The 72,089-nt window shown below is 31.4% G+C and overlaps 4 protein-coding genes and 1 long non-coding RNA gene across 5 annotated transcripts; 2 read left to right on the top strand and 3 right to left on the bottom strand.

Annotated features, from left to right (window-relative positions):
* The first annotated feature begins 8,275 nt into the window (after window positions 1-8,275).
* LOC102588730 (SRSF protein kinase 1-like) lies at window positions 8,276-13,150 on the top strand. Its single transcript, XM_015309092.1, has 4 exons — window positions 8,276-8,890; window positions 9,385-10,317; window positions 12,402-12,449; window positions 12,534-13,150. The coding sequence occupies exons 1-4, from the start codon at window positions 8,663-8,665 to the stop codon at window positions 12,900-12,902; spliced, it is 1,578 nt and encodes a 525-aa protein (XP_015164578.1). The 5' UTR covers window positions 8,276-8,662; the 3' UTR covers window positions 12,903-13,150.
* A 1,736-nt stretch (window positions 13,151-14,886) lies between these two features.
* LOC102589064 (probable glycosyltransferase At5g03795) lies at window positions 14,887-17,255 on the top strand. The gene is made up of 3 exons (XM_006339200.1): window positions 14,887-15,233; window positions 15,854-16,199; window positions 16,578-17,255. Exons 1-3 carry the CDS (start codon window positions 14,887-14,889, stop codon window positions 17,253-17,255), a joined length of 1,371 nt encoding a protein of 456 aa, XP_006339262.1.
* A 2,319-nt stretch (window positions 17,256-19,574) lies between these two features.
* Window positions 19,575-22,926, bottom strand: LOC102588400 (GDSL esterase/lipase At5g03820-like). The gene is made up of 5 exons (XM_006338861.2): window positions 22,621-22,926; window positions 22,203-22,333; window positions 20,720-20,953; window positions 20,074-20,329; window positions 19,575-19,778 (listed from the first exon to the last, which is right to left on the bottom strand). The coding sequence occupies exons 1-5, from the start codon at window positions 22,850-22,852 to the stop codon at window positions 19,585-19,587; spliced, it is 1,047 nt and encodes a 348-aa protein (XP_006338923.1). The 5' UTR covers window positions 22,853-22,926; the 3' UTR covers window positions 19,575-19,584.
* Window positions 22,927-39,001: 16,075 nt separating this feature from the next.
* Window positions 39,002-43,870, bottom strand: LOC102588075 (polyadenylate-binding protein 7-like). The gene is made up of 10 exons (XM_006338860.2): window positions 43,593-43,870; window positions 42,029-42,147; window positions 41,737-41,930; window positions 41,332-41,591; window positions 41,131-41,237; window positions 40,858-41,047; window positions 40,094-40,383; window positions 39,767-39,889; window positions 39,377-39,583; window positions 39,002-39,262 (listed from the first exon to the last, which is right to left on the bottom strand). Exons 1-10 carry the CDS (start codon window positions 43,786-43,788, stop codon window positions 39,062-39,064), a joined length of 1,887 nt encoding a protein of 628 aa, XP_006338922.1. The 5' UTR covers window positions 43,789-43,870; the 3' UTR covers window positions 39,002-39,061.
* A 22,357-nt stretch (window positions 43,871-66,227) lies between these two features.
* On the bottom strand, window positions 66,228-67,585 carry LOC102587851 (uncharacterized). The gene is made up of 3 exons (XR_366595.2): window positions 67,507-67,585; window positions 66,483-66,649; window positions 66,228-66,318 (listed from the first exon to the last, which is right to left on the bottom strand). It is a non-coding gene; the product is annotated as an uncharacterized lncRNA (long non-coding RNA).
* Window positions 67,586-72,089: the final 4,504 nt, after the last annotated feature.

The following is a 72,089-nucleotide window of genomic DNA, read 5'->3' as shown; positions in this document are numbered from 1 at the left end:
CAAACTTTCAATAAGAAGAATGAGTTGCAATTGTTATTATCCGAAGCGGCGGCAACAAAGTCTTTTGATTTTGCTACTGTGAAGAGTTGTACTAAATACTTAAAGGTGAAATGTGTATCTCGCAATTGTTCATGGATGTTGCGAGCGAGGAAATATGAGTGTTCGGATAGATTTCGTATCTATAACTATAAGTACATTGGCGAACATAGTTGTGGCGTTAAACATGCCAACAGTAGCCATAGAAAAATTTCAATCAAAGTCATTGTTTCACTTTGTGTAAATATGTATCGTGATGCCAAATGTTAAAGAGATTCAAAGAAATATGTTTAATTCTTTTCTTTGTAGTCCAAGCTATTGAAAATATTGGAAGGGTGGTGTGGTTGCTAAGGAAATGGTCCGAGGGACAACGGAGAACGGATATTCATGCTTACCAGCTTTTTCCTACATGTTCGAGACACTTAATGTTGATTCTAGTTATTGTCTCATGGTAACGAGGATAGTCATAGGTTCATGTATTGTTTCTTATCCTTTGGTGCTTGCATTAAGGGATTTGCCCACATGAGAAATGTAATTGCGGTTGATGGCACTCATTTACATGGTAAATACGAGGGCGTGTTATTGAGCGTTGTTGCACAAGATACGGAGAATCATGTTTATCCAATTGCCTTTTGTGTCGTGGACAAAGAGAATGATGCATCTTGGACATTCTTCTTTGAGAAATTGAAGGAGATTGTGGTCGATGAACCAGATTTGTGTTTTATCCCCGACAGACACAAGAGTATCGCCAACAATATTGTGAACGTTTATAATCATGCTCACCACGGATATTATATAAGACACCTTGGTGAAAATCTCGACGTAAATCATCATTGTGGAGATTACCTTTATCTTTACTACAATGCGACAAAGGCTTATTCTTTGGAGGAGTTTGACAATCATTTTGTAGAATTCAAGAACAAATGCCCCGCTGCAGCGGTCGTCCTTGAGCATGATCTTGGTTTTGAGAAGTGGAGCAGGACACATTTTCTATTTTTTAGTGTATAAAAAGAAGGATTCATGAACTCTTCCATATTCTTATTCTATTTTATAATACTTAAACATCTCTTTTTATTATGTCTCAAGCATCTCAAACATCCAATGCAAAAAAATCTTACGTTTGTCGTTGTGGTAATTTAGCTATGTTGAGGACGTCACACACCGATACGAACGCTTTAACTGTGCAATTGGTGCATGCTCTTTTTTTAAGTGGCTTGAAAATGATTCATCAACGAGCAACCCATCAAGATTGAGTCCGGAACTCGAGACATCAAACTTTCAAAGCGTTACCAAATTTCAAATCTTAGAAAGGCTTCGAAACTCCGAAGAAAATAGGAATTTTCTATTGAGTTTATTCAAAGAGGCCGAAGAGCAGAGAGATCACTTTAAAGGATTGCTAAAAGACACCGAAATAGATAGGGATCAACTAAAACAAAAGTTGATATTGGCTGAAGAAAAAGAGAAAGACCTAAAAATTATATTGTATGGTTTGTTGTTAGTCGTTGCTTTTTGGAAATGTGTAACAGGGATACAGTAGTACAATCTTATATCTTTTACTCATGTAGTAGTACAATCTATTAATAAAATAAAGTCTTTTTGGAATTGGTAAGACAATGCATTATATATACAATTTAAAGTTCATAATTGGGAACAATATCCATCAAAACAAAACTAACATTTGCATGATCCAACTGTCTTAATCATCAACCACCAAAAATCAACCATTTAAAAAACCAACTGTCTTAATTATGTACCCACTTCAAAAACCAATTGTCTTAGTATTCAACCACCAAAAACTAATTATCTTAAAAACTAATTGTCTTATCATTAACACAAAAACCAACCATTTCAAAAACCAATTGTCTTAAACTAACTTCAAAAACCAATTGTCTTAATAAACCAATATCACAAATACCTTACTCATCACCATTTAGCTCACTATTGAGCTTCATAACAATACACATCACGTCTACGGAATTTTTATCACCGCCTTCATCTACTTTCTCTTCCAGCTTCTCCTGTTCTTTTTCTTCTTCCTGCAATTCGATCTGCTCCTCTTTTTTTCTTGTTCTTTGTTCTCTTCGATCTTCTCCTCTTCTTTTTGTTCTTCTTCCTTCTCTTTGATCTGCTCCTCTTCTTTTTTTTCTTCTTTGTTCTCTTCGATATGCTCCTCTTTTTTTTCTTCTTGTTTCTTCCTTCCAACTTCTCTTCAATTTCTTTTTCGTTCTCTTCCATTTTCTCCTTCTCTTTCTTTATCTTTTTATGCCATCTTCTCCTCCTCTTGTTCATTAACTTCTTTTGCAAAGTATTCATCAACTGCAACAAGATCTTCATCGACTATTGCTAATGGAAGTATTTCATCATCATCAACTGCAACACCATCTTTATCAACTGTTGGTGCTGTATAGTCTTCATTAACTGCTGCAAGATCAGTGGCTTAGCATTCTTACAAATAAATTATTTCACACAAATAGTATATAAATTAGTCTACCTTCATTTTTCTTGTTCTTTTAAGCTCTCCTCAATTTCTCATCTCGTATGAAAGCAACAACTTCCATCATTGATAGTTCAAGGGATGTGATACGCTCACACAAATTATCATCTTTATTTTTCTGTCCACTCGAAACAGAATTCTCACAAGGTTGGTTGGAATTATTCTCACCCAATATTTCATCCTCCTTGTTCTCTACTGCAGAAGTGAGGACAGTGACACCTTTCAAATTGGACTTTAAGGCATCAATAATTGTGTCTACAATTGGTAGGTGATAGAGAAGAAGCTCAAACAACACATTTGCAAGAGAAATCGAATATCTACAAGCTGGCATATTTGTGGTTCCATGACAAACCAGAAGGAAGTAAGACCAATGATGAGTATGTCTTGGATGGTCTTCAACCCCATCCTAACTTGAAAACCTTAGCAGTAGTGGACTATTTAGGGACTAAATTTCCTTCATGGTTCCATGAAGATTTGCTACCAAATTTGGTCAGGTTGAAATTAAGTGGTTGCAAAAGATGCAAAGAAATCCATTGCTTGGCCAACTGAAATTGTTTCGGCATCTTGAGCTGTTAGGATTCCATGAGGTGGAATGCATCGGGCCTACATTTTATGGTAGCAATATTGGATCAAGCAGCAATATCCAAGTGTTCCCGTCACTGAGAAAACTAGTATTGGAGGATATGTGTAGCCTTATTGAGTGAAAGGGAGATGAAGATGGAGTAAGAATGTTTCCTAGGCTTGAGAAGTTGAGCATTAGTAAATGTCCATTGTTAAAAAGTACTCCAAGTCAATTTGAAATCCTCTATGAATTAAGTATTGATAGAGTTGACAGTGAAATGCCATTGTTGAACTTGTGCAGCAACCTGACATCTCTCGTAGATCTCAGTGTCCATGCTATGAATGAGCTCACTTGTTTTCCTGATGAGATGCTACGCAACAACGTTTCTCTTCAAAACCTAACGGTCTCAAGCTGCAGAGACTTTCGTGAATTGCCATAAAGCTTGTACAATCTCCATTCTCTTAAGAGCTTACAAATACATTTGTGCCCCAATTTCAGTTCTTTCCATGTTCCCAGTGGAGAGAATTATTTGACTTCCCTCCAAAGTCTTGAGTTATATTATTGTTATGGATTGACCAGTTTACCAAGTGGAATGCTAGAGCATTGTCGGTCTCTGGAATCTTTGGTGTTCATGTGCTGTAACAACTTACTCTCCTTGCCTTTACACGTGTGGGAAATGCCTTCACTTTTATGTTTGGATTTATCAAATTGTCCCAAATTCATTATACCCGCAGGGGACCTTCATCGTCTCACTGGGTAAGGATATTGCATATTGGTCATTTCTCAGAGATGGTGGATTTTGAGGCATTCCAATTGATTTTTAATGGCATTCAGCAGCTATCGTTCCTTCGTACATTGGATGTGTACGGACGTACGCGTTGGGATTCTCTGCCCCATCAGCTTATGTAGCTCTCTTCCCTAACACATATCTATATATGTGATTTCGGAATCGAGGATCTTCCTCATAGACTTGACAACCTTACTTCTCTTGAAACATTACGTCTAGAGAGCTACAAACGGCTAAAACATCTGGACTTCTCAGATGTCATGCTCAAATTACGGTATGTGGAGATCCGTGATTGTCCATTGTTAGAAGTTGTGTCGGATGCGCTTGGCAACCTTGTTTCTTTGGAAGAGTTGAGTTTATGTAACTGCGAAAAACTAGAGCATTTGCCATCTAGAGATGCCATTTGACACCTCACTAAATTATGGTACCTGAAAATTAAAGGCTGCCCAAAGTTAGAAGAGAGTTGCAACAATCGGAGAGGCCCAAACTCCCAGTGGTCCAACATTTCCCAAATTCCAAAAGTTAAAGTAGATGGAAGCATAATTCAGGACTTGCGTAAGTCTCTGTTTCTCTTTCCATATTTTTATTTATTATTTTCAACGAGTACTAGAAAAGAAGTTCTGTATGTAATTTAATACTATTTCCTGCAATTATTTTGCTATAATAAAATGCAAAATTATTAGTCAATTGCATCTTATCTATGCTTTCAGCTTTCTGCTAGTCCACTTGAATCAAATTGTTGTTGTTCTTCTATATTACTTTTAAGATATGATTTATTCATGAATTTTTTTTTCCCTTATAGATTACTAGTTCCAAGGTCATGCTAGAACGTAGTTGTGGTAAACCAAGTCAAAATCCATGAGCGGCAGACAATTGCCTTAGGTAAATTTTCATTTAGACTTGTTAGATGAATGTGCTTTTTTGCAGTACTCTTTTCTCATGACACAATTTTATGTTCCACCACCACATTTGTTTTGTTCATGAGTTGCAGCTAAACCACAATGTATGTGCACCTTTATTACTCCCGTACCAGCAAAGTGTTAAACTTGGATAGAAATATGCTCAAGCACACTGTATTATTCTCATGAAAATGTTGTACTGTTTAACAGGGATGCTATTGTAGCAGTCTCCTTTGAGAAGGAGTACTTCAACGGGTTGACCTGTTTGAGGCGTGTCTGTCCATTAGGTTCAACGATTCTCTATTCTGCTTATTTGAACCAACATATTGTTAATCTCCTACATTCCTTGTTTTTTTTTTATTGCTCACGTACCTATGTAAAGTTAGTCCGTTGCAATATATCTCAAATTATTCAAACGTTTTGTTTGTTTTGCACGAGTATCCTTCAATAAAGAGTTTATCACTTAATCCTCGAATGTAGTACTCTTCATTACAGAGTATAATGGAAGTTGTTAAGTGGTATGGTTCTTGAATAAGATAACTACTCATTCTCTTCAAGTATAAACAAGTCTTCTATTGGCATAACATTAGCTCTTCATATCAGGTATATTACAGTTTCTCTTGCGTAAAAGGAGGTGAAATGTAGAGAGGAAAAAACAAACTGAAATTTGACTTCTATTCAATTTGTATCGATCAGTGGTGCTTTTGGAGACTCTGATTGTATATCGTTTGAGATTTTAAAGTAAGTTAGTTCTAAATCTTAGTAAATTGAAAACTCTCAAGGAACAATTCCAAGTCTGATATATGGTAGAGGTCTAATAAGTTTCTTAATAGTCACACTTCTCGTTACTTTCACTTCACAGGATACTTTCTCCGTTCATTAGAACTTTTTTCGATTGAAGGACTTTAACAAAAAGAAAATTTCAAAAGACTGATATGTCTTGAATCTTACAGCAAAGAGTGCCCTATTGACTCTTAAAATTTCAAAAGACAACTAGGCTTGTGTCAATATTAATTATATGCAATTTGTGTTCTTGTATGCAAGTTTTAGAGTTAAATAAGAATGTGAACTGCCAGGAAATGAACTTACATTGATTATTTGCTGGTATTTGTTGTTTGGCATGTGGTTGAACTCTGGATACAGTCTTTCCTGTCTTGTGGATATCAATAAATCTTCAAGATTTGTTTCCTCAAATTCTCACCGATGGAGTGGCTGCAGCGTCCAGTTCCATCACGTTCCATTTGGGAAGTAGCTGGTGGCAGAGGTGGGGGTTCGTGGGTTCGGACAAACCTAGTAGCTTTTCCGTAGAGCCTGTATTTGTACTAGAAAAATAAATAAATATATATGTATATTAACCTTGTGAACCCCTAATAAAATTGATTGATGGGAAGAGATTGTGGAAATGCTTTTCACGCTAGAGTTGTGGTTCGAACCCCCTTCTCTCTTGTTTTAAAGAAAATTTAGAACCCCTAAACTCTTAATCCTGACTCCGCCTCTGGTTGGTGGTGCCTTTAATTATTATTGGGATATATTGCACAGAGAGTTGATGGCATTGAAATGCTGATACCATTCTTGATAACACTAGCATTCATGCATTTAACTTTCTCTAATACCAACTGCAGTCCGCTGGTGTTATAATATATATGGTTCGAGAAATCCTTATCACCTTTTCATATAACATCGTTGAGCTTCTTTTTGGAATTCAAAAGAGATGAACAAGAATGTATTGAAAAATGTGAACAAGGAGCCGCTGTGTAGCTATAACCAAATTCACTTTACATTATTAATTTATTGCTCAATTGTAAAGATAGCTTATGCAATGGCTCTAACCAAATTCATTTTACAGTACTTCTCTTATACTATATCCAGAGGTGAATTTAGGATTTCAAGAAGACGGGTGCACGGGCTGCTCTGCCCTTTTAGGAAAAAGGCAACTACTTTAGGATTCCAAATTTGAGGGGCCTCATTTATTTTAGCAACAATAGAAATAATTTTTTCATAGAAAATTATTAAATACAATTTTAAAAAAATCGAGGCTCTTCCTGATAGACTTGACAACCTTACTTCTGCAACATGTGGACTTCTCAGATGCCATGCCCAAATTATGGTATGTGGAGATCTATGATTGTCCATTGTTAGAAGCTCTGTCAGATGGGCTCGGCAACCTTGTTTCTTTGCAAGAGTTAAGTTTACGGAACTGTGAAAAACTAGAGCATTTGCTCTCCAGAGATGCCATGCGACGCCTCACTAAAAGAGCCTGAAAATTGAAGGGTGCCCAAAGGTAGAAGAAAGTTGCAACAATCGGAGTGGCCCAAACAGCCAGTGATCCAACATTTCCCATATTCCTAAAGTTAAAGTAGGTGGAAGCATAATTCAGGACTTGCGTAAGTCTTTATTTCTCTTTCTGTGTCTGAGTCGCATCTTAAAATCAAGTGTTTATAAACACTTTCTCAATATACCCAAACACTCCAACAGTACTTTAAAATTACACTAGTATCCCCTTAGAGTACAACTGAAATTTCAGAGACATACTTTAATTAAATTAAGGTCCTATTACCCCTTAACACATTATTTTTTTTTGTAATTTTATACACCTTTTGGCTTACGTGGCACACTCCGTGACTCCATGCAATTGAGACGTGCGGGAGATTTTTGGATGCCACGTAAGCCAAAAAGGTGTACAAAATTAAAAAAAAAATGGGTTCAGGGGTAATAGGACCTTAGTTTAGTTATAAGAATAAAATTTAGGTTTAACAAATATAAAAATCATATTTGTATGATATAGCTATAATTTATATAATTGTGCTCCCTAACAAACTTTATGTTTGTTATGGAGCATCAGATTTGTATTAATCGCTGGCAGCCTCTCATTTGTATAAATCGTTGGCAGCCTTTCGTTTGTATAAATTGTTGGCAGCCTTTCGTTTGTATAAATTGTTGACAGCCTCTCAATTCAAATTTATGTGTTTGTATATCTGCATAAAATTTAAATTTATATACAATTGAATCGAAATAAAACATTTGTATATGAAAACTCTCTCTCTCTCGCTTTATCCAACACAAATTATACATTGTAATTTGTATAATCTATGTTTGTATAAAGTGAGAAAGACAAAAGAGAACTGGTAGGGAAAGATCTGTATTTGTATAATTATAAGTGTATAGAACGAAAATATATGTATTTGTGTATACCGTTTTCTCTCTCTTTATACAAACACAAACACAATTTATACATTTGTGTTTGTATAAAGTGAGAGAGGCTAGGGAGAATGACGAGCGAGATATGAAACTATGGTTATAACATTTAATTTGAATTAATAATTTGCTATTTTAAACAATTTTCCCAAACACTTTTCAAATGAATTAGTCAAACATTATTAATTTTTATAAAACATTTTTCTAAAATTTATTTTAAAAAAATATTTCTGAAAATAAGCCGTTTTTAACGGCCAAGCACATAGTAAAAAGCAACTCTGTACTCACAAAATACAAACTGAGACCTACTTGCCATTCCACAAAATCCTTGTTGGTAAGACAAGTTTACTTCAAATGGTCGAGAGAGTTGAGAAAAGCTAGTACTTCGGAATAAGAGTTAGACAAGTCTTCATCGTCTTCGGAGTTGAGAAACTGCAAGCACTAAAAATATTTAACAAGACTCCTAAATACGCGTTGTTTTCCAATGTGAATACACTTTTCCCCTTTATTGCGAAAGTTCCAACGACCCTACAATTTCAACAACGCTTCAGAACAAAGTAGCACAGAAAAAGAGAGGAGATTAGTTGGTGAAAAAAAGAGAGCTTTCTTCACAAATTACGACAACCCACTTAGTAAATCCACTTTATTTATCGACCCAGATAATCAATTGAGTGATTGATTGAAAATTAATGGAGGGGTTTGCTGAGGATCAGCGGTTGAAAGAGGAAGAAGAGATGATTGAGGAGAGCAGTGATGATTGTACTTCGGAAGACGAAGGAACAGATGATTACCGGCGGGGAGGTTATCATGCCGTTCGTATAGGTGATACCTTCAAAGGGGGGCGGTATGTTGTTCAGAGCAAGCTGGGTTGGGGTCATTTTTCTACTGTTTGGCTTTCTTGGGATACTCTCATGTCCGTACGTTTCCCCCATAACCTTTTCTTTTTTACTCAGCTTTTAGGTGCTGTCGATTTGTTTTCATCTGTTAAATGTTAGGGATTGTGGATGAAATTATGAAGATCCAAATCGGAATTTTATCACTACATCCACTATTCAATCGTTGGATAGTATTAGTAGTAGTAATAGTTGTTGTTATGAGCTTTTGTGTTAATGGGTAGTAGCTGAATAAATCCATTGAACTTTGATTACTTGTGATTTCGGAACATGTATTGTTTTTGATTGGGGTTCTATGTCTATCTCTTTAATCTATTATTGTAATTTTTTCGTGTGTTAAGTGCTCTGTTGAGTTAGATTTGGTTTACTCACCTAATTGTGCATAAGCATGAGAACTAGCAAAGTTCTTGTTAGAAGGACTAAGGTTTGCATTTTTGACTTGCTAGTGACTGTTCGGTTATTGTTTTTATCATGGCGAGTAGTAACATTTTTGTGTGTATTTCTTTGTCATAATGCAGCAATTTGTAGCATTGAAAGTACAAAAGAGTGCACAGCACTATACGGAGGCAGCATTGGATGAGATTACAATTCTAAAGCAGATTGCCGAAGGTGACCCTGAGGGGGGGAAAAGTGTAGTGAAGTTACTGGATCATTTTAAGCATTCAGGTCCAAACGGCCAACATGTGTGTATGGTTTTTGAGTATTTGGGTGACAATCTCTTGTCACTTATTAAGTATACCGGTTATCGAGGATTGCCTATTCACATGGTTAAAGAACTTTGTTTCCATGTTCTAGTGGGTTTGGATTATTTGCACAGACAGCTTTCTATCATACACACTGATCTGAAACCTGAGAACATGCTACTCTGTTCCACGATTGATCCATCTAAGGATCCCAGAAAATCAGGAGCTCCTCTTATTCTTCCTAGTAATTTGGACAAGGCTTCACTGGAATCTGGTACTGTAAAGGGACATGTAACATTCTATGCGAATTTAACTAATAACCAAAAGAAGGTCAGAAGAAAGTCCAAAGAAACAGCTCAAGATTTTGCAGGGAATACAGCTGTTGAGTCGTCTCAATCAAACGGAGATTTGCCAAATGATCATCTTGTTGGTTCTGCTAACGTTGATAGATTGTCCAACTCTGATGCTGCAACAGCCAGTGGGAAAGAAAGTGTGGGTCCTAAGAAAGGCAGTGGCTCTAGAAGGAGGAAGACATTGGAGTCTGTGGACCTAAAGTGCAAATTGGTTGATTTTGGGAATGCTTGTTGGACATACAAACAGTTCACAGATAATATACAGACGAGGCAGTATAGGTGCCCTGAAGTTATCCTTGGGTCTAAATATTCAACCTCAGCAGATCTTTGGTCCTTTGCTTGCATTTGTTTTGAGCTTGCGACTGGTGACGTATTGTTTGATCCTCACAGTGGTGACAACTTCGATAGAGATGAGGTATGAGATTATGAATGCACTACTTCCCTCATAGTTACTAGTTTGTATTTTCATTTTTTGATTTTGTCCCAATGTCTTGTTTCTATGTTTCAAGGGAGGACTATGTATCGACCTGATGCCTGATCATTTTATATTTAATTACAATAACCACATATGAAGTTAAATGAGAAAAGACGGGGTGGAGCTTGATTTCGTTTGTTCTTTCTCTATGAACTATATAATTATATTATCCTGTCTGAAGTTTCTAAAAAAAACTCTTTTTGACAAGTATATTCTAGTATTAGAGTCTAGAGATACTTGTTTGCTTGTAGTTCATCTGGTTTCTTCCTGAAGCATGATATTTAAAGTCATGGGAGCTTATCCATCTAATGGCTAAAAATGGGTTAAAAAAACTGTTCACCTACTTTAGTTTATAGGCACTGCCAATACATAAATGTTTAATCCTTCTTGTTGAAGATAATTTGCTATGGACTGATACATATTCAATGTTATGTGTCTTCTTTTATTTGGATAAGGTATATAGTACTTTGTTGAGCTTTACATAGTTGAGTAACATCCTTTAATGCATTTGGTATTTGCACAAGCCAGTAGTTATTTGTATGAAAAAGGTGGTCTAATATGCATTTGGTGCATTTTTCTTGCTTCTTTGCGTGATGACCTGTTGACTTTTGCTCTTCTATTGTCAAATATAACAAACATTTATGCTCTAAGTCTGGTCAACTCAGCAGTTCAAGTGTTGAAAGTTGAATGGGATAATTAGTATGCTCTAAGAAAATCTGATGGTAGTGCAATTATAATTAGAACCCGATAAATCTTTGTTCGATTAGCTGCATTTGTGGATGTAAGGGGGAGGGAAGATATGTTGGATTCAATGGTTAGCATATAGAATCTTCTGTTTGTCTGTGCTTTACAATACCACTTGGATCCTAGTAAAAAGTGATTTAAATATCCAGAGGTCTAGCAATCATCTCGTGATCTTATTGCACCCGTTATTGTTTTTCTGGAATTTCGTATATAGACCAGCCAGTTCTTCTCTGCAGAAATCCACATCAAGCTCAAATTACAGATCATATAATCTTTTGGATATTCGATATTTTGAGTAACAAATTGACAAAAGAAGATCAAAATATAGAGATATTTGATGTCTTTGCTATTCATTTGAATGATTACATATAAAATCTTGTTTGACAAAAAGTACATGCTTTGATCATGAGCTATAATCAAAATTATGCTTTTACTTTTTTCTGCACTGCTTAGAGTATCTCCCCTCTTTTGGCTTCTCTGATCCTTTTTTTATTCGAATTGTGGATAATCATCACTTTTATTCATCTCTCTCTTTACATTGTCTTTAAGTGGTCATTTATTTGAAATATAGCAAATGAGTAAAGAGAAGCCTGATATTATTGGATTCCACTTTCCATCAATGTTGAGATCTATAATTCAATAAAACTCGAGGGCTATGTGGCTTCTTCAGTCAGATGAGAAAAGGAATAGAAGAGCGAAGTGGTATGGACTATAGCTGATATCAGTTATGACAATGTTGTATAGGAACTTAAGAGAGTGGTGATGAACAAAAGATTTTTAAAGGAGATTTGATAAAGTAACTATTCTAAACAGGGGAGGGTAGGCATCTTTTTTCTATTCTGGATTCTGGAGGAGAATACATGTTTCAGTTTTGGGGTGAGCGTCTTTCAGTGCAAAGGGTTGAGTGCACATGTTGCTTATTTCATATTTTGTGATTTTAAACAATACTTAAAGTTGTCAAAGAAGAAAGGTGAGTTCGACAAATAGACCAAGTTATCTCTTGTTCGAAAAATAGACTATGTTATCTCTTAATGGACTCCGTGTTCAAATTACAAGACATGGGATCAAAATATAACTTGACCAACTGCATAGATGATCTTTATTTTGGATAGACTCATAACTCGATCCTTTTTATGATTAATTTCTAGTTTCTTTCTGGATATAAACTTATGTTTCTTTTTTTTTTGTCGTTTGCCAAATCTGTTATTGTAATTTAATACGTAATATAACACTGAGCATAGACGACATATATTAACTGAAAACTTTCTTGAGTTTGGCAGGATCACCTAGCACTAATGATGGAGCTTCTAGGAACAATGCCTCGCAAAGTAAGAGAAAGTACATTTAACCACTTCAAAGTTCTTACACTTGTATGTAGCCGCCATTTTATGAACATGTTATGTCCTTTCCAGATTGCCTTGGGTGGCCGCTATTCACGTGAGTTCTTCAATAGACACGGTGACTTAAGGCACATCAGACGGTTACGCTTTTGGCCGTTAGATAAGGTCCTCGTAGAGAAATACGAATTCAGCGAGCAAGATGCAAAGGACATGGCTGATTTCCTGGTCCCAATACTTGATTTTGATCCGGAGAAACGGCCAACTGCAGCTCAGTGTCTTCTTCATCCATGGATCAACACAGGCCCCAGAAATTTGGAACCTCGTGTGCCTGATGCACGATCTAAAGCCACCGCTGATACTGTAAACTTCGAGCAAATTAAGAGAGACAAGGAAAAGAAAGAGACAATGGAGGTGAGAATGGGGAATATGGCTATTGTCTAGGACTATAAAATTGTCAAAGTTTGTTAGTCAAATTGTGATATTTCTACAGGGGCTTTAACCAGTTCATTTTCACTAAGAAATCTAGTATATATTGTAGAATTATAGTGCTACAGGTATATTCTTATGTTGTGTCTTAACTCATTATGCCCATGTATAGTTGAGGCATTATGTCACCATATATTACCTGAAAGTCTTGACAAATTCGTGTAAATTATATTATTCCATTGATATGATTATTGGGTTACTGAGGCGATGGTTTATCAGAAACAACTTATCTACCTTCACAATGTAGGGTTAAATAAGACTCTGTATATGCCATTCTCCCCAAACTCCACTTGTGTGACTACGGTATGTCGTTGTAATATGATTATTGAGCTTTATCAATTTCAGTCCACTTTATTTGCATTTTTTTTGCTTTCAACAATCACTTTACTATGATTATTGAGCTAGTGTTCAACTCTAGCACAATCACAACAATGACATACCCAGTATAGTTAACTTTATCACAACCAAGTGAGCCAGCATTTAACTCAAACACAATCAACAACGATAACATACCTAGTATAGCCTAACAAGTGAAGTCGGGGGAAGAGTGGGGTGTATGCGGACTTTAATTTAATAAATGGTCTACATGTGCAGGATGCCCAAGATCTGTAGATAAAGCAACAGAGAAGATTTCTGGAATTCAATGAAGTTGTTATTAAATAATATAGAAAGATTTAATCTAAATAATTGGGAAATAATATAATAATTTAAAATATTTTAAAAACATGAAAAAAACACGAGAATTTTTTTTTCCTTTGATATAGAAGTATACAAGATGATAATTAATTTTATATATTCAATAAAAAGATAAACATCTACAAAAAAAAAAAAATTTAGATCGAACAACTTTTAATATTATATGATTTTTTTTCATGGAGAATGTAAATAAAATGGAAATAAAGACGCAGGGCATGAAACGTACGTCATGGTCTATTTGATCCCCATAATATGACCGCTTCCTTCGCTTTCATTTTACCCACAAAAAGTCAAATAGTAGTCTTGCGTATCGGACTGGTAATTATGCTTTAACGATTTAATTTATTAATTATTAAAATGGTTAACAATGCTGGTGAGGGTCTTTCGAAAATAGTTTTTTTACTTTCACGAAGTAGTGATAAAGTTTGTGTATATTTCATCCTCACCAGATCTCACTTATGAGATTTAATTGGATAAATTGTTATTGTAATATGTAGTATTGTAGTATATCTTTTAACAAATTAAAATCACTGATTTTTTAATGTTATTATATTATACTCATGAAGTATATAGCATATAGTATGGCTATAGCATGGTTGAACTAACTTTTTGCTCTTTAAATGAGATAGTGTGATCATTAAAGTCTAAAGATCTCAACATGCATTGCTAGTATGTATTTGGTATTGAGTGCCAATTTTATTTGAGGATGAAAGAATATGAACATTTCACGTAATATCTTTTTTTTGACATATTTAGACATTTCACATGATAGTTGATTTCATGTCACTTTCACATTTCTATATTTGTTATTTTTAAAGTATATTTTGCAAAAATAATAATAATAATATTAATCACCACATATTTTCTTTTTATGCTCAAATTTTAAAAATTTACTTATTTCAATAAGTATTTTATGCTTGGTCAATAGTTTAAAGAATAGCAGTCTATTATTTATGTTTGACATATTAATTTAAATATTACTTCAGTATTTTGTGCTTGGTCAATATTCGATTTTTTTTTCCTTTTTCTTAGCTTCTTACGAAAACAACTTCTGTTGTGGTCGCAACTCATAAACACTTATTTTTTCCCTACAGACTTTGCCAAACACCTTGAATTTTCTAAAACAAGTCCATCCCTCACCCCACCCCCTACCCCCCACCATTTATTTTTTTCATTTAAAACAAAAAACACTTGCAACTCTCCACACAAAATTTGGCCAAAACTGTGACAAAAACAAGAAAAAATGGATTCTACTACTACTGATGATGATGACTCTTCTTCTTCTTCTTGTTCTAGTATTAGTAGTAGCAAAGTTTTGTGGTTAATTGCAATACCATTGATTTTAGTTTCATTGTATTTTGGCTTAAAAAGTTCAACAAGTTATGTTTATGCCAAGAATGATCATGAGAATATTAGTCCTCCAATTGTTCAATTAGAAAAAAAGTTGATAAGCAATTTAGAGAAAGTTGAAGCTGGTCTTGTTAGAGTAAGAGTTGCTATAAAAGAAGCTCAAAGTAAAAATCAAACTTTTGATGATCCCGAGTATGTTCCTACTGGTCCAATTTACTGGAACCCCACTGCTTTTCACAGGTATGTTTAGTTAACTTTTTAAAGATTTGAACTTTTGAGTATACACTCTCTCCGTCCCAATTTATGTCACAGTGAATTTGACTGACGCTACCAAAAAAAGGTCACTATTTTCCCATTGAAATTTCCAGTGAAAAATGTTCAGTAGCTATCCCCGCAATTATTTAGATGGGAAAAGAAAAAATGGTAAATTTTCATACAAAAAAATTAGGGGGTTTTCCATTTTTTGCAGTGAGAATTTGTTTTCCAACATTCATTTTTCTAATGAGCTTGTTCGGTAGGAAATGAGTGAGAAAATCATGTTTTATAACACAAATTTTCTACTAATTTGTGATGGGAAAAACCTTTGTTTCTGGTAGTGTGATCTTTGAAACTAAATTTGATTAAATCATCAATATTTTTAAAAATTAAATTTTATAGAACTATACGAATAGTACTATAGGTTAGGATTTTCCTCATGTCAATATGATGAAAAACTAGAAGTTCACGCAGTTTGAATCTCAAGAAGTGAAAACCAAAGATTGTCACATAAATTAGATGGAGGGAGTAGAATGAACTGAAACAAAAGATTGTATTGAGCTTTTGACAATGGAATTAAAGATTCTTTACTTGAGGTATTGCAGAAGCTACATGGAAATGGAGAAACATTTCAAGATTTACGTATACGAGGAAGGTGAGCCCCCTGTATTTCACTATAGTGCTAGTGAAGGAATCCTGGGAATTGAAGGAATTCTGATTCATCACATAGAGATTAGCAAGTTTCGGACGAATGATCCTGAGAAAGCACACGTTTACTTCCTCCCGTTCAGTGTCTTATCGATTGTCAGCTATGTTTATGTTGTCAATTCTCGGTCATGGGGTCCTATGCAGAATACAGCAGCAGATTATATTGATGGTATATCAAGAAAATACCCTTATTGGAACAGAAGCCTTGGAGCTGATCACTTCATGCTTGCTTGCCATGATTGGGTAAGTAATCAGAATAGAGACGGATTCAGAATGTAAACTTGATGTGTTCAATCTTAAGTTCTTACCGTTGAGACTATAGCACATTATACTTTTGAAATCTGTTAAGAATTTAATAATTTTTCACATATATGTTAACGAATGTCAAAAATAAACTGAAATGACTGTTAAAAGAATAGTTTAAATGGGCTAAGAATCTGGCGTATTGAAAATTTTAGGTACATATGATTACTGTAGGAGTCCATAAGCTTCAAATCCTGGATTCGCTTCTGTTAAGAATCGTAACTCATGATATCTTGTTATGCAAAATTTTGTTACAAGGTTGTTTTGTTTGATGTCTATGGGAGAGACACTTCTTCTTATGTAATTGTCATACTGCAGGCTCCTACGATTTCCTTTGCAGTTCCTTACTTGTATAAGAACTCGATACGAGTACTATGCAATGCAAATACCTCCGAAAGATTTGATCCTACCAAGGATGTATCCTTGCCAGAAATCTATCTCCCTCAAGGTAAGATGGACGGCTTAATTGGAGGTCCGTCTCCATCTCATCGTTCTGTTTTAGTTTTCTATGCGGGAGGAATCCATGGCTACATAAGGCAAGTGCTAATGGAGCTGTGGGGAAAGAACGATGATTCGGATGTGCAAATTCACGAGTACCTTCCGAAGAACATGTCGTACTATGGGATGATTAGAAAGAGCAAGTTCTGTATTTGCCCGAGTGGTTATGAAGTAGCTAGCCCGAGAATGGTTGAGGCACTTTACATGGGGTGTGTACCAGTACTGTTGAAGGATCATTATGTAGCGCCTTTTAACGATGTTTTGAACTGGAAAAGTTTTGCTGTTCAAATGAATTCGACGGATATACCTAATCTGAAGAAGATCTTGATGTCAATATCTCAAACTCAGTACATCAGAATGCAGAAAAGAGGCCTTCAAGTTAGAAGGCATTTCGAGGTAAATTTTCCTCCGAGAAGATACGATGTTTTTCATATGATTCTTCATTCCATTTGGCTTAGAAGGCTAAACATTCAAGTCCATGATACTAAGGATGGATGACTAGTACTTCACAAGAAGTATACTGTATTATTATTTGGCTATGTTGCTCGGATTCTACAAAAATATTGTTATACTCAGTGATAGATCCTTTAAATATAATGGCATGCAGAGGTATTTTTGGATGATTCGAGCAACAAAACTATTTGGTTTATGAAAGTTCGCGCATAATTCTGCATTTATGAGAACTTAATTCAGATGCAGATAATGTGAGAATCTAAATGAGTGTAGTGTCATTTTTGGAGAATCCGAACAACATAGTTGTTTTGGTTAAAGGGCGTCGTTGCATAATTTCCGCATTTGTGAATTCCAAGATTTCTGGGAAGTAGGAGATATTAGGCTACATGTACCTTAGTTCATAATTCAAATGCAGATGATATTGTAGTTCTGTATGCTAATTCTACTTCTACTGATTTGTTGTAGTAACTTTTTATTTTTTTGGTAATATGATTTATCATCGTAGACGTAAACAGTCTCTCCACCTCACAAAGATAGGGCATACATCTCACCCTCCCAAACATACACCTCTTGTGGGATTACAGTCTCTTTTTTGTGTTTACATTTTATTCGCACAATCCTATTGAGTCATGAATATAATTGCAAAATAACGCAAAGCCAATCCTCAAAATTGAATATTACCTCAACTCAAGGATTGTTTTACTCAGATATTTCTTATCAAAGCGAGGGATTTGTTTTAGGCGAAGTCTAATCAGAAGCTATTTCCACATCTCTGTCCGGTGGTTTGAGAAAGATTTGACTCTCTTTAAGCTTATCAAATCAGAAACACATTCAAAAGGTTATCAAATCCCTCGAGATTCATTAAAATGGCATGCTATTGTTGCAAAATTGTTTGGTAGCAATTACCCATTATTTGAAATTGGAGATAATATCTCAGATGATCACTCTCAATTAAGGGTTCTTCTCGCACATATTGGTAATGGTAAATAATTTGTTATAACATGTTAAATTACATCAACCGTGTAAAAAAACTATCCCGTCATTAGGGGTTAACTAGTTTCGGAAACCATTTTGTATTAAAATGATTGAAATTAACCTAGGGATAAGGCACAAGTACCCCTAGACTATGACCGAAATCCTAGAGACACACCTTAATTAAACTAAGGCTCTATTACCCTTGAACTCATTTTTTTTTGTAATTTCGTACACTTTTTGGCTTATGTGGCATACTCTGTGACTCCACGCAGTTGAGGCGCGTGAGAGGTATTTGGATGCCATGTAAGTCAAAAAGGTGAACAAAATTATCAAAAAAAAAGTTCATGGGATAATAGGACATTAGTTTAGTTAAGACGTGTCTCTGTGATTTCGGTCATAGTCTAGGGGTACTCATACCTTATCCCATTAATCTATATCCATAAATTTGTGTATACATAATGGCAAGAGGATCTAATATGACCAGCTTATACGCCACGGACTCTTCAATTTAGAGGCATTAAGCCAAGTCCCCAACGGGCACGTTGACTTAATATTTTGTGGGGAATAATTAGGTGTCTGATATTCATATTGAGACTTGACTAAATTCAGATTCAAAGTCCCATATTATTAGAGGTAAGGTGTTCTCTAACAAAGATGCCGTCCCGTATCGAGCATGTGTTGTTTGAATCCGACCTTTGATTGAGAATGAAAAAATAGGTATACTTAAGTTATATATTAGTGTAAGTGACTTTTACATTATCAATGGAATTTAACTGGTTATGAATCAATATTTTCCTATCACCAATTAATCACGCAATAACATTATTTTGATAATTAATTTAATGATATAATTGAGAAACCTAAATCTGTTTGAAGGAATGAAAATACATTCAGAATCTTGTGGTTTGGATAATGGAAGGGTGGAGAGGAGTCCTGGTTCTCAAGAGCAAATGTAGGTACGGGCGGATCTAGCATGAAAAGTACGAGTTCAACAGAACCTAGTAGTTTTGGGCAAAGTTGCACGGACTCTTCACTTTTGATGCCGCACCCATGTCGGATTCTCCAAAAATACACTACTTTTAGTGAATCCGACACGCATCCCTTGACATTTTTGAAGAGTCCGAGCAACATAGGTTTTGGGTAAATAATTTTGAAATTACTTTTCTTTGATTCAATGATATGAAGAGACAAGAGTGTAGTGTGGAAACTCAAAAAAAAAAAAAAAAAATATATATATATATATATATTACTAATAATCTTTCTGCTGTTTATTATTTAACATACAATAGATGAAGTAACCTTCAAATAGTTTTTAACTACTTTACCACAAAGACTGACTTACTAGTAATATATAAGCTTAAACTTGAATGAAGTAAACTTTTTTGCAACCATACAACACTTAAGAGATGAGATCAAAGCCCTGCTCCAGTAGACTTTGAGCTAATTTCTCATTAGCTGCTTCAGAAGGATGGAATCCGTCCCAGAAGACGTAATCTGTCGCATTAGAGCACGTCCCTATAGACCTTACATTGCAAAGGAACGACGTTTCTAGTGTACCAGTTCCACAACAAGCCCTCCTCGATTCGAAGAATCCTGCAGGGAATTAACAAATGCAGATTGTTAACTGAAAATGTGATACATTCTGTTGAAGTGTGTGACTATCTCATCTAAAAGCAGACCTGAATTGATCTCAGGACCTCTGTCTGCTCTAATACCATGTTAAAGTGTGTGACCATCTCATCTAAAAGCTTTAAGTTGTTATGAGAGCACACTTTTAATAGTTAATTATATTCTCTAACACATTTTCCTTTTTAATACTGAACAACGCGACAGTATATTTGATCAATATAGTCGAGATGAAAAAAGAAAATGTGTTTGAGGAAATTACCACTATCTGTAGGTTTAGTGATCATATCTAAGAGAGGCTGATAGATGTCGAAGACGACAAGTTTGAGGCCTGGAAGTCTGCTCTTCAAACTTTCTGATGTCCGATTCAGCTTAGCGTTGAAGAAAACAGCATCTTGGTTCAATCTTGCAACACATTGATTGCTTCCTCTACCAAACAAAGTAATTGCTGCTGGCAAACAACCTGTTGGTGGCAGAGTTGTTACTCCAATCTTCCTTGCTCCCATACCATAAAGGTTCTGTGTTTCATACATTGTTGTTGATGTTAATATCGATTGTATTTCAATCGAAATTGAAATAGAACATGTGTTAGTTTCAGTATGATCTGAGTATACTTATGAGCATTTTCTATAGATAAGTGGTGCCTACAAATTTCATGCCAAGTGCACCAATATGTGTCGAAAACATAAGACCAGAAGTCTCAAGGATGTTTCATAGAGCCCCCAAAAAACCATATTTTGACTGAGCTTCCACAATATCAATTCTACTTGAACTGTTAGATAATCATAGTCAATAACAACATCTCACTACTACAAAACCATACATGAGATTTAATTTTAACCTCATACATCTCCTTAGAGATCACGAATAAATTAGTACACACAAGAAGAGGAGAGGGGAAAAAATACCTGAATGAATGTAGTATAAGACTGCATAAGGATATCGGAAAATCGATCAGGTGAGTAGATCCTGTTGAGCATTGGATTAACATAGTAATTCTGAATAAAATCACTGCTTCCTGCACTTAATAGATGGATTCCTCCTGATATTATGCTATTAGCCTGTGTTCTTCCTACTAAATTCACTACTTTTGCTTGCCATTCCCTGTAATATTGTAGCTGTTGTGCCAATGTAAGTGCACGCTGCAAATTAAACAGCATACACCATTCAGAATTTCATTCAGGTTTATTCACATAAGGCCACTCAGGTTTATCAGAAGTTTGGGGTTCGAGTCCTTTAAGTAGAAAAAAAATCTAGTATAAAGTGGCACGAATCCAAATTAGTTGAGATTCCAAAGTGGATACCGAACGGAATTAATGAAAGATAAACCAAAAACAACATTTAATGATTTCATTTTATTTTTACAGGGGAAATGCTCAAATATGCTATTAGACTTTGAGAAAATTAAAGACCGGCGCAACTATGTTATCCGTTAAAAGTTTGGCTCATCTATGCCATTTCTGTTTGAGAAAAGACTCATTTGAATTCAGGCCGTTATTTGTTACTAAAATGGCATAGATGAGCCAAACTTTTAACGGATAACATAGTTGCGCCGGTCTTTAATTTTCTCAAAGTCTAATAGCATATTTGAGCATTTCCCCTGTAAAAATAAAATGAAATCATTAAATGTTGTTTTTGGTTTATCTTTCATTAATTCCGTTCGGTATCCACTTTGGAATCTCAACTAATTTGGATTCGTGCCACTTTATACTAGATTTTTTTTCTACTTAAAGGACTCGAACCCCAAACTTCTGATAAACCTGAGTGGCCTTATGTGAATAAACCTGAATGAAATTCTGAATGGTGTATGCTGTTTAATTTGCAGCGTGCACTTACATTGGCACAACAGCTACAATATTACAGGGAATGGCAAGCAAAAGTAGTGAATTTAGTAGGAAGAACACAGGCTAATAGCATAATATCAGAACCGGAACTGTTTTCAGTAAACAAAAAATGGCATGGATGAATCTTTTGTCAAACAGAAATGACATAGATAAGCCAAACTTTTAACGGATAGCATAGATGAGCATTTTTACAAAATTCAATGAAATATTTGAGACTTTTCCCTATTTTATAAAAAAAACGTTTATCCGGTGCCAAAATTTTGACATTTTGGTCATATATATACTTTGAGCAATAAAAAAAGGTAGCTCAGTGCAAAAAACATTTCGTTCACAGCTAGAGAAATGATATAGACAGTCTACCCTGACTCAAATGAAATATTGATTCTACTCCAAAAATCAGTTTTGTCACTTTACTAGTTATAGTGATTACAATATAATTATTATAATATAACAAAAAAATAATTTGATAATTTTATATTATAATAGCTAAAGCCTAAAGCTATCAAATTAACACAAAATTAAAAGGGCGAACAAAGAAATTACTAACATAAAGTTGAGGAGTCCTTTCATAATAACCAGAAGCAGCAGAAGCAAAGTTGACACCAGTCAGTATATTTCTCCCTCTTGCCTCTGGGCTAAGGTAAGCTGGTGGATATGTAGTGAACCCAAGATATTCAGCTGTCCATAATTAACACATGCAAACTATGAGACTATAGATACAATATTTTCGACGCAAAACATAAATATACATAAAAAAATATTAAATTTTGACTCAGACTCTTCACTATATATCAATGTTGCACCCGTGTCAGATTCTTCAGAAACACATTACTTCTGAAGAATCTGACACGCACCTGTTGACATTTTTAAGTATTCCGAGCAAAATAGCCTACAACTACAAGCTCATAAAATTTTGAATGTAAATTAATAAAATTTTAAATTTTGAATCCAACTCTAATGTTTACCAGTAAAGTCAGTAGCCAGCTTTCCATTGCAGAATCTTCCAGTAGGTCTATGAGTAACAAAATCTCTTCCATAAGGAAGAAAATTAGCCTTGATAAGAGTAGTTAAATTGTTATTATTTCCAACATCAACTACAGAGTCACCAAATATGTTTAATGCTGGAACTAGAGGATCTCCATTTGCCACATAAAAAAACACAACAAGAAAAAATACAATATATTTTGAGAACCTCATTTTTTTTTTTCAATTGAAATTGTGATTTTTTTCTTCTTCTCTGTTTTTTGGTGGGGGGTGTTGGTGAATTTAAAGGTCAAAAAGTGAAATAACTGATGGATAGAAAGTTAATTGTTTTTCATGTGAGTATGGGGGCATGTTTGGCACCTCCTAATATTGGTATGTTGGCATTATTAGGCGAATATGTTTGCTCTGTTTTATATTACTTGAGTCATGTTGGTCTGGTGATTAGAGGTAGAGGGGTTCATTCGAACCTTTTTTGATGTAAAATTATACTATTTATACATGATTAAAATTTATATATAGTAAATGTTGAATCTTATTCGGCTAGTTTATTTGTTTACTTTTACATATTTTGAACTTCTTGGTGAAAATCCTGACTCTGACATTGCTGGTGATGCTCTAAGAATGTTTTAATTATAGGTGTAGTTTACTAAACTAGTCTTATTAATTAATGATGTTTTGGATCTATAAATTTGACTACTATATTATATTACGTAGTTATTTTATATTAAAAGGAAAAATCCTTTTGGCCAGAATGGTAAAATAACATATTTTATATTATTTTATTTTATTTTTTTGAATATTTTGACTCTTTTAATTTTAATATTTTTAATTAAAAAATGGAAAAAATATCAGTTTATTAAAATATAAAGAATATTATAGACTTTTTAATTTTTTGACCAAATTCTGACCATTTAGCATTATCCATATTAAAAATAGTATGAAAAAAAAAGATGACAAATCTCTCTTGATTTGCTAAAATTAATTAAGTAAAATTAATTATTTATTTTTAGTATATGGACCAACCAAAATGAAACGAAAACAAATTGTTAAAAAGCTTCGTTTCATTTTTGTCCTTTATTATGAGTTTGTTTAGAGTATGACGATTTATTTATATTTTTAATAAAGGCCTAAGATAAAGATAAACTTTTTTTTTTTTGAAGAAAACTGAAAGCAAAATTTGCGTGACACAGTGCAAAAATTTTGTTTACAAACATATGACCTATTTACACTAGAAAAAAAAAATTTGGCGGCTCAAATTTTGTTAGTTATAACTTTTATGAGTAGTGGCGGCTGGTGGGATTATTTTATTTTTAATCAAAAATTTCAGCTTCAGGTCTTGAGTATGAAGAAAATTATTGTGTGCATCACCTCAATAGAGGCATATCTAGAGGGGATTTCGTGAGTTCACGTGAATCCATGCCCCCTCTCTAGATTATATATAGTAGTGTTATATTTTTAAAAAAATATTTAAATATAGAGTTGTGAACCCACGTTAAAAATAGCATATAATAATAAGATGAGCATTGAGTGCACCTCTCTAAGCATAAATAGAAATTTAATTCTTATATTTATCTTATTTTTGTTAGTAACACCCCTCCAAGTGGTTATCGGTAACACTTTTGGCGTTTCAATCAATTTTTCTTTTGTTATTTTTCTTTAAACTTTCAAAATTTAAGTGTGTAACATTGGAAATTTCTAAAAAAAAATTAGCACAATAAGTTTTTTATCATTAAATTAAATGTATATATTAAATTTAACACTAGTAATATTATATATGTTGGACTTATAACTTTTAAAATTTAACAGTTCAATGTTAAGAATATAAAAGTTAAATCGATCAAATTTATATCTTAGATGCATCTTTTCGTAATAGTGCACCCATCTTCCAAAATCTTGCAATACACGATTCAAATTTAAACGAAGCTCTAATATGGACTTAAACGAAATGAAAAACATAATAATTTATGAATACATGAAACTACTTAGAATAAATTTATGTAGAAGAACTTAAATTTGACACACAAATACAAAATGGTAGCAATAAATACTAGAGAAATTCGAGGTAAAAGATAGATATTTGGTCAATTCATGATAGTATATATCAAGGGGGTGGAGATACGAATTTTTTTTTTTTTTTTTTAAATGTTGATTATAAAATTATATTTGCATATCTATAGGCTACGATTTGAATTAGTTGTGGTATTAATCATTAATACTTGCATAATAAATTGTTTATATTACATTTTGTGCATTGAATTGTCTTTTATTTTGTCTATCATATTAATAGAAATGAAATTTTGAAACAATAATAATGTTATCTTGTGTAACCTATATATCATAAATTCAAATTGTGCAGTTGATCATTAATACTTGAACTAGAGTAAACTGTATGCTTGTATTAATACACTCACAAAATAAATTCAAATTGTGCAATCGATCACTAAGCATCATTTTATATTATTTGACTTCGACTAATCCGACACACTCTTTAAAAAACTTAAATAGCAATATATTTTGTTAAGCTAATAATCATTTTCTGTACACTACACACACCTTTATTTTGTTAAAAAAAAAAATGTTTTGTATTACTTGATCATATTAGTATGACACATTCTTTAGAAAAACATTAATTAGAAATATATTTTATTAAACTAATCATATTCCGTACACTATATGATTTTATTCTATTACTATTTTTTTAAAAAAATTATATTACTTGATTCATGTTGATATGATATACTCTTCTAGAAAAATTAGTTAGAAATATATTTTGTTGAACTAATCATATGCACTTGAATATTTATGAAGTCAATTGCATTAAATTGGGAAGAGTACCTCCCACAGCTACCTAGAAGCTAAAGTATTCATGAATCCTAAAGTCCAAATGTATCATCACTTTCTTCTTTATTGCTACTGCAAACCTTCATCAGTCTTCAATTCTTCTACCATTAATGTGTATGACTTGACACTTCCTATATATACAATACTCTACTATCTTGTTTTATTTGTCTTATTTTTTTAAAAAAAATCTCTTAGAAAAGAATGTTTCCTACTTTTTTTAACGTAATATATAGATATATCTTTAATTTTTCAATTAATATTTATGTTCTTTAATTTTATATGTATCAGTGGCGGCTCTACAGCTTTGAAAAAAAAGCAACTGCCTTAGTCCCCAAAATTTGAGGGGCCTCATTTTTTAAAAATACAATAGGTTAGACATATTTATTTTTTTTAAATATCGCGTATAATTTGTAGAAAATATAATTTTTTCATAAAAGAGCAAGGAAGTAATAGAAGTTTGACAAATTATGAGTACTATGTCTCAAGAAAGATTAAATAATTGGCTATAATAAACTTCATAAAAAATATATATTCGAATTTAAGGCCTCCGTTCGAATTTTGCTTTAGGCCACCGATTTATTAGAGCCGCCCCTGATATGTATATAAGTAGATATTTAAATTTGTTTAGAGTTAAAAAATGTTTCTCACACCAATTTACTCACAAAAAGCTCAAAACTAACAACCACGTACGATTTATAGTAATGGCAAAACGCAACTTTATTTTTCACTTTTAAAACAATTTTTTTTTTTTTTAAATATTGGTACGTAATTTTCATGGTCAATCACTCTCTTAAGATCGCAACATTTGAACATCTTCTTTAAAATCAGACAAACAAATTAAAATTCATACTTATGCTTCAACTACCTACACCAAATTGGGGAGTAATAGGTCATCAAAATTGGGGAGTATGAGGCGATATTGTTTGGAAACATTCAGTATACATGGACTTAGTTAATTGGATCTGTTTAAAGCACACAATTTATCCATCTGAAAGTGTTTGACAAATATGATATATGGTCAGACTCAGTTACCATTCTTCAAGATAACAAAGGTGTAGACCCTATAATACTCAAGTGCAAAATGTGTTGGATAAGCAAAGTATCGGTCCTGCTCCTGGCTTAACCATCCTACGTGACCCCCTACTGCAATCAGACAGTGGAAAAAGAATGATAACTTAGACGCGACAACGCCTAGAGTTGTGAAGGTGAATTTCATGACTGTTCAACAACTTGATTTGGTCGAGATGGACATTGGAGAATGTTGATCGATAGTGCTAGAAGACATACAGATGATTTGAACACATCATTTGATGGTGAGAACATTAAACGTGTTCTTAAAGTTAGTCTAATTGATATTACTATATATTCGAGTACTACACAATTGGTTCTCACGACACAAAAAAAAAAAAAAGATAAAATATATTTCCGACGGTACAATGATTAATTGATAAAAGGGATTGAGATTGAATTATGACAACTTTTATGTTTAAAAGACTTTCTATAATCTTAGCAAGAATCGAAAAATTTAGTCTTGGTATCGAAGGTTGTTCCAAGAGATTCTGTCAAGAAACAATGGGCTGAAATTTAGGCTATTCCTTGCAAATTGTGGCTTGTCCTAGTGGTAATTAACAAGATAGTTATATGAATCTCATAAACCTCAAATCATAAATCCTCTTATACATATGATGACAACATGTTGAATTATGCAGTACGAGTACTATTCAAAGTGGAGACTCAGACTAGTAAACCTTTTAATATATTGATTTATTAATTATTTTTTACTTTAAGAAAATATTAATATTTGCAGAAAAAAAAAAGAGTGCAAAATCTTTATTAAAAAAATAAGGAAAGAGATTTTTTTTCAATAGTAAAAATATTTTAGACCTTGAATTAAATTATTCAAATCTTTATATTATTAGATAAAAAAATTTATGCAACAAAATCTAAGGTAATGTATTACATACACATGACTAATTTATTACCTTAGAAATAACTCTTATAACAATCTTACTATCAGATTTTTATCTTAAACTTAAAAAGATATACCCTATAAAAAAAATATTACACACTACATAGTAAGTACATTTTAAAAAAAAAAGATTGAGGTCTCTGACTGTAATTTTCTAAATGTTTCATGTGAAGCATTAACCTCAAAAAAGAAAAATAACACAAAATTAATTAATAGAAAAACAATCACAACCTTATTTTTAGTTATTTGAGTGGTTGATTAAACATGTGTTTGATCCTAAATTTTGTAACAATATCAACCTTATTAATCAACCAATCATAACTAAAAATAAGGTTGAGATTGTTTTTCTATTAATTAATTTTGTGCATTTTTTCTATACCGAGGTTAATGCTTCCCATAAATCTTTTAGAAAATTACGGTCATTAATTTGGGGAAAAACTTACTTAGAGCTAGTTATCATTTTCAAGCTTCTAAACACTTGATCAATGGTATGTTTTTCTCTCTAGTTCTCTCCGCTACTTGTTTACAACCACAAACATGATTTAGTTTGGGATTAAGAATATTTTATTTTGTGTCTCAAGTTTTTTTTTTAAAAAAAAGCAAATTTATACCACTAGATAGTGTGGTCTAGTGACTTTTAATTAATAATAAACATAAAAAATTCTCAATAGAAATAAGTACAAGCAAGAGAGGCTAGAACTTACCTTACCTATCCTAATGAGGTACCTAGCCTCTATTACTTCCTTTTATAAATGTATGAACAAAAAAAAGATAGATTGACCTTCTAAAGTTTAATAATTTTTCTATATTAATCATGATAAAAATTAGTATTGTTTGATACAATTGATTCAGATAAGTATTTAACCTCCTCTTAAGTAATCATGAACACAATATATATATATATATATAAATAAGTCTATATGTTGAACTTGAAAGTGGCTTTGAATATTATACTCACTATGTACTTGTTATCACCTGCCAACATAGTTACTGGTTATTGCCTCTACGCCTTAGACAAATAAGAAGAAATTACCTAGTAATTTTTAGAAAAGAAATTCGCTTGAAAATACTTAACAGGACACCTATATATGGAAAGACACAAAACCAGAGGCGGAGTATATATACAATGTCAAAATTGCATAGTAGATGTTGATTTTCTTAGATCTATGTTGCTTTGACTCTTCCAATATGCCATGGGGTGTGTATCGTATATATCCTCTAAAAGTAGTATATCTTTTCAAGATCCATCACAAGTGCGATAATATTTTTGAAGAGTCTAAACAACATAGTCTACGACTTATCTATATTTGGAATCCCTTAGTGAAAATTCTGAATGAACCAGTTCCTGAAACTCAAAAATGTAACAAAATCCTAACCTTAATATTTGGTGTAGTGATAAGAAGCGGACCCACGTGGGTTCCAGGGGGTTCACTCGAACACCCTCAATAAAAAGTTACACTGTATATATAAGGTAAATTTTCTGTATGTTTGTAGATATATATATTTTGAACCCCCTCAATAACAATGAGAAACTGATGGTGCAGTGGCAAGTCTCCTTGAAATTAAGTTTTACTTCAGCGGTTCGAATCTCTGTGACAGCGTTATTATTTCTTTTTTAGTTTCAACTTTTCTTTTTAATTTTCAGAGGCTTGTTTACACGTTTATACTTTTATTTTTCGAACCCCTGAACAAAATACATGGATCCGCCATTTAGATTATTTTTTTAAAAAAAAGTGCTAAAAGTGTGGTTTTAAACCCAAAATAATCCAAGGGTCCCATTTCTAAAGGCTTATTTACACGTTTATACTTTTATTTTTCGAAACCCTGAACAAAAATCATGGATCCGCCATTTAGATTATTTTTTTAAAAAAAAGTGCTAAAAGTGTGGTTTTAAACCCAAAATAATCCAAGGGTCCCATTTCTAAAGGCTTATTTACACGTTTATACTTTTATTTTTCGAATTCCTGAACGAAAATCCTGAATCCGCCACTAGACTGATAGGCATGACAATTTGCAGCCAATCTTTGAGAAGCTAATGCAACACCTCTTTTCAGCTGCTCCTCTGAGAGATTGACAATTATATTGTTGTTGGGTTCTATTGTGGAAATGAATGGAAAATGGATTTGAAAAATAATACTTCCAAAAATCTGAAAAAAATTAGCAAGGAGAGATTCCATTCACGTGAATATCTCTATGAAATATGCAAGAATTCATGTAAATATATATAAAGCTAACCAAAATTTAAGTAAACAAAAATAATTGTAGTTCGTCCATTTTTGGGCCAACCCATGAAATTATTTATTTTTTAGTTTACTTTGGAAAACAGACATTAATGGTATTAGAGACAGTCCACCCATATTTGAACGAAATGTTTTTTTAGACGGGGTCCATATTTTGATATGTTGTGTTGAAAAATGTCCATTTTGATATCGGACTCACGGAACAACCGTGGAGTAAATTAATAAATGGATATCTTTGAAAGCTTTCTCGTTTTCCTATGTGATCACTTTGATGGTTGCATGAATAATACGTACCCATTTTCATGTTAGAAAGAACTTCGTATTAACTTCATTTAAGCAAAATCATAAATTATGGGATATTAAAGAAGGACTAAGTGATACTTCTCTGATTTCATTTTAACTGTTGTTTTAATTTTATTTTTTAAAAAAGATTGTTTCAAAATAAGTATCATGAAATTTCAAACCAAGGTAGACAATTGTTTCCAGCTGTATTCTTTAACATAAAAGAAACTATTCTTTATAATAGTGCTCAGTCTTAAAAAAAAATCATATCATAAATAGGAATAAATTTAGTAAAAAATACATTATATTTATTATTTTTCTAACGTAACAAAAAGAAGTTAAAAAGATACTTAAATTGGAACGTAACTAATATTTTGATAAGTATTTTTTTATGTTAAAATGCAATGTTCTTAAAGGCTTAAAGCTATTTGCATTAAATATAAATTTAAACGAATACTCTTGCTATACTATATAAAATGAAAAAGAATGTAAAAACATAGGTTTTTATGAGTTTGAGATTTAAAGGACATATAATAATAAAAATTAAAATAATATCCCAAAAGATGATGCAAATATTCATTAATTGACCAAAGATAAAACTAGATGACAAATGCAAAAATGTCAAATTTAGATTGGCTTGCTAAAGCGAGTTATTAATTTTCCAACTCTTTGATAAGATGAACGATATTTCGACCTAATTTTTACAAAGAGGGTAACAATATCTTGAACTTAACTTTAAAGTACGGAAAAACTTTTTTTTTTGAAAAATAAGTGAATGCTTTATTTATTTTCTGTATTCGATCATATGTAAGATTGCATGAACCAATAGAAAATGCGTATTCACCCACATACATGTATGTATTGAGTAATATAACACATTGAGAAACACTATTTGGCTGGCTATTCTTGTGGAAAATCTTGTGAACTTACTATGGATTTCATCTACAAAGGTAATTCTTTTTCAAACAGAGGAAGCATTTTATTTTATTTATTGTGGTATATTAAGGTTAAATGATACTAGTATATATATTAATTTAGTATCAATTAAGCAAAATTATCAGTCTTACTGATATCAATATTGTATATAATACTGATTTAGTATCAATTAAGCGAAAATTATCAACCTTAATGAATGGGGATATGGGCTGTAATTTATTTTTTGAGAGAATGGATATTTCTTAAATTACTTTGGATTGGGGTATGAACATGTAATTTTTTTAGTTTTATGGTCCATTTATGCAGTTTTTTTAAAAATTAACCCAAATTTAAAATTTGTTGGAGGGGTATCCTTAAGCTAAAAATAAAAGGTTGAGGGTATTTTTAGATTTAAAAGTTGAAGGACGTTATTTGTGAGTCATTTTTTATACGTTAGGAATATTTTTGGTTCTTATATGTTGTATAAATTATTTTAAGATCGTTGTATGGATCTTATAAACCTCAAATCATAAATCATCTTTTACATATGATGACAACATATTAAATTATGTGATACAAGTACGATTCAAAGTGGAGACTCAAACTAGTAAAGCTTTTGATATAGTGATTTATCAGCTTTTTTTTTTAACTTTAAGAAAATATTAAGATTTGCAGGAAAAAAGAGAGAGTGCAAAATCTTTATTAATAAATAAAATAAGGAAAGAAAGTGTCACGACCCAAAACGAGTCATGAGTGACACCCACACTTAACCTCCTAAGTGAGCGAACCAAGGAATCTGTTATGAACCCAACACTGGACCAAGCTATGGACAAAGAAGTAATTGGGCCAGAAGTTCAAGTTGAAGAGTTTGGGCCTGCAGAGCAGCGACGTAGGAGCAAGGAAGTTCAAGTTGAAGAGTTTGGGCCTGCAGAGCAGCAACGTAGGAGCAAAAGACTGAAGAAGCCCAATAAGCTTTTGGGAGATTATATCTGGCAGCCTGGGTGAAGCACAGATGGCAGTAACAGATAGGTTTATAGGGGAATATTACCTTTATATTATGCAGTGTCTAGAATGTGTAGTGGTATCATTATTGTGTAATGTTGCAGTGTCTTCTCTGTCCCCTCTCAATTCTCTCTCTGTAATTCCTCCTCATCCCCTTTTTCTTTCAGACTTTTACATTTCCTTCAAGTTGTAATTCCACTTTCGATTAATTCAATCAAATTCCCCTTTTAGCTTGTAATTTACGTTTTGTGTTGGGTTTGCTTCAAAATCCAAACTCCAACATATATCAATAATTCAACTACAAATAACAACAATAATGCAAAAGCTCAAAACTTATTAACGTAGTCAATCAAATAAACTTTTAAATTATATTACATGTTATCCCCAAAAACCTGAAAGTCATCACATCAAGGGCATTTGTTCTTAAAATACTAAGTCTAAAAGTATTAGAGACCCCAAAATAAGTAAATACGATGGTCCATGTCTGAAATTTAAGGACACCATGCCATGACTGAGAGAATCCAGCATGAGCTACAAGCAATAGCTCACCCTGAAATCTGATGTGCTGGAGACTGGGTAGAGCTAAGGGCGAGTTGAAGTCGATGGTACACTTGCTGCACTCCACAAAAGAAAAATGAAGAAAACACAAGTAGGGGTCAGTACAAGGAACACGTACTGAGTAGGTATCATCGGCCAACCCAAAATAGTAATTAATATACAATGAATAATAGTATAAAATCAACTATGCTACTTAGCAGGTGGCAAGCAACGAACAATATGAACCAGTGACAACAATACTAAAGTAAGTACGCAATTAACTATGCTACTTAGCAGGTGGCAAGCAACGAACAACATGAACCAGTGACAACAATACTAAAGTAAGTACGCAATCAATCACAATATCAAGCACACATATGGGGACTCATGCCTCCACACCACGCTCATTTGGGAAATAGGTTCTTTGAGATTGAGTACATTAAGTTAACTCAATATATTTTTCCTTTAATGTTACCGTGTCGGAATGTGACACTCCGATCCAATAATATCGTGTCGAAACGTCGGAACGTGACACTCCGATTCAATTATACCGTGTCGGAACGTGACACTCCGATCCAATTATACCGTGTCGGAACGTGACACTCGATCTAATTATACCATGTCGGAACGTGACACTCCGATCCAATAATATCATTAATTTATTTCATCTAGCCTTTTTATTCAAGGCATCACTTCGATAGAGAGGGTTTCAAATTATAAATTTCACTGTCTCAGAATTTTAGACCAATCACAAACCATACAACTACACAAAACCACACAATCAAGTACATAGAGAACTTCACAATATCACTCAATACATATCAGTCACTATTAAGAGTCTAACTATCGAAATAGAATGAACCATAACCTACCTCCACTGAAGAACTGAAGTCAGACAAGCTACTTCTCCAATGCTTTTCCCTTCTTCAATGCCTCAGATGATTTCCGATCTATCAAGAATACATGCTTCATAAGTAAACGAGTCTATAAATCCATATTACTATAAGTCTAGCTTAGATTTAAGAACTAACATCCTAAACTTAAAAGGAAATTCAATTATTTTCCTCCAGTTCCATCGGTCCAGCTTCAACCCAAGACAACACAACCTTAGCTTATTTTCCATTAATGCTCACGTGAGTATAGAGAGGAATAGCCATGTCAATTCAATCTCTATTTAGAAACGATGTGTGACCCATCTTACCATTTTTTAAGTTAATTTTCCTCACCTATTTAACATAACCTCACTGGAAATTAACTCATTAATGGGAGACAAATTTGTCTCCAACCCAACACCACTATCCATCTTATCTTCTTGTCCAACCTTAATTATATAACCATAATTATCACCCCTACTATTAATACCTCAAATTCAACCTAATAGTTAATTACATATTTCAATGTATCAAATTATAATTTATAATAAGGTAAAAGAATTTTAATGTTTAAAAGTTCAAGCCACTGGTTACGAAACCAGTGGCAGTGAACACTTCTACCTGAACGCCTATACTTTAACATTCCAAATTCTTTACATCATTAATGGTTGGCCTAACTTTCCTCTCAGCCATCATGTAACAGCAATAGTACTATACATATGCCCACTTCACTTTATAATATATTAATAATAATAAATAAATAAATAAATAAAAATCAGTACTTTAATTCATGAATGCAGTGAATCAAATTAAGTATTTTGCATCCCACTAACAAAACCAATCAACTAGAACCTATATTATCATATGCTTAAACCATGGACCTCACTCACTGCTACTCAACCAATTATTAAATTAATTATATTAGCCACAACAACCAAACTCAATTCATTAGCATCTACCGTTCTCTAATCAATAAAGCACATGCATATCATTAATATAACTAGGAGAAATTAAGGTAAGAAAAATCACCTGAAGTCGTTTCTAGAACTGGTTTTTCTCACAATCGTGCAGCTCCTCTCTATTTTAATTTTCTCTCTTTTCTGCAATCAGTTATCACCCTAATTATCGTATAACCAATTATAAAAAGTTATAAAAGTGACCCACTATTTGTTTAATGCTATCTTCTATAACCACCAACTAATTTAATTATAAAAACTACCCCACTAATTTCATAATTGTAATTTTGAACAGTCCAAAATACCCATTTAAAGTCTATCGGAAGAGTCTTTTACGAAATACAAAGCTTTAGTACTCAAAACGACCAAATGGGTCTTTACAGAAAGATTTGTTTTTCAATAGTAAAAATATTTTAGATCTTGAATTAAACTACTTAAATCTTCATACTATTAGATAAAAAAATTATGTAACAAGATCTAAGGTAATGGATTACATACACATGACTAACTTATTACCTTAGAAATAACTCTAATAGCACTATTACTATCATATTTTTATTTTAAATTTAAAACATTACTCTAATAACACTATTACTATTAGATATTTATATTAAATTTAAAATATTATACCTTATAAAAATATTACACTACTACATAGTAATTTTCTAAATATTTTCTGTGAAATATTAACCTCAAAAGAAAAAAAAAAAGCACAAAATTAATTAATAGAAAACAATCTCATACTTATTTTTAGTTATTTGGCTGGTTGGTTGATTATATGTGTGTTTGTTCCTATTTAGAAACAAACACACATCTAATCAACCAACCAACCAAATAACTAAAAATAAGGACGAGATTGTTATTTTATTAATTAATTTTTAATCTTCTAAACCCTTTCAATGATATGTTTCTCTCTAATTTCTCCCTTACTCGTTTACAACCACAAACACAATTTTATTTGGACTAAGAATATTTTATTTTATGTCTCAAATTGATATATATTTTATATGATTAAAACAATTATATATATCCATATGCATATGTGGAACTAATAATATAACATATGAATTCATGTAAAATATGGAGTTGAAGGAGTATGGATGGTAAGAGAATATTTTTACCATGTTATTCAATTAAAAAAGATCACTAATTTACAATATTACAAAGTTTATACCTCTAATGTGTTCACTCTATATATTTTTAGAGGAGTAAATTAATAATTTAATATTTAACTTTTTTATATTTTTCAAATTTAATATTTATTAAAAATTTAAAAATTTCACACACGTGTGTGTGAAAAATTATTAAAATTTAAAAATTGAATTCGGTAACTATAAATTATATATCTACTCGTGTGCTTTTAGCTACTAATTTTTATTTGGTTGTCCATGACTTTTTATTTATTTGTTTCATTTTAGTACTTTATTTTCCCATAAAAAGATAAATATAATTATATAATATATGCTATTAATATTTGTATATGATTTTTATTCGTGGTTATATCAATAAATATATGTGGAGACGTGTTTCATAACAAACATGGTTATCACAAACAATAATTTAATAATTCGTCTTTGTTAATCATGATAAAGATCAGTATTATTTGATATAACTCGTTCAGATAAGCATGTGAGCCTCCTCTTTAATAATCATGAACATAATATATGTGCAACTTACTACGCTTGTCATTAATAGTTAAACTTGCTAATTGCTATGCCACAAGCCCAAAACCTTCGAACATATACATTATATTTATTATTTTTCTAAGGTTAAAAAAAAGTTGAAATGATACTTAAATTGGAACAGAAAGAATAATTTGATAAGTAATTTTTTAATGTTAAAATGCAATGTTCTTAAAGGCTTAAAGCTATTTGCAGTAAATATAAATTTAAACGAATACTCTTTCTATACCATATAAAATGAAAAAGAAGTAAAAACATACGTTTTATGAGTTTGAGATTTAAATGACATATAATAACAAAAAATAAAATAATATCCCACATTGCAAATATTCATTAATAATTGACCAAAGATAAAACTAGATGACAAATGCAAAAATATCAAATTTAGATTGGCTTGCTAAAGCGAGTTAATTTTCTAAATCTTTGATAAGATAAGCGATATTTCGACCTAATTTTTACAAAGAGGGTAACAATACTTAACTTTTAGTACATGTTCGGTACGAGGAAAAATATTGTTTTTAGGAAAATAAATGAATTGCTTTATTTATTTTCTTGTATTCGATAATTCATAAGATTGCATATTGAACCAATAGAAAAATCGGTATTCACCCACATACATATATGCATCGCGTTTACACAAGTAAACAAGTGATTTTTTATGCCTTATAGTCGGGATTCATCTGAACCCTCTTCGGCGAAAAATTATATTATTTATACATGGTTAAAATAAACTTTTAGGTATATATAGTAGATGTCGAACCCGCTTCGGCTACTTCGTGTGTCTATTTCTTCAGATTTTGAACCCCTTATTGAAAATTCTGACTCCGCCACTGCATGGAGTGTTATGGGGTGGCTCTTATTAGAGTCTAGCAATAGTAGTATGATAATGTTTAAAGCTAGAGTTCAATCACAATATCTTCATTACTTCAACAATTACTAAGATTTTTTTGGTTTTCCATCCAGTGTCCGGTATCCACATTGAAGCCTGATTAAATCTGGATTCGCTCCGAAAAGTCCCACATTGGACGGTAAAACGCTCCCTAACAAAGGGGACTCTGTACCCGAGACCTCAGTGTTAAGGATGAAGAAGTACTTACCACTCTACCACAATCCTTGTTCGTAACAAATACTAAATTGATTTGTATGTAGACTTGGAAGAAAAATGATTTTCTCCTTTACAAAGCGAATATGTTAGCCTATAAGATGTCGTATCTATATTGAGTAATATAACACATTGAGAAACACTATATGTCTTGGCTATTCTTGTGGAAAATTTTGTAAACTTATTTTGGATTCCATCTACAAAGACAACATTTGTTTATTATCTCTATTATTTGAATCCCTATTGAATCTAATAGGATTCTATTTTGTAGTTGTTATAGAGGGACTAAATTTACTTTGGTGAAGAAAATGTTGACTAGTAAAAATTCTTTGAGCTAATTTTCCCAATGATAATGAACTCATCAATTTTGTGCAGACAGATAAAAGACATGTAACAAACAAGCAGCAAAATCGATTGACAATTCTTCGATATCTCTTCATAGATAAATAGTGCTAAGACAATCTGAAAGCTGTATAACTTTGGTAACATGATTTTTTACGTGCAAGTTATAGTAAAGTATAAGTTATCCAATATATATATGATATATCTCTTCTTGAAACAATTAAATCATATAAACTAAAAAATCTGGACATATGTTGCCAAACATTTGTAAATAAGAGATGTCTCAACCGATGCAGTGTGAAAGCCTAAATGACAATATTCTCCTGGATGTATATATGATCATATGCTTGTACCTCCAACTAAAAGAGACATGTTTTAATTTGGTATTTTCCATAACTTTATCAACTACACAAAAAATACAATAAGATGTGAGCTACTTGGGGTAGTTCACCAATACTGTGCGAAACGAAGGCTATTTACCTGGTAATACTATACAAGAAAAGATAAAATAAATTGGAGTGAAGAAGTCATGACAATTACTACTATAAATATCATGTCAAAGCATTTTGATAGAAAGAAACAACAAGTAATAACAAGCATTGAAAGGACAAGAAACTCCATGAGAAAACTATAACTACTAGAATGGAAAAATAAGCGAGACTACGTCCTACTAGCTACCTACTAACTAACCCTAGCTTCCACTCTAATTTGTTTTTTCAACAACCTCCTATTAATCAAACACGGAAAAAGTATAAGAACATTTTGCAAAAAATATTTCCTCCGTAGTATCGAACACACCCTTAAATATCCATATTGAAACTTAACCTATGCTACATATCATTGTACCTTGTACTTTAGGAAATCTATAAGCTTCCATGTTTTTGAAAATATGAACTAGGTTAGGACAAGGGTAAAAACGTTAATAAGTTCATGCAAAATAGAAAATAAACCTAGACTACTAAAAATAACAAATTCCTCACTAACCAAAACACTTGAAGATTCAATGCAAATATTTGGTCATTAATAAATATCTGTCTAATCAACACCCTTCCCATAAATAAGCTTGCAATATGGTTCTATATTTGTTAAAGCAAACTAAGGAAATAATGGCAGAAAATAAGTAACTTTCAAGAACATGTTTTAAATGTCATCTCAAATTCGAGATGTTGGATTCATAGCACTGACTGTATAACCTGCAGCATCCCCGACAGTAGAGATATCAATACGAAAGAAATGTACTTCAATATAGACCCGTAGGCAATCTAGACTTCTGTTGAAGATGTAGTAGTATGACTACTTCACAAAAGTATACATAGTTGCATGCACAAAATTCATCTAGAGAAGATATTTGAAGACAAATTTAAAAGAAGAAACACTTGAACATAAAGTTTTAAAAAGGTCTGCATTAAGTTAAGCTGTCTATAATATAAAGTCATATAGAGACTCTAGTAAATCCCTCATAATGAAGGTAAATAGAGACAGTCTAGATTGTAACAAAGCAGAAAGATATGGACTCCATGCAGACAAGGAGTCCAGTAGGGTTGCCCCGCCAGATGGTATGACAACCCTTGCTTACTCTACTACCCTAACCTTAACTACTACACCCCCCCCCCTTACCCCCTAGTAACTTCTATCTATCTTTGCTAAAGATAAATATGTCAGCGCGCAGCAGCATTGCTCAGTCAGTTGACTGCAACTTCTGGTGCAGAGAGAAAACTTGGCTGAAGCGACTCTTGGCTGGAAACTTTCGCGTTAGAGAGCTTGAGCACCTCGACAGCTTCCTCCACCTTGGCTGCCAGAGATTCTGGAGACTCCAACAGTAATAGCAGTTCAGCGTTGTCCATCTCCAACAACATTCCAGTTATCTTGGAAGCAAGCTCAGGCTGCAGAAAAAATGTTACGTTAGTTAGTTAGTTAATAAGATAGTTTTGATAATTCTCTGGATGTCAGAAGACCAATATAAAAGAAAAAGGAAAGCAAGAAAGAAAATCAATCACCTTATGTTTACCAACAAGAGGATAAAGGCGCTCGCCAAGTATCTGTTTCTGCTGATCAGAATTAGCAGAAGCAAGCAAGGTACTCAGCATTTCAGTACCATCAGCAGCAGATCCAACTGCCATAGAACCAGCAGCATTTGATACAAAAGATCCTCTGGTCACATCACGAGTCTGGCCATTCGGCGCAAATCTGACCTGCCCAGCACGCTGCAAGCATGAATTTTTTTTGGGAGTATTAGTGATACTTAGGCCACTTTTGAAGCTAAACCACTTTTCAAACCTAACCAACTAAGATGGAACTTTTGAAAATCTCAGTTGTATAACCAATTCACTTACATTTGGACATCAAGATTTTCAATTTATGTAAAATAGGTATGGAGGTTCAACTACCTGAGAATCTTTCGATGACACCGCTGGTTGACCTGATGGCTGCACATTGGTCACATTTGAAGCTGGCATATATCCATTCATCCTTCCCCTGTTCTGCCGATATGGTCGATAAGTATTAGGAATCTGAAAAATAAGATGCAAGCTGTAAGCTCCTTCACCATAAATCTAAACAAAATCATGTCAATTCAATTTAACATGTCTGGAATTGCTTCTAAAAGGATAAAGAATTTGTGTGTTCAATTATGAACCCAATTGACCCTACAAAAAACTCCAAGAAGTGGAGAAAGTATAGATGGCCAAGTGCTATGACTCTTTACAGGGACTAACCATGGGAACTGGAGCAGGTTGATAGCTAGGTCTAGGGGTGTTTGTGAACCCATTAGTACCCCAACCTGGCCTCATAGCAAGAGACTGATACATCAGCCCAGGTCGTGCTGGTACTTGAGGAACAACACCATGGCCTGGATAGTAAAGGGGAGGATATGCGCCAGGATACATAGCTGAAGCTCCTGTTAGCCCGGCCAGTCGTTGTGCGTGCTGTAGCTGTAGCTGGGCCTGTCTTTCCTCTTTCCTTTGAGCAATGGCCACATACAATGGCTTTCGGTGCAGCATAAATCCTGTGAAACATCTCACAAAAATAAGTCTCATATCATACAGTGTATTCACTTAATGACGAATTGGATACTTAAAGATCATGGCATCTAATTAATCATATGGCATGTAAATCACTCAATTCAAGAATGGAAACTGTCCATATGTTGAAGAGTAGGTGAAGAATACAAAAGAGGAAACATGCGAGAAAATAGACTTTCCAAAATTGAAGCACATTTATTGGGTGACAACGTACAAGCAAACATGGTGTGATATAAGCACATAAACATATACTTGACCAAAGATGGATTGTCTTCCTTATTTAGTTTTTCTAGTCAAAAGTTTCCAAAACTTCACAGAACTAAGGAACACAATGAAAAGAAATTTAAGCCAAATTAATAAGTAAACGAATAGAAGAGATAAAACATTGAAACATGCGGCATCAGAGTTTTTGGTGCATGCTACTATGATCTGGAGCATATTGAAAATGTATGACTCACCATAAAAAGTATTCACAGCGTTATAGGCCTCCTCTGCTGTGGAGAAGCATACAAATCCAAAACCCTTACTCAAACCTTTCTCATCTTGCATAACTTTCGCAGAAGTAATTGTGCCACATTGGCTAAACAGTTGGTGCAGCTCATACTCAGTGACATCATCATCAATATTCTTGACATACACATTTGAACCCTGACATGATAATTCAAGTATTTTCATAAACAGATCATAAATAATTAATTCTCTTTTTGTTACAAGGAAATGAGAATGAGTACCTGGTATTTCATTATCTGTTCCCTCCTTCTCTCTTCAAAGAGGCGCTTCAGAAGTTGTTCGCGCTCTGCTTTCTTTTGTGCTCTCGCTACATACAAGGTCTTGGAGCCTATTTAATGAATATATTTCACCGCACAAAATTATAAATAGCATGGCTGCAATGACATTTAAGAATACAACAACATCACAAAGCTAGGACTTACCAACAGGTGATCCGTTCATTGCTTCGGCAGCTTTCCTAGCATCATCTGGATTGTCAAAGTTAACAAATCCAAAACCCTTTGGAGCTCCACTCTCATCCTTTGCAATAACAAGGCTTATAATTGTCCCAAACCCAGAGAACTTTTCTCTTAGATGCTCCTCTGAGATATCAACGTCCAAGTTCTTGAAGTACAAATTTGTGTACTTAGCATCAGGATTGGGCGAAACCCGGTCAGTTTTTTTGACAAACTTACCAACATACCTATGCCATCAATGCAAGATATCATAAATAAATAGACTAAAATAAAAAAAAAATGTAAACAAAGAAAACAAATAATTCATCTAAGGTCATCATAATTGCAATATGGAAAGCTAGATGATTGCAACGGATATGGAAATGCTCATACATCTGTTTGTCTCCAGCCATGATCCCATTAAGCTTCTCAATAGCAGCATCGGCAGACTCCTCCGACCCAAACTGGACAAATCCATATCCCTTACTCTTTCCGTCCTCATGAGTGACAATTTTACAAGATAAGATATTTCCGAACTTCTGGAACATTTCGTGAAGCTTCGCATTGTCAATTGTATCACTTATGTTCTGTAAAATTACAATTTAGATATATAAATCAAAATAGAGAACCTGTTAAGATCTCAAATCAATTGAATACTATTCACTCAGTCAAAGCTTGATGATACCTTGATGAACACGTTTCCTTTACCACTTCGTCTCGCATCAGGGTCACGCAGAGACCAACTAACCCTCATAACCTTTCCATTGAGGGTGGAGTTATTTTTAACCTCAATAGCACGTATAGCTGCTCATAGGTTTCAGAAGAAAAAAAAAACAGAAGCTTTCCAAGTCAAAAATCAAGCCAATCAACTTTCATGAATCAGTGAAAAAACTTAATAACACATTGAACACAATCAGAAAAGGTTAGCTCATGCTTGGACTCCAAAATCGCAGGTCAGATCACATCCACTAATCCACAACATTTCATGAATGATACGAGTTGCTAACCAAAAAAAGTAACTAAACAACAGTTGATGAAGTTTGTATTGATACAGTATTCTCAACTTTCTAAAAGGACAAAGTAACTAGATAACAAAAAAAAAATTAAGCAAAACCTATTAACAAGACCTAATTTTGGAATCACTAAGATCATCCAACCAGTGAAATCATCTAGGGTCTAAAAGGGATCATTAAATGTTAAAAAGGATCTAACTTGTAATGAAAACTACCCAGACGACTCATATCGCAAAAAAAAACAATAAACTTCTGGTTATAACTGATAAAATCTCAAGATCTACAACTATATACTCTTCATCTCACAGAGCACCAACTAACATATAACAGCTACCATCAGTGACAGATCAAATCAGGTGACTTGAAACAGAAAAATCACACCAAATAAAAATAGTCAAATCCTCAAGATTTAATATTATATATTTCTCCGATCAGAAGACAACTCATTTAATAGTACATTAAAATCAACATCAGACCTGAGGAAATAGGAAATAATTTTTATTTTAAAAAAAAAAAAAATCACATTCGACCAGTCACTGTCTATTTTTTTTTCTCACTCTCAGACAATCTGATTATTCTATTGATCCATTTAAACAACATCCAAACATCACCATGAATTAGCAACGCAAATACAATCAATTTCTGATTTGACAAATAGAGTAAAAAACTTGAGTTAGAGAGGTGTCCATAAACACACAAAAGTCCAAAATCACAAAACTTGTATATCTGAGCCTATTCAGTTATTGATTGATTAATCATGACACAAAAATTGTATATCAGATACCATTCAGTTATCAATTGATCAATCATGACACAAAAATTGTATATCAGATTCCATTCAGTTATCAATTGATCAATCATGACACAAAACATGTATATCTAAGTCTATTAATTTATCGATTGATCAATCACGACACAGAACTTGTATATCAGAGTCCATTCAGTCATCGATTGATCAATCATGATATAAAACACGTATATCAAAGTACATTCAGTTATCGCCTGATCAATCATGACAAAACTTATATATCAGACTCAATTCAATTACCGATTGATCAATCAATCAACCTGAAATCCTGAACAAAATTCAACATGCAAATCAAAATCAAACGAATTTAAAAAACCGATCAAACGATCGAAGCAGCATTTTAATCGATAAAATCAACACATATACAACCACAGACCCTAGCAATCAATGCAGATACAGGAAAGAAAAAAAATTGACACGAGATATACCATCCTGAGGAGAAACAAAGTTGACGTAGCCGTAACAGAGAGAACGTCCAGTGGATGAATCACGGCAGACGCGAACGGAAGCAAGGCTTTTAAACTCTGAAAAAAAATCAAAGAGTTGTCCATCGGAAACATCGTGGTGAAGATCACCAACGTACAATGATGATGGCGTTGCAAGGACAGTCGGAGGAACCGCCATTGACGCCGGCAACAAAATTCAAAAAAAAAAAAAGCGTTTCGTTTCGGAATTGGTGTTTTTGCTTTTGCGATACTAAAACGGAGAGAAACAGAACGAAGAAAGAGTGAGTGAGTGAGAGAGAAGTGGCGTTCGCTTATAAAGGAGTGCTTATTAATTCTGGGATGAGAACGGAATTAATAGGGGCAATTATGGAAAATTTGGGAAATTTTAAGGGAGAAGAAGGAAAAAGGGCAAAATTGAGTATGAAAAAAGAGTACTAAAAAGTGAACAAAAGAGAAATTTTGCATGAAAATTTCCCTTTCAAGGAAATTCTACCAAACACAGCTTAAGAATTAGATGAAGGGACACGTGTCAACACGCTCCCTTAACAAGGGAGTGTTTACTCAACTTCCTCAACTAATTCTGTGGATTTGAACAAAACTAATTTAGTCTAATTTTCATTATTATTCTTTTCCTCTTTATTCATATATCATTATTACTTTGTTGTATAGATAATATCATATGGAAAAAAGTGGTCTGTTTGAATGTAATTTTGTTTGTTACTCCATTTGTTTTAAATTTATTTATCTAATTTTAATTTGATATGAAATTTATTTAATTTATTTATTTGCTTTTGACTTTGACCAAAACGTTTAGGAAAAAAAATTTAAAAAGTAAATTTTGTAATTTTAAATTAAAGATATGTAGAATGTATCAGTATGTTTATTTATTCTTGTGATCTTAAACTTGTCACATAAAAATTGATGATTATAAAATTTGAGAAATTACTAGTTCGTAGGTAATTACAAATTTTGAATTTTTTTAAAGCAAGTCAATATATTTTTCAGCATGTTGTAATTTATTTGCCTGTATATGAGCATCATACTTTTACTATAAACAAACTTAAAATCATACAAACTAATTATGTGATGTACAAGTTAATTTACGAGGTGCTTTTCGTATTTCGGAAGCTAAATAATTCTTTTAGGGTAATATTTCCATACATTTTTTTTAGATATTTTAAATTGTTAATTATTGTGACTTATAATAATTTTTATGTAATTGCTATTTTATTTCAAAAAAAAAAACTTATAAGATTCTATGTTGACATTTACTATCAAAATTTAAAATTTTAATTTTTGAAGTTTATTGTGTTACGTAAATTAAAAAAAAAAAAATAATAATAATTTTGTAAAATAAGTTTATCATTGCAAAAATTATACTGTTATATTTATGTTTTTTTTAATTAAACATACATACAACTACAAGTGTTATACAAATTATCATTATAAAATCAATAAAAGCTACGCCTTAATTTAGAACTTATTAAATTAAAAAAAATCAATATCAAATTTATAAAATTTAATTCCTATTTTTTCCTTTATTTATAAGTACTTTATTTACTAATATATGAGCAATTTATTAAATTAAAAATATTTGTTTTGCCAGATTATATTTAAATTTATTATGTAATCTCACCGGTCAAAGAGGAAAGATTACATAAGTAATTTTTTCCTCTTTCATATAATGCAAGTTTGACTTTGTTAAGTCAATTTGGTAGAAGAAAAAAGTAAAATAAAAACAAATACGGTTAACAAGCAAACACCACATATTAAATGTCGAAATAAATATAAATTTTGACTAAAAGAAAAAAATAAACATAAGTTTATCGCGTGGGTCTTACGCATTATTGAGAAAATAATAGACACGTGACGAAAAGAGAGAAAAAAGTGGGGTAAGTTAAGATTGTGAAAAGGATTGAAAATTTAGACCTTACAAATTATTCCTAAAAATACTGATTCAAACCTCAAAAACTAAAAAAAGAAAGTAAAAGACTTTTTCATTCAACAGACAATTTTTTATTTTTTATTTTACAAAACCAAAAACTCAAAGTATAAGCCCCGCCCCTTTCATCCCTCTTGCATCCTATCTTTGGGTGTATATTTTTTTCGGACATAGTTTGATTTGAAGATTATTTACGAAGGGATTAATAATATAAAAAGATTATAATGTACATTATAAATTAATATACGATGTGTAATTTAAAATATATATTCATCTTTTAAACAAAAAAAAAATTTCCTAGTTAGGATTGGATCAAGGGTATGGTTAGTTTAGGCTCTTAAAAGTTAACTACTCCAAAAAGAAATTATTTTCGTTAAATAATAGAATTCATACGTAAAACATGTTTTTAGTTTATAACTTCGTAGGTAAAAAGTTAGTATCTTATTATATAACTTGAAAAAAGTTCACTCAAACTAATAAAATGTTAGTCATTTTTTGCAATACAATACATTAGTTCTTGTTCTCAATAAACTTATTGGTAGATAATAATTTTAAGTATTTTAATTTTAAACTTCTAAAATATCAAATAAAGTTGTATCATCATTTATAAAGTTAGATACCATTTTCAAGTGTTTTTAATATAAAAGGGTATAATTTTCGTATAGTGGCATAAGAATGCATTAAATCTATTTTCATATTATCATGTTTTTAATTTATCATGTCAAGTTGCAATTAGTTCTAACTCAAACTAAAAAAAACTCTATATAATATTTTTAATTAAGTCGACTTTTTTTTAATTGAATCTAAAAAACTCTAAATTTGTTTGAATGGGTGAGCAAATAAGGTTAAATTTCCAGAAAATATTTTCCTCCATACCAAACACACCCTTTATCTCTCATAAATTAGTACATATACCCAATCTGTTGGTTATGATCATATTTTGTTGTTCCCACACATCAATTCTCCTTTTTTCCGTATCTGATAATTTTATATATTATTTTCAACTCAACTTTTTAAATCATCCTTAGTTTATTTGTCAACATAAAGAAATATTTGATTGAAGTAATCCTTGAAAAGACAACTTTATAGTTTTACATGTAAAAAAGGTTAAAAGAGTAAAAAAAATTAAAAAATTATATTCAAAATATTTATGATATCTTATTTAATTTTGACTTTAGGTGAATTATTATATTGAGTTGTTCCTGATTTTTTGTGGGTAAAAATAATAAAAGTGTAATTGTTTGGTAAATGTTGAATAAAATGCACACTTTAAAAAATATCGCGATTAAAAATGTCTGACACCCCATGAATACGGGATCACCTTTGTTGACGAGCATTTTACCCTTCATTTAGGAATTTTCCAAAATGAATTTTATCAAGCATATGTTATGCAACTATAATCACTTATATTTTTATCCAATTTAGATCAATAAAATCATGTCACGTATTAAAATATTATTTTATACCTAGTAAATAAAAATTTATGAAAATGTACTACCTACAAGTGATCTACTCAATCAAATATTGTTATGACATTTCAATGTGATAGGTCAAAAGAGTCAAACAAAAGAGTCAATACAATCATGTTGTATATTAAAATGACATATATAATATGTCTATTAAATGAAAGACCAATAAAAATGTGTTATGAGTATAAAGACATGTTCCATTCAATTAAATATCGTCATGTCATTAACTTAAATTCAATCTAATCGATCAAAAGTCAAATAAAAAGAGTCGATAAGATCATTACACTTGTTAAAATGACGCTATATGCCTAGTCAAATCAAATATGAAGGACAATGTGTTACGTGTACATGTTACATGTTCTTGACAATCAAATATTGTCATCTCACTTCAATCTAATTGATCGAAAAAAGATTGTTCTCGTCACAACTCTTTCACCATAAAATTATAAATTATAAATAGGGATCCTCATAATTCATAAAGAGACCATATCTGATAACAAAAAGCAAGAAAAGGCTTGTGAATCAAAGACTATAAATATCTCCTCAAACTACATGTATCTAAGTGTTTTAATATGTATATTTTTTGGTTAAGTGATGGACATGCTATGGCACACAACCAAGGTGATGGTCTTAAAAAAATATTTGAAGATCAAGATTATAATTCAAGATCAAACTTAGGTCTTCATTTTAAAATTCATCATCAAAATTCAAGATCAAGATCATATGGCATTGAATTTATTCTTCAATTTCATTGCTATTATTATTACTTTTACTTTGATTATCTTAGGTTTATTATTTTTGTTGTCAATACTTTTCTTTTCTTTATCATTTTTTAGTTCGGTATTTTTTCAAACCTATTTTGAAAACGTTTCTCTAGAGTTGAGGGTCTATTAAAAATTATTACCTTACACACAAAAGTAATGGTAGGAATAAGACATGTATACACCATGCACCCTCCCCAGACTCCACTTACAGAGCATTCATAAAAATTGTAACATTAATTCATAGTAAAATAAACTACTATAAGTATTGTGATGTTTCCCGATCTTAATTATTTGTTAACGGATAAAACAAAATGGGAACCAAACATCATATAAAATCAATGTCATATTTAGTGTGGAGATTAAATATCCTCGAACCCTAACCAAACGACCTCTTAATAAATTAATTGATCAAGTGCAGTTTAGTCTGAAAATTACATTAGCAAAAATATATCTTTAATACAAATTTAGAAGTTTTTGAAGAATCAGATTTGGATTCTATAATATATGATTTTGAATGTAAAAAAAAATATTCTTTCTAAATATGGCGTAAATAGAAGATAATGATTAATTTGAAAGGTGATATTGCAGAACAATTTGTTACTAGAATTTATAAAAACTAATATTCACTAACAATATCATTATGTTTACTACAAGTGTTTCTAGCACATTATTCTTTTAAAAACTTAATTTGTTTTTACAAATATTTATCATCACGAAAAATGCACAAATTCTATTATAAATATTTTTATTGCCTAAATTTGAGATAACATCTTGTAAAGGTGTCCACTTTGATGTTGTGTGTCGATTAACATAGCGAATCAAATCAAATAAAAGAGTCAATAAAATCATGTCATGCATCAAAATGACATTTTATACCTAGTAAATCAAATATTAACGAAAATGTGCTACCTACAAATGATCTAGTCAATCAAATATTGTTATAACACTTCAATGTGGTAGGTCAAAAAGTCAAATAAAAGAGTCAATACAATCATGTTTCATATAATATGTCTAATTAAATGAAAGACCAATAAAAATGTGTTATAAGTACAATAAATATATTTCATTCAATTAAATATCGTCATATCATTAACTTCAATATATTGATCAAGAGTCAAATAAAAAGAGCAAATAAGATCATTACACTTGTCAAATGACGCTACATGCATAGTCAAATCAAATACGAATGACAATGTATTACATGTACATGTGAAATATTCTTGACAATTAATATTGTCATATCACTTCAATTTAATTGGTCGAAAAAAGTTTGTTCTCGTCACAATTTTTTCATCATAAAATTATAAACATGGATCCTCATAATTCACAAAGAGACCATATCTGATAATAAAAAATCAGATTGAACTTGTGAATCAAAGACTATAAAATTCTCTTCAAGCTACATGTATTCAAGTGTTCTAAATGTTTGAAGATCAAGATTATAATTCAAGATCAAACTTAGGTCTTCAGATTAAAATCCATTATCAAAATTCAAGATCAAGATAAAGGGCCTTGAATTTATTCTTCAATTTCATTGCTATTGTTTTTTTTTCTTTGATTATCTTAACTTTATTATTAATACTTCTCTTTTCTTTAGGATTTTAATTATAGTGTTTTTTATTCCGGTACTTTTTCAAACCTATTTTGAAAACATTTCTCTAGAGTTGAGGGTCTATCAAAAACAATTTATTTACCTTACACAAAATAGGAGCAACGATAAGAATAAGGTATGCGTACATCATACACCCTCCCCGGACTCTACTAACGAGATATTGTTGATATTGTTGTTATCGTAAAGAAGAGTCAGAGCATTCATAAAAAATGTAACATAATTAAAGTAAATTGCTATAAGTATTGTGATGTTTCATGATCTTAATGAATTGTTAACGAAGAAAACAAAATGAGAACCAAACATTATATAAAATCAATGTCAGGTTTAGTGTGGAGATTAAATATCCTCAAACCCTAACCAAACGACCTCTTAAAAAATTAATTGATCAAGTGCAGTCTAGTCTAAAAACTACATATTATTAATTAAATAGTCAAAATATATCTTTAATTCAAATTTAGAAGTATTTCAAGAATCAGATTTGGATTCTATGATATATGATTTTGAATGTAAACCAAACTTTTTTTCTTTCTTAATATGGTGTAAATAGAAGACAATGATTAATTTGAAAGGTGATATTGCGGAACAATTTGTTACTAGAATTTATAAAAACTAATATTCACTCACAATATCATTATGTTTACTACAAGTGTTTCTAACAAATTATTCTTTTAAAAACTTAGTTTGTTTTAACGAATATTTATCAACACGAAAAATGCACAAATTCTATTATAAAAAAAATATTTTTATTGCCTAAATTTGAGAAAGCAGTAGTAAGGAAATATATTATCCGCCCAAATAATAATTTTCACACACAATTTTATTTCCTAATAGTACATCTAGAAAGGGTATCCATTTCTTTTATTTTTCGGAAGTATTTTAAATAGTTATAATCTTGCTATATTTACTCTTTAACAAAATTAGATGTATGGTGTGTTTGGTATGGAAAAAAATATTTTTTAGATTTTTTTCCGATTGTTCTATGTTTAGTTTGTCAAAAAAATTTGAAAATAATTTCTCGAGGAAAAAAGTTCTTAAATATGAGGAAACCGACTTCTATGATGAAAGTAGAAAAAACAGGTTGACATTCCTACTTTCCAACACAACTCATCTTCATACCAGCGCAAAGCCCCCACCACACCTACCTCCCCTCCCGTAATATATTCTTTTACTAACATACGGAACACACACAAAAATAATAAAAAACCCACTTATAATTATTGTGAAAAATATTTTTCAAATAATATTTTCATGAAAAACATTATCTTTCATGCCGAATACATACCGGTAGTCTTATCCTTATTGATTCTTTTTTTCATTTCCACATTAATAACCAAATTATATGCAAAAATAAGTTTAGTTTCAACAACTTTAGAGTAACATTTGGTACTTTTTTAAGAAAGAGAAACTATTAAATATAGAATTATAGTTAGATTATAAACACACATACAATTAGAGTAATTTATGGTATTTGATTAATGTTGCCCCGTCTTTGATAGAATTTTTAGCAGACAGTTAGACAATAATATATTTTCTTGGACTCTTTAAATATGATGTCATTTTTATGTATTCCTGAAAATGTATTACTTTTAGAAAATTTGACAATAATATAATTATTATTATTTATATTTAGTATCAATAATAAATATAAATATTTCTATTCAACACTTTATATAACTGTTGCTAAAGATCTTAGCGACTCTGGATTATGGAATAACACTAATTTAATTATCACTAAATATTTTTGCAACATTATACCATAAATATAGAGAGCAAATTAAATTTTTTATAATAATTGAAAGATAATTGAATTGATTTCACTATAATAAAAAGACATTTTGCGACGATATTTATATTCTTCATGTTTTAAATTTGCTCGCTATATTTATGGTATGCATTTTTTTTTGCATTTTTTCTTAGCTTCCGAATTTGCCAAAGTTAATAAAAGAAGCTAATTTCCCATATTGCCGTAATCGTTTGTTTACAACTTAATCAATATGTGGAAGTTAGATTTAAACTTACCCTACACATAACAAAAATGCAAATGTTGTATTAGATTTTGAAGCATTTAATAATCTAGTCAAACTTCTAAAATAAACTTATTTTAATTATTTTTTTTAAAAAAAAGTGTTATTAATTAGAAAGAGTTTGTGTTTGACCAATAAATTTTAAAAAAATACTTATGATCATCATTCATCAATTGGTGTTTGACCAAACTTTTAGAAGTGTTTCTATATTTTTCTAAAAAAATGTTCTAGAAAAAAATTACTACTACTTTTAAGCTTTTGAAAATAGCTTCTCCTACTTTTCAGGTATATTTTTTTTTTTTTCAAAAGCTTGGTCAAACACCTCATATTTTTAAAATAAACATTTTTTGAAAGAAAAAAAAAACAGTTTTTAACCTCTCAAAAATTTGATCAGATAGACTATAAGTCTGAACAATTTCTTAAGATTTTATTTTTTCTTAAAAATAATTTCTCAAGGTTTATTTTGTTTTTAAAACTCTCGATCAAGCAAAAAGGACTAATAAGCAAGAGTCCGGAGCCAAAAGGGCAAAAAAAATGGTCAAAAATTCCCAAAGGGAACATCATATTTTTTTAAAACCAAAACGGCAAAATCGCTCCTGTCGGAGCGATTTTCCTCTAACACATATTAACACCGTGTACTCCGTTAAAATAAAATCGCTGCCTGGCAGCGATTTTTGTCCAATTTTTTTTTCCACTAAAATCGCTGGCACAGCAGCGATTTTTTAACTCTAATTTTTTTTCCTCCAACTAATATCGCTGCTATTGCAGCGTTTTCATAGAAAAAAAAAATTGGCAGCTTTTTTGTAAAAACTTTTTTTTGGAAAATCGCTGCCTTAGCAGCGTTTTCCTTAATTTTATTTTTTTTTGAAAATCTTTTCTTAATTTTCTTTTTAAGTTTTATGAAAGAACAATTCTTTTAAAAAAAAATTGCTGACAGGGAGCCTGATTCCACCCAAAAATTTGGACTCGACGTAGAAATCATCAAAATGAGGCACGAACTTTAATCGGTGTCAAATTAGGCTGCCTTTTCAGCGATTTTTGTTAAAAAAATTATTTTTTAATAAAAACGCTGCCTTTTTTTCAAAACGAAAAAACAAATTAAGAAAAACGATTTTTAAAAAAATAAAAATTGAAGAGAAACGAATTTAAAAAAAAGAAAAAAATTTAACTAAAAAGCTGCCAAGGCAGCAATTTTCAGCCATTTAGCAGCTTTTTTTATAAAAAATATATATATATCTTGAAATCGCTGCCTTAGCAGCGATTTTTGTAGAAATATTCTTTTATTTTATTTTATTTTTTGAAATTTCTGTCAACTAGTCAACACATCTGATGATAAATTTTTTTATTTTTTTTTAAATCGCTGCCCGTGCAGCGATTTTGCGATTTTTAAAAAAAATAAAATTAAAATCGCTACTATTGCAGCGTTATTATAAAAGCAAATTTATTTTATTTTTTTGGCGTTAATTTTTTTAAAAAAATTGCTGCTGTTGCAACTTTATTATAAATTTTGTGGAATTTTTTTTCTTTTTTTTAGAAATCGCTGCCTTGGCAGTGCTTTTGGTGGAACTATTTTTAAAAAAAAAAAAAAATTCTTTTTGATTTATTTATAAAGTGGCTTGGCAGCGATTTCTAGAAAAAAAAATTTCCACGAAATTTATAATAACGTTTAAAAAAAAAAAAAACATTAACGAAAATCGCTGCCAGAGCAGCGATTTCCAAAAAAATAAAATAAGTTTATTTTTATAAAAACGCTGCCATAGCAACAATTTTCATTTTTTTTTAAAGAAAATCGCAAAAACGCTGCACGGCAAGTGATTTAAAAAAAAATAAAAAAATTTACCATCAGATGTTGACTAGTTGACAGAAATTTCAAAAAATAAAATAAAATAAAAGAATAGTACTACAAAAATCGCTGCCTTTTTTTTTTTAAAAAAAAAAACAAGTTCCACCAAAAGGCAACGATTTCAAGATATATATATATTTTTTATAAAAAGCTGCCAAATGGCTGAAAATTGCTGCCTTGGCAGCTTTTTAGTTAAATTATTTTTCTTTTTTTAAATTCGTTTCTCTTCAATTTTAATTTTTTTTTAAAATCATTTTTCTTAAATAAAAATTCATTTTGAAAACAAGGCAGCGTTTTTATTAAAAAATATTTTTTAAACAAAAATCGCTGAAAAGGCAACCTAATTCGACACCGATTAAAGTTCGTGCCTCATTTTGATGATTTCTACGTCGAGTCCAAATTTTTGGGTGAAATCAGGCTCCCTGTCAGCAATTTTTTTAAAAAATAATTGTTCTTTCATAAAACTTAAAAAGAAAAATTAAGAAAAGATTTTCAAAAAAAAATAAAAAATTAAGGAAAACGCTCCCAAGGCAGCGATTTTCCAAAAAAAAGTTTTTACAAAAAAGCTGCCAATTTTTTTTTCTCTATGAAAACACTGCCATAGCAGCGATATTAGTTGGAGGAAAAAAAATTATAGTTAAAAACTCGCTGTTGTGCCAGCGATTTTATTTTAACGGAGTACACGGCGTTAATATGTGTCAGAGGAAAATCGCTCCAGCAGGAGCGATTTTGCCGTTTTGGTTTTAAAAAAATATGATGTGCCCTTTTGGAATTTTTGACAATTTTTTTTGCCCTTTCTTCTCCGGACTCTAATAAGCAATGTACTATTTGTCCGTGTGCATATGTTTTGTTCTTTTATAATTTTAGGGTAGTTTAGCTTAGAAACAAATTATCAGGTAATTAATAATACAAAATTATAATGTATACATGAATTATTTGAGTACAATTTGTTTATATATTGTGAAAATACCGAATTACCACAATTATGGAATATTCTTAATTATGATCATAATGAAATGTCTTTAATTATGTTCTAACTACCTTTTTAGGGTTCAAATAATTTTAAAAAAAATTCAAATTAACGAAGGTGATACTAATACTAAGTATATACGGGAGCACAAACGCCAGTGGTCCTCCTCAATTTTAAGATCATTATATTCCGAGGTAAGGTGAGTGCTAAGGTTTGGAGGAAAAGATTGTTACCAAAAAGGAGGTTATTTTGAATACCTTTTAGTCTAGCAAGGATGCAATATTTTTGAAACCTCCATCTAAAATACAATAGGGATCGCAATTTTCGGCTACTCATTTCGTATCTGGAAAAAAGAGTAGGCTTAAGTAATGAAATAATCAACTTGAGTTGCAAACTTTTTCTTCATATGATATATAAATTTGAGGGGAAGGGCAATTGTTAGTACTTCCTCTTTTTCTTTGATTATTTTCACCTCATAATTAATGAAGTTTTGTATACTTTGTTTTCTTTTCATATCTTATTTTCTATCTCTATAAAAAAAAACAAATCAATTGGATGAGGAAAAAGTGATACATTTATCAAACTTCCAATTAGATCAATAGAAGCAAATATATTTAAAGAGATTGAGATCACAAAAGATAAGAAAAAAATGTTAAATTTATCAAACTCATTAATTTAAACATATGGTTTAAAAATTCAGTTTAATTAAAGGAAACAAAGTGAATTTTGACAGATGCATGGATAGGGAAAAGAGAAATAAACTTAACAAGCTTTGGAGACATTCTTCTTTACTAATTATGATGGCTTCCCCTCACTTGCTCGAAAGACACATCAAATGGAAACGGAGAAAAGAAAAGAAAACTGTAGAGATCAAAGAAGTAGGAAGTTGATTTTTGATGACAGAAAAAAGTAGGAAGTTGATTTTGACTCTCTTCCACAAAATTTAAGGTACAACCACATTGCTTTGTCCTTGTGCATTCACACACTGAGGCTGAACAAGAAATGACATGAGTTGCAGTTGTTGAGTTGTCAATGTCGTTCAGCTTAACTTACAAGAACATAATAATGACGTTAGAAAATTCTAAAAGAATAACTTTTCTATATTATAATTTATACAAGAAACTAAAAAAATAACAAGAAAATGATTTTTTTTACCCAAGTCCACTTGTTCGAGGACAATTGTTGCAAGAATTATATGAAATCCACGAGGCCTCACTCTTAATATCTATCAACATATTGTATTCTCTTGACGACAATTCCACTTTTACTGTCGTATAAGTAAAAATATTATATATGTGATTTTTAAAATAAAATTATTAATTAATAATAGATGCACGAGTAATGCACATGAGATGCGCATGCGATGCACGATACTAGTTTTGTTTAATATACTTGCACTCCTTATTAAAATTTGACTTTATAAGCTATCAAATAATTTCATTTAACATATATGTGATTTTTTTTTAAAAAAAATACTACATAATTAACAAGAAATACACGTATAATGCACAGAAAGCGCACAAGATGCACATGTAACACATAATTGATTGTAGTAGGTAAGATAAATACTCGACGAGATTGAGGTTGAAAGAACTATTCAATGAAAAATCGATGACTTGAGAAAATTTATAAAAAAATTTAGCAAATTGTACAACTTTCAAATTTATAATGGAGATTACAGTGATCATATGCCGCCTGAATTTGCAATGCAAGGAGTATTTTCTGAGAAGTGGGATGCTTAGACCATCTTCAATTCAACACCAATTTTACGCCAAATCCTATTTTGGTGAAATTTGATGTTTTAGTGGTCCAACTCAATACCATTTCTTACATTATTTTAGTGTGTGAATAGTATTACACCAAATTATTTTTTTGATTACTTTATTATTATTATTTGTACCAAATAAAACTTTTGAAAATATAAATGAAAAAAAGAATATGATCAAAGTTGAGTAATTCATATGATCAAAGAGCATATTGCATTCAAAATTTTATTATAATGGTTAAGATAAATAAATGATTTTTGAAGATAAAATCTTTAATATCTTACCACATCACATCAGAAGAATATGAGAATTGGCTGTAGGAAGCCAGTAGAAATAGCATCCAGATCATGCACTTTTCCATAACGATCGAATTAGAGAGGAAGTAAACCCAACATTCATGTCCATGTAAAGAGATGTCACACCCATGTTAAGCTAAATCAAGCAGAAATTAAAGAGCAGAATATTGTTATATATACATTAATCAAACTATTCCGAATCCCAAAAGACATGCTAAACATGAACAATAAGAGGTGGCGAAAGAAAGAAAATAAACCACTCAACATTTGTAGCATACTTCAAAAATGAAGAGAGAATTTTCAGCTAAACAATCATCAATTCTAGCTACCTAATTCTGTCGCTAGGATATATAATTGAGAATGCATGATTAGTCAGCACGGAACAACTAAAGATCAAACGAGGCAAAACATTTTTACCTTTTCGGACACAAAAGTAAGTTCCACCACCACAATAAGAATATGAGTTTCGTCAAACTCTAATAAACCATAATTAATTTTCTGCCAGTAAACCCTTTGTCTTATTTGAATTTGAATGACTTAATTATATGGAAACGTGAATTTGGCAAGTAGTTTGATCCTTTCAATGATTTAAAATTAGAAGAATCAGAGAATATTTTTCAATTGTCTTACCACATCAGAAGAATCTGAGAATTGGCTGTAGGAAGCCAGTAGAAATAGCATCCAGATCATGCACTTTTCCATAACAATCAAACTGCAATTTTTTTTAAAAAAAATTATCAAAAGGAAAGTCAAAAAATTAATTAAATGTGGAGAAATGCTAGGCAACTTTGTATATATACTCTAGTTTTTAGACGGCAGGGGCACCAATATCTCAAAAGTATGATGGAGGGTATCTGCATACCATTTACAATAGTTCGGAGATATATTTGTCCTTTTTCCCTTTTAACTTTGTTATGTTGAAACTAACTTTGTTATGTTGAGATTAATAAACCATATAATCCAATCAGTTTTAAATAATCATTTTTATTTTTATGTTGTAATCAACAGTTATGGCTAAGTCCCTCTCTTATATACTTTCTTTCAAATTTATATAATACCATAAATAACTTGAGATAATTTATAACAAAGACTACTCACCCAAAAATAATTGGTGCTGAAGAGCTAGCGATCAACGAAGTCCTTACGATTCTGTCCAAGTGCTATTGTCAGACACAAAATAGCCAGTTATACGACTCTCATCCACGTAATTCAAGGTATAACCACATTGCTTTGCCCTTGTGCATTCACACATTGAGGCTGAACAAGAAATGACAGTTATAGTTGTTGAGTTGCCAATGTCATAAAAGTTCAGCTTAACCTGCAAGAACATAATAAGGACGTTAGAAAATTGTAAAAAAATAACTTTTCTATATTATAATTTATACAAGAAATTAAAAAAATAATAAGAGAATGATTTTGTTTCTTTACCCAAGTCCACTGTTAGAGGACAATTGTTGCAAGAATTACGTGGAATCTACGAGACCTCACTAACAAATTGTATTCTCTTGGCGACGAATCCACTTTTACTTTCGTATAATATATGCTAAAATTATAAAAAAAAACATAAATGTCACTGAAATATAGTGGTCAATAACATTTGTTATAAAGCATTTAAAATGAAAAAAAATAATAATAACAATCATTGTAGTATATTAAAAATGAAAAAAACTCTTAATGTAAAGTTAAATTATCAAAATATTTCTTAATTTTGAACCCTTTTTTTTACTCCTCGTCTAAATACCACTTATGTAATATTACTACTAATTAGTAAATTCACTTCAAATAAATAATTAATTAATTAATTAAATGGAAAGCCATTGGCATGTAGTTCATGTATATTCCAAGTATAGTGGATTACCTTCCACTCAATGCCTTAGTTAAGATAATGACATGATATATGTGATTTTTAAAATAAAATTATTAATTGACAAAAGATACACGTGTAATGCACATGAGATGTACATGCGACGCACGATACTAGTTGTGTGGAATATGCTTGCACTCTTTACTAAAGTTTGACTTTATAAGCTCTTAATTGATTTCATTCAACAATATATGTGACATTTTAAGAAAAAAATATTATATAATCAATAAGAGATACACGTATGATGCACGGAAAGTGCACAAAATGCACGTGTTACATATAATTGATGATAGTAGGTAAGATAAATACACGATAAGATTGAGTTCGAAGGAGCTGTTCACTAAAGAATTGAAGACTCTAATAGTATTAATTGGTAAGCAAAATCCGAGCATGCCTAGCTTGGTCGTTTCTAGCTTCCAATTCGTCAATTGTAGTGGCGTGATTTGCAAGTAACAGCCTCTCTAGGCAAATTTAAAAAACATGCATCATAAAAATTACTTATGGCAAGACGGGATCATTGTATAAGAATACTAAATTAAGCAATGAAGTACGATAAATAACTATTATTCAGAAACTAACCTCCTAAAATTGTCATGCTCGGTGCCTTTTTATTAAGAGAATGCACCACTAAACAATATCTTTCTGTTAGTGACTTATCTTTATAGTACATAAAAAGGTGGCATAGTTAATATGACTTCTCCATAAAAAAATTCAAATTACAAATACTGAGGTAGTCCCCCTGGTCGTAACTCCATGGAGACACCACTAGCAAAATGTAGAGTAATTTGAGGAAACATCTTTGTTACATTATTTGAGAACCTTCAAATCAACAAAGAGATCAATTAGGGTACTTAATAGTTTGAATTAAATATTCACTTACCGAAATATAAAACATTAACCTTGAAGAAATTAGATAGCATGGAGTCATTCCTAACATGATTGACTTGACAAAAGATGAAATAATGACAGTTATAGGTAAATAAACAAGTTAAAAGAAAAGTTAAGTGTATTAGTAAATTTGCTTGCAATTCCTTGCACATGTAGTTAGCTAGTCTTTAATGCATTAGAAGAAATATTGGAATCGACTTTATTTGATCTACAAGAACGAAGTTTCCACAATACTTCATTTTATTGAGAAAATATCGAATTACCACCATTATGATTTATGAAATGTCTTTAATTATGATCTAACTACCTTTTTAGGGTTCAAATAAAATTTTGTAGTCCAAGATTTTAATTGTTATATTTTCTTGACTATTATATATACTAATTGCTAGAATTAATTACCTAATATTGTTGCTGATGTTTTTAATTACTTGATCGTCAATTAACTTGTTAAAGTAATTTATGTTTAAAACCTGAACTAGATATCTTGATTAGTATATCCTGAAATCCCCGCCAGAAATGATGACAATTAGCTTGTTGAATAGGATATCACTACATATAATTACCATTTATTTAGAATGGGCATTCACACCTTCTTTTTTCGTAGATAATAATAGGATAATAGAAAAATATAACAGTTTCCATTGCTACAAAACAAAAATCAGTAACAGAAAAATTACTAATTACTCTTTTTCAAATCAATAGTAAATATACTAAATTGTATATATACTATAAATTGTATATATACAATCAAATCCTCAGCAGCAGCAACCTGGGCCCGGGAGTGTTCAAATTCGGGCCAAAAGCCTAGGTTTCTATTTCTGTTTTCACTTCCTTATCTTTATATTTCCCCGTTGCCTTCTATATTTATAGCTTCCTTGTGAAAAAATAGATGGTTCTTAATACTACATCCGTCCACTTTTAACTGTCATAGTTTTCATTTTCAGAGTCAAATTATAAAAAATTTAACTAACATTTTACGATGTATTTTTTCATCATATTGATATGCAAAAAATTGCAATTTATATTACTTTTCGTATAGTTTTTGAATATCTAATTTTTTGTTTAAAAAATTGAATTAATGTAATCTAATTTAACTTTAAAAATTAATCAAATTGACTTTCAGAAAACGCAACGTGACGAATAAAAGTGGATGGAAGAAGTATTTGTCATTTCACACAATCAATGCATAAATGACATTATTTTTCCTATTTTACCCTTGAGAGAGTTATTAACCTTGAAACTTGAAAGAATGAATTTGACCAAAATCACTAATTTATTTATCAAAATCAAAATTAATAAAAATATATTTTATATACTCCTTTTCTTCTTTTAAATTCTTTTTTTTTTCTCATTTATTTCTTTATTCATTTATTTTTCTCCTTTTCCCACCTTTTTCTCTTTTATTGGTTGCTTTTATTTTTGCATTTTAATTTTTTTTTTCAATTTCTTTATTTCATGTTCCTTTTCTTTTCCCCTTTTTTTTGAATTATTCTTTATTATTTTTCTTCCTTTTTTCCCCCCTCAAATCATAGTATTCTTTATTTTTTTTACTACAATTTAATTTCATATATATTGTTATGATATCACTGACAATTGCTTCAATCCTTAAGGCCTCCATGATACCATCACAATATATCTACATATTGTCATGGTATCATTGATGCATGTTTCGATCCTTCAGTCCTTTAGAGAGCCCTTCATGATACTATCACATTATATCTATATACTATCATAATATCATTAATGTCTATTTCAATCCTTCAGTGATACCTCCATGATACCATCAGAATATATCTATATATTGATATGATATCATTACGGTTTTCTTTAGTCCGTAATGATACCATCACATTATCTATATATTGTGATGATATCATTGATGTCTGCTTCAATCCAATAGTCATTCAATGATACCATCACATTATGTATATAATAGCATAGAGTAGCTTCTTAAATCATGAATCATGCATGTGTAAGAAAATCTTTCAACGATCATGATTTCTTAATATGTGAGAAAGTCTTTCACAATTTTTATTAATGTTTATCTTAAAAGAAACCTTAGTTCATAAAGCATTGTTATCATAAAGCATGCATAGTTTCATTAATCATATTCATATCTTCATAAATTCATAATCAAAATCATGAATAATGCATGGTCCATATGAAATCAATTGAAAAATATGTAATTGAATCACATCATTCATAAGACAACTAATATCAAATAATTGAATCATAAAAATTAAGACTCGTGGTGAATTAGATGAAACCCTAACCTAATTTGATGAAATTGAATTGGAAACTTGAAAATATTTTGGAACCCAATGGATGAATTGAACTCATTGGTGAATTCCCACATACCGTGATGATCAAAGCCCAAAAGTAATAGAGGAAGAAGGAGACTTGAAGCTTGAATCTTAGATTTCTTCCTTGAACTTGAGAGAGAATTTGAGAGGATGAACTTGGATGGGATCTGAAAATTTGAGAGGATGAAAGGATTTGGGTAGATTTAGGAGTATAAAAATAGTTATAGGACTTATAATTAGGGTCAAAACGACATAGTATAGACATTAAATGCATATGAAAAGACCCAAATACCCTTAAGAAATAACTGTCGGACGGACCTATGGTTCGTAGAACTTTCTACGGTCCGTTCTGGTCAACCGTAGAGTCAACTTTAGAAACCCCAAATTCAGTCATTTTCCACAAGACCTTTCTACGGTTCGTTGTTCATTCTATGATCTGTAGAACCCAAGTTTAAGTCCAAAATTTAACCAAGTATGTATAACTTCTACGGGTGCCATCTACAACCCATTCAAATTCCTACCGCCCATCTCATTCACTCGTAGGTCAAATTTCAGAAACTCAAATTTTCCCAAACTCAACTCTAGGTTCTATCGATTCCCTTCTACGGTCCGTATGTCAGTCTGGTAGACCACTGTTTTGGTAAATTTTCTGCGCTTTTCCTTTCCATCTTGACTTTTCAAGTTTCAAGGTGTTATATAAGACAAATGTCATCATGTCCATTTTTGAATAATGACAAAAATAAACCAAAATTCCAATTTAAAAAATTCATTGTAAGCAAATCAATTAGGATCTTTTTTCCAGACACCCACGTGGATATCAATGAAAAAACAACAAAATGATAAAGGAGAAATTTAATTGACCAAATTTTCAATTTTCAAAATACCTCATGTTTTATTCTAAAAAGAGAAAATTGATTTTAATTTGATAAAGAGTCGCCGCAACGAATATTTTCAAATGCTCAAAACTATTAATCAATTGAAAATAATATAAGGGGGTTCAGGGGTTTATATTAACGTTTTAGGAAGGGTTTGAAAGCACCTAAAACATCCGCTAACTTGCGGTTATCCGACGATTAAAAATATTTGGCTTAACTATCTGTTTTTTTTATAAAAAAAAGGCATGCTTAATTAGATTAAGAAAATAAACAATTTAACTTTTGGCCCAGTTTTCACATGTCCTAAAACTAGCAAAATAATACCAAAAATAGATGGGTCTTTGGCCCAATTACAACACAATACAAAGCTGGAATTTTAGGAAGGTTTTGGGCCCATTTCTGCCACAATACAGTATATACACTTATTGTATATTGCTGTATATTCTCGTATATCAGCTCCAATTTCTGTATTTTTTGCCTAAGAACACCTGTAATTTAATTTTCAGCCCTATATTTAGCCTCCGGGGACCTGTTCATCAGCATCTTTTCGCTGGAACATCGATGGGCTAACTCGAAGAAATTCAACTCGATGAAATGCAAGAATGAAGTCCCAGCCAATGTCACATGCATCAAGAGAAATATAAGGGATTAATACATGTTGGCCAGATGGTTAATTTGATTGAAGTCGTTTAAGATTACTCTTAAACGACAAGATGGTTTCGACCGAATTAAAACAAGACAACTAAAGAATATGTAGACATGCTTTGAGCAATACACACAATGTATTATTTTTTTCTTCATAAATGCAGCATCTTATTTAAATAGCACTCTCAGATCAACAAGAAAGGTTAAGCACATTCGATAGTGAAACAAAGATCGGTAGAGATGAACCATCACAATGAACTTGAACACGTCCATATTTATTTATATTTATGGAATGATAGCATTTATCTAAACAAATCAGATTGCTAAAATTGTACAAATAATTAAACACTTTGGAACTAATATGACAATTAAGAACAAAGAAATGTGGGTCAAGAAATATTATGCTTAGCAGATTTCACGGAAAAGGAGGCATACAAATGGAATGAATAATCAAAGAAACAAAAATAAAAATAATTACGACAATGACTCAATAGTATGAGCAAAAATTGAATAGATATTCACAAAGCACTGCTAATAAAGAGATTCAATCTAAGAAATAACAAAAATAAGAACCACAAATCAGGTTTCAAAAGAAAATAACTAACTAAGCACACAAGGAAGAAATAAAGGAGAACTTAAAAGAGATGCGGGTCGGGTCGGGTCACTAAAAGCGTGGGCTGGGGTTGGTTAGCTGGGAAATAAAGGGAAATGGGCTGGGTCTGTTTATTAGGAATTGGGTCGGCTGAAATTGAGACGAAAGGGCCCAAAACTTGGTGTTTATAACGGATTGAATGTGAGGGTCCACATGATTTGCAATTATGGCCATGGGAATTAAGAAGTTAGCCAATTTGAGTTTAATTTAGAAAATTTGACTTAACATTTAAACAAGACGAATTACAATGGATTAATTAACGAGCTTCTTGATTTTAACGAAATAAAATAATTAATTTAATTATAAACTAATAACTCAAAAATATAAGTATTAATTAACTAAATCAATTAACCAACTATTTAAGTAAAACTAAAAAAAAAAAATTCAAACGATTTTCGAATATCCATATAATATAAATACACATAATTATATAAAATATCATATTTATTATTTTAAAAATTATAAAATGACTAAAATTACTTTAAAATAACTTGAAAAAATATTTGAATTTTTTTATAAAATTAATTATTTTAAATCGTTTGAAATTAAAGAAGCTCGAAAATGTATCCATATCATGAAGGGTCAAAATGGATGTCAACACCTCATACAACCAGAAGTAGCTGTCATTACTGCCTTATATATATACTAGCTAGAAACATGTCCAACGGGAGCTAGTCTCTTTTTGTACATGGGTAAGTAAGTTCGCTAGGGTGTTCAAATAAAGGGTGCAAACGTAATCAACTATAAGGAATATATTCTCATAATATCACTTTGGTTATAATTACACAAACATGAATTTTGAAAAACTAAGTACACCGTAAATGTAAATCCATTTGCATCCATCTAAAACGATCTTTGACTTGAACGTCAAAATACATGTGATAGGTACACTTTTAAGCATGAAAAGCTTGAACTTTTTCTCCTAAATAATGGTAACCTGCAAATATGTAATACAAGATAATAGAACCGATTTCGATCATGTAGTTAGACATAATCTCACTTTCACTTCACATTGAGAACATACAAAAGTTAGCTAGCTGACGACCTGAAACATTCTTTTAACGGCCACAAATCAAAAGGCAATTGGTATGCTCTTGAAAAATAGAGCAGAGTTTTTAAACTCCATTATATTGAATAAAATGTCATATCAAGGTTTAAAGTGCCTACACACACGAGCCCTATGGCTTCCCTCTACAATGTTTGATAATTAGCAAAAGTCATTAGCCAGAATGAGTAATAGCCATACATTAGATATCATTTGACCTTAAATAAAAGATGCTCGAACCCAGTGAGATCTTGTCTGCAAATATGCAAATATTCAAATTAACAGTTCAAATGTTAGAAAGAACTGAAGTGAAAATTGCTACTAAAATATCAAGGAAAATTGCAAAATATATAGTTGGAGGGTTGTACATGTGAAATATTATTTGGATAAAATTCATTTTCCTTTGATTTACATGTCCTTTGTTGTCAAACATTGTCTTCAACACATAAGAAAATATAAGAAACAGAACAGAAAATTAAGCTATGTGTAACAAAAACTTATTCTAGACATATTAAATGGTTTGGAAGAATAGTTATGCTCTTGACATTAATTTGTTATTACTATTACAAAGTAAAGATGTTTATCAAAGACAAATGGCTATCTACTTTCCTGTAAAGCAAAACTATTGAAAATTACATAATTATTGATTTATCTAACTTTTAGTGTCAAAGTTTAGCCTAATTCACTTAGAAAAGTTGAATGTGGAATTTTATCAGGTATTTCCTTTAACATGTCCACATATAAAGACTTTTATTAGAATAATATATCCAAATCGTAAATATTTAAACTTTCTTATTTTTCTATTATTACTCCAACCCATTCAAGCATCATTTTCACTTGCATCACAGTGCTCTCAAGATTTAACAAGAAAAATCAGTTGGACTTGCCATCGAGATAGTTCTGTAATAGTTGTATATGCAATAAAATAAATATTTAGCATTAGGTTGAGGTCAGCTCATGTTACAAAAATTGAGCTCCCTGAGAATTGTCAAATAATAAGGAGAAGAAGTACCTGTGGTCCAGTGAACTTAGGTGTTGCTGCCAATCCAGTAAGACCACACTCCATGAATTCAGACACAATATATAAGTTACCTGAAATACTTTATAAGACAAAAGCCTCAAATTTTATAACGTTAGTGTGCTCCCGTCTACAAAAATGATATAATTACTAACACAGTGAGGTTTTCTAAGATGTAGGTTTTTTTTCATCAGGTGTACACATAAGATTCGACTAATCCTAACTATTAATTATGTGTATCCATAGTGGAGATTAATACATCTTCGGAACTTGTTCAAGAAATAGAAGACCTTTCTTTTTCTTAATAAGATTTAGAATGCGTGCTTTTCAGCAGCTGCAATGTCATTACGCCTATCTCTCTAAATGATACATTTTTTTTAAATTTGGATAAGTAATAAGAAACTCTACTTGAAGTACACCTTTCACTGGGAATTTTGTCAAACATGTCTCGTAAATAAATAAAAGCAATGACAAACTCATCCAACGTCATTTCATAATATTAGATACAGAGGAGAATTATCAATAACATTGAGACCTTATTTATATATCACAACCATCTATGAAATGCAAAATTAATCATAACTATTTGCACCGTTCATGAAATATTTATTCCTTACCTAGCAATTTGTGTCTCACGCAATACTATCAAGGAGCTAGCTTCATTGCAGCCCTCTCATGGTTTTCCCCTTGAGCTCCAAAATTTTTATGTTCATTTGGAGAACTTTCAATCGCCTGATCCATATGCAAAATGTTAGAGCGATTAAATTCTTAGAAACCCAACTTAATGTAAAATAAATTTGCTAAGAGTTATATTTTACTAATGCAGAGATTTAATAGAGAATAAATCAAAGAGAGTAAAAAAGAAGTAGATAAGTGAGAGGGCGAGAGGAACTTACAATTGAAGTTTACTGGAGAAAATCAATAGTCAAGAGTTCACATGATAAATCAATGAGCGTAGCAAGTAGGAAGCCAACTGAGACGCTTTGAATTTTAGTGTCATCTAAATTGAGACGATGTATCAATAGTCATATTTTGAGTCTGAATTTTAAAATTTACACTCCACCTGTAATAGAAACTAAAAATTAGAATTCAGTATAGTGAGATTTGATTGTCAACATCTATTTACTGCAAAATAATTGCATAATAGGAGTTCAGTATCATGAAAAATCAAGAGATAGCTCAGTGTAGCATGGAGATGGAATTGAAGGTAGAATGCACATTGAAATAAGATTTTGTATTTCTTGTTCCACCTTGTAAGCATTAGCGACAACAACTGGTGTTCTACGCGTGGGTATAATGTGTCACACAGATTATTTATTGGAGAAAAAACACATATATGTATTCAATATCCAGTAAAATGGGCCCAAAAAAACCAATGAAATAGACCCACATGATTTCATGGATTAAATCAAACATGTTGCATGTAAAAAAAAATATTCCCACATTTCAAATAGAAATTAAGTGGAGAAATTCATAAATACAAATCTGTTTATATCCCACTCCTAATAACATCCTTCAATTAGAAAACTATAGTAATATTTACATTTCTATCCTAGATTTTTTTAAAAATAATCACTTCTAAGGGGAAGCTAGAAATCGAGTATCTATTTCTAAACATACGCAAATCGAAAAAGTTCATGTAGAAAATTCAACAGGAAGTAATACAAAATAACCCAATAATTTAACAAATATCTAAATGTGATTAAGATGACAAATTTTTTGAAGTTTAAGCAAGAGACATAGTCTTTATCTTCTTTAACAGTTTTCTATGCTAAGAATTTGTATTTATTTAGAAGCTATTTCCTCAAAATCCCCTTTACAAAAAGGAAAATAGAAATAAAAAAAATTACATCTATAATCTTCGTATTATATATATAAAAATCATTAATTGCGCCAAAAAAAAAGGGATAAGAAAGAGACCTTCTTAAACTTTCAAGCAGCGAGACCCAATTTTGCTTCAAGACGAAATAGATGTGGCTTCTTTCCAAATACCTTGTTGGCTTATATAATATAGAATACTAGATATTATTGATGATTTATGTCTTACTAATACCTACATAACTCTAATCAGCAACAAAACAACGATCCCTTAATTTATTGAATCAAAACTACTCCTTTTTCTTACCAAAAAATGCATGACAACATATATTCTTTTGCGAAATTTTTATTTATACTAATAACTTTGGTAAACTAAGACGAAGTTTTTAGTAGTTTGTCTTTACTTTTATTTTACGTAATATGTGATTAATTTAATCATTCTATCATAAACTAACAAACATTGTTTCTAAGTTCATCCCCTTCTAAACTGTCTGCTAGTTATATACAATTTGGCCAAGTTTTAAGCATTTTTGTAAATACTTTATATCACATCTAAAGAACATTCTAACAACAATTCATTTTAGAGTACAAAACACAGAGAAGGTGTCATTCGAATCATCAATCTTATTCTATGCGCTATGCCATCTTCCTGTAGATTCATGGATAAGAACTGTAACATAATAGTCGACAATTAACACAAAGAAGTGCAATAAGAAAAAATTAACAACTTAAATTATTTAAAAGACGTATAAGAAATGATTAAGTTTTGAAATTCTATATATGTCACATAAATTGGGACAAAGAGATAATACATATTATTTTAAAAAAATATAAGTACTATAAATCACAATAATTAATAATTTAAAATATTTTAAAATCATATAAAATTTTGGATAACTTCTCAAGTTTCATCGATATTACAATTGAGACAAAAAAATAACATATATTGGACCCCGTGCTAGCATGGGTTCATGTATCTAGTATATTCATAATGTACTAAAATATACCTTTTCTATTCAGTAACTATTTTTGTCACGCCCAGAGTCTACACCCTGGACGTGATCGGCACTCGAGAACCATTTCTGGTCCCCAAGAGAACCCTTGGCCTAGCTCATTACCCAGCGGAAGACTTACTCAACAACATAGGAACTGAAATGCAAGTATTAACTCATAAGACCTCATTAATGTAGTAGTTTAACTCAAAATTGTTTGAAATACTTAATAAACATAAGTGTTCAACTCAAAGTCATTAAAACATCAACATGGAACAATGAAAGACTCCGCATACAACTACTGTCTATGAAGCCTCTAATAACTATGATAGATATCGTGATAAGACCCAGGATATCTTAACAAAACAAAATCATAATGCGAAGCCCTCCGGAAAGCAAGGAGGCTCACCAAAGCTAGCTAGAATGCGATGGGATCAATGAAGCGCCAGTTGATGACCTTGAACACCTGTATTTTCATCATGAAATGATTTAAGTCGAATGACGTCAGTACATTGAATGTCGAGCATGTAAGGGAAAAACTGAAACATAAAGATATATAAATATAACTGAATTGATAGAAAGGGAAGACATACTCACCTCAACATGAAAACAATCATAATAAGACGCAGTATATAAATCATTTTAAAAGTGTAGATATCAACTCAATATGTATAAAAATACAAAAGCATACTCTTTATGCTTATTTGAGAGATTCTCTAACCAACAAGCATCACTATGAGCTAGTGATGATACAGCGTGTCGCACACGCTATCAGAACTGTCCTATACCTTATCAGTATAGAACACCTCAACTTAGTGGATCCACTAAGGTATGCTTAAAAGCAATAAAGAATCATCTAAAAAGTATGTCTCTTTACCCATGTTGGCATACATGGTTTATGAGGATTTTGAGTTGTCTGAAATCATCCACATATCGGTGCTCAATACTACTCCCAATAATATATATAACTCATCCTCAAATATTTTAAAACATAACTCTTCCTTGATTTGAGATAATTACTCAAAAGATCCTCTTAAAAGAGATAATACTCTGAAACTCCTCTTAACTTGTAAACCCATTTAGAAATCAGTGTTTCTCTCTTTTAAATGTAAAAGTATCACATAATCGGGAATACTTAGTTCCCTTATACTCATTTTGAAACATGAAATACAACTATCCTCATTCTCATACACATTTACTTAAATCTTAAACCGAGTTATGAATAATTGTAAAAGACTTCTCAAAAGGACTTTCTTGAACCTTCCTCTTAACTTTACTTTGATTTGAAATGTGAATTTAAGAGCTACGATTAGGATATAAGATCTCTCAATGGTTAATGAAGGCTTGGATAGTTAGTAATAAAAAGAGAGCGATGACACGAATTGAGAAGCACTGGCGCGACGCGGGAGAGGATTTAATTTGTGGTCGTGAAATAAAATTCGAGACAGAGGACACCCGTATTCTCTCCGCTACGCGGAGAGCAGAGGGGGATATCTAAAGAATGGAGTTTTAAAACGCCTCCGCGATGCAGACCTGGGCGCTTATTTTTGTCTGATCTTTTCTTCATCTCCCAAACTCGATTCAATTCATAACCAATGCCTTTCCATGGTCCAATTTCACAAAAATACATAAACCCCAAATATTTTCAATGAAACATACACAAAAATATATCAAGTGACTCAACTCATTCGCAAAAACCCTAGCCTTAAGAACTCAAAGACCTCCATTGTTAACTAAAACTCAAGAACTTCTCAAGAACTCAATAAATCAACTTCAAGAACGAATTCATGGGTAAAATTTTACATGATTGGCGTGAGGGCGAACAAACCTAACACTATGAAAGCTTACATACCTCTAAAGAACTAAGTTCTTAGCGATTTCCCCAAATTTCTTGATGAACTCTTGAAACCTTCTCTTTTCTCCTCTCGAACTTTGCCTAAAATTTCTAAAAAGAATGAATGAAAATTGATCTAAATCAGTTTAGACCCCTATTTGGGTGAGAAAATGCTTAGGCTTAGTGGGGGTAAGGAAAATATCAAAATACCCCTTCTTAAAACGGATAAAATGTCTAAATTAGAGAGGTTGCATTCAAATGGGCATAACTCCTTCATTTGAGCTCGGAATTTAGCAAACTTGGCGACGTTGGAAAGAGGACTTAAAGACCTTTGATTTGACACCCCATGGGCTACCTAACTCTGTATGTGCTGAAAGTTATAATTGTTTAAAGTTGTCCCAAAACTAAAAACTGAAGTTTTACTTATACGAATCTCTAGTTGACTTTTCGAAGTATGAGATGTCACAATTTTAACCTCCTTCCATCTTACTTATTTTAACTTAACTATTTCTTTCACTTCTCTTTAGGAACAAGTTAGTTGTTTTTAGATAGTCCTTTCTAGTATATTATGACTAAGTTTAAAACCGATTTTTTGATAGTCTCTTAGGAATGTTTAACACATTTCTTTTGAAGTAAATAAATTTCCTACCAAAAATCACATAGATTTTGCAGGCTTAAAAAAAGTTTACACTTGAAAAAAGGGTTTCCTAGTTTTTTTCTAAATATTAGACGATGACTCTAATTATTTTGATCAGTTTGAGGCTGCATGTGTTACAACTCAAAACGAGTCATGAGTGGCACCCATTGTTAACCTCCTAGTTGGACGAGCCAACAAATTCAAATCCTAACTTATATTAACTATTCAACTTATAAAATATAATCATAATGCAAAAGCTCAAAACTTATTAATGTAAAAAATACGAATTCACTAGAGTCTATTACATATTATTCCCAAAACCTGAAAGTCATCACACAAGGACATCTAATCCCCAAATGCTAAGTCTAAGAGTATCAAAAATACCAAAATAAATAAATATAATAGTTTGTGTCTGAAAACTAAGGACATCATGTCATGAACGGGAGAATCAACACGAACTAGAATGAATAGCTCATCCTGGAACCTGATGTGCTAGAGACTCCTAGAGCTGAGGGCGAGTCAAAGTCACTAGTACACTCGTTGCACTCCACAAAAGGAAAACGAAGAAAAATACGAATAGGGATTAGTATAGGGCAACATGTACTGAGTAGATATCATCGACATACTCAAAATTGAAACCAATATGCATAAAGTAATGACATGAAATCAACTATAGCACTTAGCATGTGGAAAGCAACAAAAAACATGAACAAGTGACAACAACACTGGAGCAAGTACATAATCAGTCAACATTATAAAGAACACACAGGAGGACTCATGCCTCCACACCATGCTCTCTTGGGAATTAGGGTCTTTGATATTAAATACATTAAGTTATTTTAATATATATATATATATATTGAAATTCATCTTGATTTTTGGTGTAATTCTCAATAAAACACTTGCAAGTAATTTGTGCAGGTATTTGATGATGATGTTTATTTTCCTTTAGGTCCTATTTATAGCATATTTAGTCAACAATTAAAAAAAATAATGTTTTGTGAATCTTGTGATGGATTTCTGTCCCATTTTTGGTCAATTGCATTTAAATAAACATGCCAATATTCAGTTGAGATAGTAACGTATATGTCTTGTACACATAATGTGCTCGGACTTTGATTTGACTAGACATGTTATTGCATTTTGACTTGTGACACAATTCTATTCATTTTTTTTATTTAACTTAGCATACCATGTCATTTGACACATGACAATAAATAAA

This window comes from Solanum tuberosum, unplaced genomic scaffold (assembly GCF_000226075.1).
Source record: "Solanum tuberosum cultivar DM 1-3 516 R44 unplaced genomic scaffold, SolTub_3.0 scf00008, whole genome shotgun sequence".
Lineage (NCBI taxonomy): Eukaryota > Viridiplantae > Streptophyta > Magnoliopsida > Solanales > Solanaceae > Solanum > Solanum tuberosum.
The sequence above is the reverse complement of the archived record's forward strand: the minus strand, read 5'-3'. Positions and strand labels throughout refer to the sequence as shown.

Bases quoted from the DNA above. Each gene is read 5' to 3' on its own strand.
- LOC102588730 (XM_015309092.1), top strand. From the start codon at position 8,663: ATGGAGGGGTTTGCTGAGGATCAGCGGTTGAAAGAGGAAGAAGAGATG. The intron at 8,891-9,384 runs GTACGTTTCCCC...GTCATAATGCAG, and splicing joins CTTGGGATACTCTCATGTCC to CAATTTGTAGCATTGAAAGT. The intron at 12,450-12,533 runs GTAAGAGAAAGT...TGTCCTTTCCAG, and splicing joins TAGGAACAATGCCTCGCAAA to ATTGCCTTGGGTGGCCGCTA.
- LOC102589064 (XM_006339200.1), top strand. From the start codon at position 14,887: ATGGATTCTACTACTACTGATGATGATGACTCTTCTTCTTCTTCTTGT. The intron at 15,234-15,853 runs GTATGTTTAGTT...GAGGTATTGCAG, and splicing joins AACCCCACTGCTTTTCACAG to AAGCTACATGGAAATGGAGA. The intron at 16,200-16,577 runs GTAAGTAATCAG...GTCATACTGCAG, and splicing joins TGCTTGCTTGCCATGATTGG to GCTCCTACGATTTCCTTTGC.
- LOC102588400 (XM_006338861.2), bottom strand. From the start codon at position 22,852: ATGAGGTTCTCAAAATATATTGTATTTTTTCTTGTTGTGTTTTTTTAT. The intron at 22,334-22,620 runs GTAAACATTAGA...AATTATGGACAG, and splicing joins GCTGGCTACTGACTTTACTG to CTGAATATCTTGGGTTCACT. The intron at 20,954-22,202 runs GTTAGTAATTTC...TTTAATTTGCAG, and splicing joins AAAGGACTCCTCAACTTTAT to CGTGCACTTACATTGGCACA.
- LOC102588075 (XM_006338860.2), bottom strand. From the start codon at position 43,788: ATGGCGGTTCCTCCGACTGTCCTTGCAACGCCATCATCATTGTACGTT. The intron at 41,238-41,331 runs GTAAGTCCTAGC...TTCATTAAATAG, and splicing joins AATGAACGGATCACCTGTTG to GCTCCAAGACCTTGTATGTA. The intron at 39,890-40,093 runs GTTAGTCCCTGT...CTTATTTTTCAG, and splicing joins AACCTGCTCCAGTTCCCATG to ATTCCTAATACTTATCGACC.